Source organism: Apostichopus japonicus, chromosome 11, assembly GCF_037975245.1.
Source record: "Apostichopus japonicus isolate 1M-3 chromosome 11, ASM3797524v1, whole genome shotgun sequence".
Classification (NCBI taxonomy): domain Eukaryota; kingdom Metazoa; phylum Echinodermata; class Holothuroidea; order Aspidochirotida; family Stichopodidae; genus Apostichopus; species Apostichopus japonicus.
In genome coordinates, this window is record NC_092571.1 from 5,633,808 (window position 1) to 5,705,896 (window position 72,089).

Consider the following 72,089-nt stretch of genomic DNA (forward strand, 5'->3'; position numbering starts at 1 on the left):
TACCCCTGTGACGGTTGGTGTGTATGTATGGGATGATGGTTATTACTTTCAGGAAACTTGTACTTGGTAGGTTGATGATCAATATCAATAACAATACCCTATTTTTTTTGGTGAAGGTCGAAACTAATTTGAGGTCAAAACAGCCCAAACTGTGAATAACCTACAAATATTATATATCCAAAACTCTCAATTTGAAATCAAAGCCCTAACAAAATATCTACTATGGCCAAGGAATCGCTAAGTCTTTGACTTTCTGGTTTCTTATTTGCTCATTACTAGGCTGATCATTGCCCTTTTGTAAATGATGTACTCATCCTTAAAGAAAAGTGAATAATAAAGAAAAATACCCAGTTGCACGGTTTATAAATGAGCAGTGATGTAAGATGTTTGATAGCTTACTACCCGAACAAAGTTCACCAGGCTGATTTGAAAGTATAACAATAACAGAGAACAATCTGCGGAAGGAAGGAGTGCTTCCGCATCTACTCCCAATGAACCAGAAGTGTTGCATTTCTTTACGTGCGATTATGAAGTACTTAATTAACATGGTTTGCGCTTAAAGGGTGTGAAGACTCGTGCACAAAGAAACGGCTCATTCCAGTAATCTGACCTAGTTTCGACTGAGGTGTAACAGAAGTGTTAGACACCACCATGGATCCCAGAAAATACACACACAGCTTGCTACTGTTGGTATCAAGACACTAGTGTACAGTCAAAACATACAGCTACGGTCAATACCCACAACACAGTGTTCATAGCATCGATGAACATCTCAGGTCTAGATAAAAGATAACGAGGTATCACATGTCATTACTGTCTGCATTTTGTAGCGACAAGAAAAAAACTTTCCTTGCAAGCAATGGAAGTTAACTTTTCCAGACAAAAGCTTGTGAACTCACTGCCAAACTAAGACTGTTTTACACAATTATTTTGCATTGAGATTTGTCATAGTAAAAAATTTAACTAGACGAACTGTTAAGTTTCATAAACGCTGCCTGTTCACAACGAAACTACATCCAACCTGAAATAAATACGACGGAAAACATCCAATGAAACCACTGTACTACAGTTAATCTTCCTGCACGCAAAATAAGGCTTCGGAGCGGCATGTTGAAGCCAATGCAAATATGTTCATATTTTCAGTTTAGATTCTACGGATGCCCATAAGCTCATTCCCAAATGTTCAAAACATTGCACAGCCTTAGCCTGGGCAATGCATGGTTTTGTGTGACTGATGTAAAGCAAGACTAGATCCCATTTGAAAATTCATTGTTTACTGGTATTTGATTAAAAGCAAAACTTTCTGTGCTTTCGAAAGAAATGGATTTTTTTTGGGGGGGGGGTGGGGTGGAAGCTGTATGGATTCACCTTGAACACATTGTTAATGCACTTATCCCAGAAACTCATTGCATTAGTGTCAATTACTCCCCATTCCCCTAATTGAAAACGACATTGACGATTGAAGTTATAAGAACTCTTTCAAAATTATCTTTAGACAGTAAATAACAACTCCCTGAAAATGTCAGCACTTTGTTTACAATTCAAAGGTGACATGTGCTCTGAAGAAAAATTCCTCACTGGCCTCCACCACCTTAAGCAAGTATGTATCTACTATGCTCACAGTGTATCTCTTTGCTGAGATGATAATACAGGGTACCAGCCTGTAAGTTGGCTAACTGTAGGAAATGTCCACCCCCTAAATGAACTTATGCCAAACAATTTGCATCATTTGCTTGTGGCTTTTAGGCTCACTTTGAAGATCAATTTAAGATTGATCAAGCTACTGAGAGGAAGAAATTAAGGATAGGGGCTGTACCAACAATTTTCAGGCACGGGCCTAACCCCAAAAAGCAAAGAGCCCCAAAGGAAACTAGCACGGTCCTTGATAAGGTTCATTTGGAATCGCGGAAGCAAATGGTGCTCATTGACCACCCGTATGCTTCCCTATCACATAATAAGCCACAGTTAGCAGATTGTGATAAAGATGAACATAGGCGTAGGAGCCTCATTTGATTTGGGGGGGGGCTGTAATGACTTCCCCGAAAAATATAAGCAAAATTTTTTGCGCCACCGCGCGTCCAACGTCTTAATGTGCATATCATTTAGGCATTCATCTGTTATTACATCACATGCAAATAACCGATAAAAGCCTATATGATATGCGCATTAAGAAGTTGGATGCGCGCAGAGCGAGCCAAAAAATTTGCTTATATATTCTGTGTTATTACCCTCCCATATTGATTATAATTATTGGGAAGTTAAGAGTATAAGAACTCTATTGTTTTTGGTGGAAGTCAAAGGTAATTTGGAGACAATAGGGATCAAAATATGAAAATCTCAACAAGCAACATCTACACAAAACAACAAGAGAGATTGTACATGGAGAATAGCAAAACATCCCCAATTGATGTTAAGGTTTTTCTAAGAGAAATTTTTCTCAAGGTTGAAGAAGATTTGGTCTGTAATATCTCTGAAATGTGTTTTGTAAGATAATGACTAGAACAATAGGTGTATGTAGGCATAGCAACAATTCTGATTACATTTTAAGTAAAATATTGATATATGGTTAAGAGGTGCTACTTAACCATATAGCTGTCACTCGATCAATGGGTCTGGCCCCTGGACCCTCAGGCATGGCTATGTTAACAAAACACCTATGTCGGCAAACTTATTCCTAGGCCTGTGTTTAAACATGCAATAACGGCTTATGATAATCCAAACCAAACAAGTTATTTTCACCAAAATTATCCATGTATCTTCACCCACATCATATATAGTCTATCAGAATGCCCAATCATGTTTTCATGTCTAGGTATTAACATTACAAGTATTACCAATGCGTACATATTTTTCGTTTTTAAATATTGTAAATATCTAAAACATGATATCTCAAAGTAAACAATGTTTAGATGCAGCTGCCAAAAGGTAGTTTTTTACCCAATTTTTCTTTCTGCGAAACTAAGCCAAAACTATGGTTTCACTCTCCGCATAACAATACCTTTGCTATAAGCCATTACGGTCTATACCATTGTGTACATAGGGTATTGAAAAATAAATTTAATTTAATATGGTAGCTATATTCGCAATCATCACCCATAAAAAATAGTTTGCTTCTACATAAATGCTAATGTATCTCTATTCATGTAATTTACAATGCATAAATAGCGAAAGCAAGGCTTTTAAGCAGACAACTGCTTCTTTTTACCCATAAAGAATAGTTTGCTTCTACATAAATGCTATTTTATCTCTATTCATGTAATTTACAATGCATAAATAGCGAAAGCAAGGCTTTTAAACGGACAACGCTTCTCCTACATGTTGAGTGTAAGGTTCGCATACCGGTTTCGCGAATAACAATCGTATCTGAATTCATATATTTCTACTAACTTTCCTAATGAAATACACAGGCCCATCTGGGCCATCTGAACGTTATAGGATATGCTCAAACTCCCAGACCTGCTCTGAGAAAGGAAGCGGGGGGGGGGGGGGGGGAGGCAAGTTGCCTGAATTCAAAGATCAGACTAACAATTTTGAGGAAACGTTCATGGAGTCCAATATTACACCATTTGCCACAGGCCCTACAAATCCTCTCTGCGGGCCTGGTCATCCGTGATATTTTCATTTTGGGGGTTTATTTTTACAGTAAATAGTATCTTTCTCAAGCCATCAATCATTGCCAAGTTAATGTTTTGCCCAAATACACTTTATTTTTACACATCAACTCTTAATGGACCTCTCAAAATAGGGCATGCTTCACCCTACTCAGTATGCCCATATATCAAAGTCATTCCCTTTTCACGGTTGGCAAATCCAAGGCTGATAGGGCAGGGTTAAGTATTGGACGGTGGGCACAGTGCAAGTATTGGAAGGTGGTGTAATTACCAGGACTCATTATCCTACTAAGCAGGTCATGTGATGGCGTTTATATTTTTATAGTACCACAGTAATACTTAGGCAGTTCATGACTAACTGACTTAAGTTACCATACCACTGTTTAGTTTAGTTTAATGGAAGGTGGCTACAATAAAAAAGTAAACTAAAACATGTGAGGTTTTCATTCCGCTTTCTTTTTCATTAAACATTAATAAGTCAAGCAATCATATTCACATAATCGTGAAAACATGAACAACTTATATAAACTAAATAACAAAAGGCAGTTCTTTATGTGCCAATTGGACAGAATTAAAGTTGTATAAGGTCAGAACATAACCGATAAATAGAAAGGTATTTAAATACAATTTTTGATAAAACTTAAAAACATGTTTTTAACGTCAACAAGGCAAGCATTGACATAATCAATACATATCATGTTTAAACTTTAAGGGGCAATCTGAGAGTAATAGGTTCTGATGTCTTAAGTTGACACGTCTCATTTGTTGATCAATGTTAACTAATTATCAATTTGCAGGCCCAATAGGCCTATGTGTGAACGTACATGGGTTGTCGCACTCACTGTTACTTACGTTGTGTTACTGCATAGCCCTATGTCAGTGTGTGTTCCATTAGTCTCAAAAATAGTTCAAAAAACAAGTTACAAATGAAATCTAATTGTTGAATTTTGCACCTCAAATTTAGTTATAAATAAAAAAGCACAATTGATTTGGTGTAAAAGACAGAAAATTGGATAAAATTAACAGTGGATTCAAACCATAATACGATGTTGACCTGAATTGTTTTAAATATATACAATAATATTACATCAAGACTGCACACATTCTCACGTTGCATATCTTGGCCAATCAGCAAGACGAGATCCCCTCTTTAATAACAAAGGCAGTCATTTATGTGCCATTTGGACAGAATCAAGTTTGTAAAATGTAACAAAATCATTGTTAACCTGTTATGTAAATCTACTGAATACAACTTTAAAATATTAATACGGCAAGCCTGCATATTTACACAATGTGTACAATGTGCATACATTGCTTAGTAGAGATAACAAATGCAGTAATTTATGTGCCATTTGGACGGAATCAACCTGATATGTAAAGTCACTTGAATACAACTTTCAATATTTATACTTATACTTATGTATACTTACAATATTTACATACATATAACATTTGGACAGAAACAAGTTTGTAAAATGTAAGAAAACATTGTTAACCTGATATATGAATACATTGAAAATTGAACACATTGAAAATTGCAGTAAACCTTATAATAAGTTACTGTATAAATATTGTTTTGATCCCTCTTTTTGAAATTTAACATAGATGGCATTCCACTCTTACAATTAGTATTTTAATACAATTTTAAACTATAGTACAGAGCAGAAATGACACAATTTCTATAAAAGTATCATCATAAATTATATATACAGATTGTTAGTGTGTTTTCTATGGTTTCAGTCACTGTGGTCCCGTCTTGCTCATCTGGCAGGTTCTTTTGTTATGACCATGTTGTTTGCACAACGAACAAGCAACTGTAACTTTCATCCTTTGACAGGAAGATGCCAATAGATGAATTCTATTCTGCTTTTGCATTACTTGGTGAAATGCATGTTTTCATATGTGATGAAGAACGGAAAAACCAAACTGTTACCATATCATTCAAGTTTCCCAGACCGATGGAAAATTGGAAATATTTCCAGGTAATCATAAAGCATCGGGCACATGATTCATAGGTAAGCATGTAAGAGGTCACGTCCTTACTCAAAAATAGACTCTGAATAACTCTACCCATGCACATGCTTTCCGTTCAAACTTGTCTACATCTTGAAATGATAAGTTCCCTTAAATGCAATCCATTAATGGTAAAAGACTTTCCAAAGCATTTCAAGTTTTTTCAGTTTGGAGTGATTTGGAATGAACTCCGCCAACTTTATATTTTGTATACTTTGCAAGTGCTCTGGTCCTGTGAAATTGTTGAAGTAATGTGCTTAGTTGACTTTTCAACATAAAATTGCCATGATATTCCTAAAGAATGTATGTTTCAAACTTGTGCACGAGAAATTTGATATCGAACAGTTAGAACTGCACTTTATTAAATTATCTAGTGATTTCAGTTCGACTAAAAGGTGATTGATTAATTGGTCGGCTATTCTCAAGGAGAGATGCAGAGAATCTGGTACCACATTAATAACAGGTATATTTGAAAAGGGGAAAAGCAATTTAAGTCTACTGATGCCCTTTTTAGAGGAATTTTCAATTATACTCCTTACAGTTCTAGCCCCCAAATCAACATTATGCATACACAAAACGTTTTGAAAATCCCAACATAGTTCACTATGACATCTGCACTGCAAACAGCAATGTTTTGCACTAAATCCTTCTATAACCATTATTTGATTTAAGAAGTTCAGGTCACCACTTAGATATAATTTACTTTAACATTTTCTCTGTGAACACAAACACTATGTACCTCTTTAATTTCAGATATTACTGATTTCATCGGCAAGGGTGGCTTGTTTTTCAGGGACTCTAACAATGGCAAGGAGATAACTACCATTACTGCCTGCCAACAATCTTCTCCTATAATACTGAATGCAATATTAGTTACATGGACTCTTGCCTATAGTTGTCCCATCTCCTGTAATCTTTACCTTGACAGCATCATCTTGAAGTATGATACTCCTACTAGAGGTTTTGGAGAGCAACACTGACAACCTAGAGCATAAAGTTTCCTTTAAATGATTGCCAAACTCCGATAAACTTATCTACATTATGAATATTAAATTTTGCACTGAATTGTTTCTTCCGAATCTTTAATCGGTACTCTTTAGAAAGGGTTAGGCTTTGCATAGTTAGCTTGTGGTAAACTCTTCTGGAGATGTTTTGGGTGTCTCTGATGCGTATAAGTTTTGCGTTCTGCTTTCCTGTCATGGTTCATTTTCGTCTATCATAAGGGTACTGCCACTTCTATCTCTGACTGACAGAGAGACTTCAGTGAAATGTCCTTGTGATAACTCTTGGATGCTTTTTTATTATAGATGTCATTCGTTTTTGCTTCATTTTTCATGTATACGATTTTGAGTAAATCAATTTACGTTTAACCTTTCCTTCTTTACCTCCTTTTTTTCCAAGATGCTGAATTCTTTTAATTTGATTTTCCAATTCTTCTTTTTCATTCGTCAGGATTTCTATTTTGTGTAGTGTATTTTTCACCTTTTCTACAGACCTTTTTCTTTTTATCCGATCCCTTTCAACATCTTCTGTCAGTTTTTGTTTTGTTGGTGAGTCTGTTTTGTAAGGAATCTTAACCATGTACTTAGTTTTTTCCCCCTCTTCAATCGTCTTTTTCCTAGCATAGCCGCCTTTACGTAGCATGTTCTTGAGCTTCTGAATTACTGTTCTAACAACTGAAGAAATGTCCATTTTGTTAATGTCCACTTTACGTGTTTTGCATGTCTTTAACAAAAGAGACTGAACAACGTTTTCTTTAATAACATTTCCTTGTGAAATTCCCAATTGAAACAACATGTAATTGTTGATTGGAATTTCAACAGTATTGTCATAGTTTTGGTTTGGCATAGCGGTGGAAACATAAAAAACAATAAGCAAAAAACACAACTTAAAACACGGACCATGGTAAATTGGCTTAAAACAGATTCCATGGTTCTCTTAAAGCAAGTTGGCTCATACTTTTTGCATAAAGGAAATAAAGTCAAATTTGTTGCCGAGTCCCTTTACAAATTTAACTACAACTACAAAACCTCTGTGAAAATACATCGAAATAAGACCTTTGTCACAAACAGTGAATTCTTGAAGTGGTGCTCTTTCTGTTAGCCAGTACTGAAATGACCCTTCTCTTATGTAGCTAAAATCACCAAATCGGTTGACAATTTGGAAATACCAGTTCTTATCAAGAACTTGGTCCAAGTTTACATGTCTCTGCAGCGTTCACTGACTGGGCTCCCCCAAAATACACACTCCACATTCTGTAAGCACTTTGAAAGTATTCTTGGGCAACGGTACCCCTCAGCTCCACTGGTGAATCACACTTTCCATTACAATTGAGTGATTCTTTTATTGCAATTTGAATTTCAGTTTTCAATCTGTTTTCTGCTTCCACTGATGAATCAATCATATGCTGAGGGACATTTACAACATCAGATAAGCTCCGCCACTCATTGTATTTTGAATTCCAGCCTATGTTGTGCACTTTCAGAAGCAACTCTCCGTTTTCAATTTAGTGATCGATTTCTTCTAATTCATAAAATTTCTTTGTTGACCAAACGTCTTTGCTATGCACCGGGTTCTTGGGTAATGTACGACCATTGGCAATTGCAGCATAGTTTACCCTCTCAAATTTTCTTAAATCTCTGCATGGATTCATAGTCATCTATAAATGAAAAAATAGGTGACAAATTTGCAAAAAGTGGAATTTAAATGAGGCCATACTTTAAGTTTGGGTTTGGTGCAGCCTTAACTACCAAAAAAAAAAATGCCTACTCTATTTGGACATTTTCAAAATTAAAATTGTATTTGTATGCAAAGGTCACAATAAATTTAAAGCTTTGTTTAAAAAATATTTTTCCTACATACCAAAAATTGTTTCAATCAAATATGTTACCCCAAACCAACAATAATAATAACTAAGGATGTCCTGAACACCAATTGAAACATTAATTACAATATCTCTTTAGTATGTATTAAACATTCCTTTCTTAAAATTTATCTGGGCTAACTGTAATTTTAAAAATATGAATTTGACATTTTTAGCTGATGATTAAAAAGTATGCTTCTATTTTGAAAACTTTTGGACACAACACAAGCCCTTTGATAAATATTTTATACATATAAATGTAAAGCCTAAAAGAACATTTAATTTTGTAGAAATAAAGGGAAATAAAATAATTAAACAAATGTTGTTTTCACTGCCACAAGCTTATAATTGAATTTATAATTTGTGGAACATATTACATTCGGAAGCGACTGAAAAAACTGTTCTTGTTCTAAATCATAATTTCTGCTTATTTTTCCACACGCAAGACGAAAATAGTTGCCTACAGAAATTGCACTGAAAAAATAAAATTAAATTAGGGCCTTTTATTAGGGCCTTTTATTTATTTCAAATTTAACTCGTTGGATGAGCATACGGTACTTTGAATAACATTGCTTTATTGGTACGCATATTCCTTGTGTGATTTACCATGACCAATTCTCTAACCTGTCCCCTAAAAATTAAAAGCTGGCTAGGAGCCCGAACATAGGCCTACTACTGGGCCCCAATGGACTGGGCCTACACTACAGTATCACTCAGTTGGGCTTTTAATCCTGTTTCCTAACCCTTCCTATTCTTAGGCTGCACTATCTTATGTAATATAACGTATCATCAATTAGATAACTTGTATCTGATGTAACATTTAGCTAGTTTAACTTCAGTATTTAATTAGATACAGGGATTCGTCAGACACAGAGTGGCAGACATCACTCAAAATAGCCTAACGTCAGCTAGCCTATGATGACAGTATGCCTGTATGATAAGTAACGAAAGCGAACCCTGCTAATAGTAGGAACTCCCTTTTACGTACACTTAAAACAAATATGCATTAGCAGAGGGAAAAGTCAGTTTTTTGCATTTTTTAATTAGGATTGACGAATATTGTTCCGAAAAGGGAACATAAATATTTCATAAATACCTACCGGAGGTAGCCTTCTTTCATTTTAATCTCGATTGATGTTATTCTCTTCCGCGAATTTGATCCTAATTTTGTGGAACTGCTGCAACTGTACAAGATCATGGAAACAGCTATGCAATCAGTGGCGGAGCTAGGGGTATTGGTCAGAGGGGGCGAGAATTGTCTGTAGAGGCGCTTTTGACACTATCTAAGCGGAGCGCCACCACAGGTTGGCGCGGAGCGTACAGAATTTTTTTGAGTAAAGATACTCCATAGATCGCCGGAAATGACCCTTTCCGGGGCCTTGCTAGTTTGCAGATAAACGAAGAATAAATAGATGTTAGAGCATTTTGTCAGAAAATTACAGCAAGAAAATGTGACAAATGTCAATATATATAGATGAGGAGCGCAATGAAAAAGTCAATAATCGCGAATAAGTAAAAAGTCGTAAAAAGCTGAAAAGGGCGCCAGCAGTACATTTGAGTCCGTCAGGGAGGGCATTCGCCCCCCCCTGACTATATGGACGCTCCGCCATTGTATGCAATAGTGCGTTTGAGAGCCCTCTGATGATTGGTCTATGTAAATAAAATTGTACAGTTACGCATAAAGTTGCCCCCAACCAATCACAACAAGTTTTATATCAATAGAATGGACTCTATTGTGTTTATAATATTCCGCTGAAACTGAGTGTCGTAGCATACAGAGTTTTTGAATGATCGCAAAATTACCGGTTGTTTTTTGTTTGGGTAATTTTTGCTATATTTTGCAATCCGCCATTGAAAAGTTGATAAAGAGAATTATTTAACCTCAAAAAGGCCACATCCCACATTATAATGAAAATATATTTTATACGATAGTAATTAAGAGAATACATTTTGCTGAATAAACTGGATAAATAAATAATAGTGATCTGAAGTTATAATAACTTGAAGAAGATATTTGACGTTTACGAAAAGTGTAATTACACACTAAGGGAGTCATTCGAGACCGTCAAATAGCAAAAGAGCACATGGTTCTGTTATGCTTAGTTTCCTAGTAGTCTCTTTTAAAAAATAAACATTGAAGAAGGTCCTGATAAGCTCCCCCCTCCTCCTTTTTAACAAAAGCTTGTCCTAGGCGGTCCATCCCGGATACTATACTCAGGGGGGTTGCCATTACACACCCCCCCCCCCCAAAATGAAGAAACATTCACTAAAGAATGATTATTCCTTTTAACAATAAACAATTTAAAGTTGTACCAAATGCTAACAACAATTTCTCCAAGGGGAGTGGCATCCTGTTTTTGGAAATTTTACTTTGCTGAATTTCACTTCCCTGGTTCCCTTTGGGAATTATCCATAAACTTGCAGCTATGTTTGTTCTGTTTGACTCCTTTGCTTTTCAGTTTAAATAGAAATATGTTTTCTATTTTTTTGTGAAAGTGATATAAAAGTTCCCAACAAACTTAAGAATATTTGAAACATTCCATTTTCAACAAGAGATCTTGCAGGAAGCATAATTAGCTGGCTTTAATTACTTTAAAGGATTGGTTCAGTTGTCATACATGTTTATGTTATATGAAAGAGGACAATAAAAGAAACACAATGGTGAAAAATATGTTCAAATATCTTTTTTGGTTAAAGAGATGTTCAAGTGTTAAGTTTTATCAGATTGTGTAGAAACTGCTGAAATCTGACTAGCTGTGATGTCACATCCTCACATTCCTGAAAAGTCTTTGTTTTTTTCTAAATCTTTTGTGAGATTTCATGACTTTCAACCAAAAGATATGTCAGGAGATTTCATATTTGTCAAAGGAAGTACTGTATTTGAGATTAAACATCTGAAGAATCTTTGATTATATTATTTCCAAATGTGTTAAAAAATGTAAATAATTTTTAAAGAAATATATTCACACATGTTAAGGAAGTGATGATGTGACATCACACCCTTACAGTTAGTCTTTCTACACCAGTCATTTTCAAAGAAATTTTGATATCTTCAAAGTGTCATATCTCCTTAACAGAGCATATGCTATCATGGTAGTTTCTTCACTGTTCTTTTTGTGCTCTTTCATACAAAATAGACATGTCAAACACCTGAACCAATCTTTTAATAGGCCTTTGATGCTTTGCTCAACTATATAGGAGCCAACGATATTTGTTCAAACTACTGTACATCTTTTTTCTTTACATTTGATTAAATTCACTTTATATGGTCTAAATATCAGAAGTGATGGTTGGTGTTAATTGAAAATTGCCATGTTCTTTGTCATCGTTATCATTTGAACTGGAAGTGAATGTTAATAAAATTTCACCTTGCAGATTTCTTTATATGTGTTATGTTTTTCATGAAAATTTATTTCAACAATCTTCTTGTTAGAACTGAGAGCATAAAATATGGAATTGCCATAACACAAGAATTGCCTGTGGCACTGCAGACAACTCAAATAAGACCTATTTTTAATTAATTCTATTCTAATATATGAAAGGCCTACGTAAAACATATGGGCCATGAGTCACCTACAATAGATTTCAAAGTAACTTTAAAACACCCAGCACCTTCTAGTGGCTCTGCCCCATATCATGTTTTGTTCTGAAAGAAAAGGCATTTCTAGAAGCTGCTTAAACTGGAGCTGACCTAAACAAAATGCTGCTGTTCCCTCTTCTGAAGGTTAATATATAACCTGGTGGCACTGGATAATGAATGAGAACTATATGCTGAAAATTCATACTCTCCTCACCAGCCCAGCTCCACATACCCCTCCCCCTTCCATTCCTTGTTCCCAAAAATCAGAGTTATAATTTACCTAGTTTTCTTCTTACCAAAATGTTGCTTTCCTTATAAATAATGAGATTCATTATTTCCATTTGTGTCACTTATGTATGTTGTCTCACATCACTGCCCTCTCATTCATCTTTGTGCAACCAACCTCCAATCCTCCACCAGTGATCCTTCTGGCATTCTTCTATAGGAAGGCCTGATGTCTTTGGAGTGACAACCTTGTTTTCCAATATCCATAGGCCCTTATAAGACTATATTGTGGTAATTAAAAACATTTAATAATAACAGGTTCCCTATATTAAACACAATTTACTGACCTCCAGTCTGCATACTCAGGGGCGGCGATTTGTTTCAAATATTGAGGGGGACGTTTGCTTGGGTGCAGGTGCGTTTAGCAACTACATCCCCAACATTGTTCGTGCGCTTCGTGATATTTTGTATATACCCAATTTCATTACGGATGCGGTCTGTCTCTTGGGCGCAGATCAGTCTTGGATAATGGTAGGGACGCGTATCTGTTCTCTGATACTATCTAAGCGAAGGTAACCATTGGTTCGCACCTAGCATATTGGCAAAGTTACCTCCCAGATCACCAGAAATAACCCTTCCCAGACCCAATAATGCTCCAAAACCTCCTTAAATTTGAGATCTTATGGCTTAGAAATTTAAGTTGGGGGAACACATGGGAGTCCGCAGAAAAAAATCAGGAGACAAATAATCCAAGAAGACTTTTGTATACGATGGGTCTGGTTCCTCTCCCAGAAAACAATAATAGACTGCCGCAAATGCAATTTCTGTCCAATATTTAACAACTGTGGATACATATAATAAAATGAGAACTGCTGCATGTCATTTGCACAATGCTGGATCGCACTGTGCCAAAGTTCAATACAGGGAAATTTTCAATGCAGCGTTTGGTCCAGACAAATTGGTGGAGACACGGTATACCATGAACCCACATTGACTGAAAAAGTTGGTGGGGACGCGTCCCGCTGTCCCCACCAGGATCTGCTCCCTTGGTTTGTCTAGCTAATTCATTTGAAAATAAGTAAAAACTACTCTCGGTGAAAGTCTGTGTTGTTTTTTGGTGATATTTAGTAATAAATTGTGACACGGTTAGACAGGCTCATAGCGGGGAATTTGCCAAGGGAGGGGTGAAGCTTGTAGTCAAACTATCTAAGTGTGGGCCACCATGAGTTGGCGTGAAGTGTAAAAGCAAATTTTGGCCTAAAATGCCTCCCAGATCGCTGGAAATGGCACTTCCCAGGCCTTGTAAGTTGCATCTAAGCATTTTCTATTTTGAAATTACTAGTGATATCATTAAAAAATATATGTCTTTTTAGCCTCAAAAAAAAAAACCAAGCCACCAAATATTGGGGGGGGGGGATATTAGATACTTTATCCGCCCACCTAAAATATTGCGGGGGACATGTCCCCCTCGCCCATGTGCATACTTAACCATAACCTGCCAAGACACTTACTCCATGTGTCCTGACTCTAGCAATCCCAGGGGAATAATTACCTAAATATTGCACAGTATGTACATATGGTGACTGCACTGTATAACTAGACACAGCATGAGAAAATAACATTGTAAGTATACATGGTGCTGTGGCCGAGTGGATAAAGGCGGTGGCATTTGAAGCAATGAGGCTTAGTAATTGGGAGGTTCGGGGTTCGATTCCCGACCGGGTCATAGTAAGGTGGGTTTTTCATCCAAGAGCAATTCTATGGTTTTCCCATCTGAAATGACTTTCTAAATTGAAAAGATTCCAAATTTGAGTTAAAATGTTGAATTGGAAGCCACCCGATGTGTAAGTTGTAATCCATAAGCCCTTGCGGGTTTCTCCCACATTTGTGGTTGCTTAAGTGTCGTAAAAATAACTGCTGTTTATTATGATGCCCCTTACTGATAGACCTCTGGAAACACTTAACCCTCCTCTGCACTTTAGTTTTGCAGTAGGCTCTTAGTTTGCAGTTGGTGGGATCTAAGTTTTGCAGTTGGTCTTAATTTTGAAGTCGGTGGGGTCTTAGTTTTGCAGTAGGGTCTTAGTTTTGCAGTTGGTGGGGTTTTAGTTTTGCAGTAGGGTTGTAGTTTTGCAGTAGGGTTTTAGTTTTGCAGTAGGGTCTTAGATTTGCAGTTGGTAGGGTCTTAGTTTTGCAGGTATTAGGTCTTTGTTTTGTAGACGCCCAAATGTGGAGAAGCTTAGGGATAATCTGTGGAAAAGACTGACAGATTATCTACAAGATTCCCCATCCATGCACAGTGGCGTAGCTATGGGTGTCAAGGGATTGCACATGCCCCGGGCGCCGGGTTTAGGGGGGCACTGAAATGGGAGAATGAGAGTAAACAAAATAAGCACTTCCTAGAAAAACATGACGAAATTGATGTATGTCGTCAGGCATGAATATTTCCATAACTAATAAGAATCTGAACTGAATGTAGTTGTTTTTATAAGCAAATTTATAGATTGTGATCTCTTTTCAGTCCATTTCGACCGTTTTTTCTTCTTTTTTTTGTTCTGTTCTGTATTCTGTAATGACTACATGTCACAGACATTTTGGGTATTTCAGTATACAGTTCCAAGGCAGTAGATTTTGAAAGGTGGAAATATCATAGGCGTAGGAGCAGATTTGATTTGGGGGGGGCTGTAACGACTTGCCTGAAAAATATAACCAAAATTTTGGGGGGGGGTGGGAAATTTTCTACTCTTGCACCTGGGTGCCAAAACCTCTAGCTACGCCACTGTCCATGCAGCTCCAACTGCTTCCTGCACCTCCTTGCAGATGTATCACATGTCCAAAATAACAAAGTCAGCACCTTTGTTCCTTCTGAGCTGGCAAATACACAAGTACAGAGGTCAGTGTGAAACCACTGAAAGATCTTGTCAGCTTTCAAGAAAACTTGAACTTGAAGCTATCTCCCAAATTGACAGAGGCCACACACACACCTTCCCACTTTGAGAAGATGAAGGTATCACACGCACTTCATTTGCCTCTGCTTTGCGGTACCTGGTAGAGTGTGAGGCTCACCCAAAAGAAGGTTTTAACAACTGCCTAAAAGAATACAAAGAGGGTAAATTTAACTCACCCAACAGAGCTTGCATTCCAGTACCTTTGGGAAGCTGAAAAGATATTCAGAAATGGTTATATGGGTGTGGTCGTGTGCATGCACATGTGTGATTTTCTTGCTTTTCAGAACAGCTCCCTTTTGATAAGCTATTTAAAGGCATTGAAGACTCGCCCAAACCGCGTGCCGCCCTCAGAAAAAGTTAACTTTCCGTTGCTTTGCAAGTGAAGTTTTCTTCTTGTCGCTACAATATGCAGACAGTAATGGAATGTGATACCTTGTTATCTTTTACTGTATCTGGACCTGAGATCAGAGAGTTCCATAACAACTCCCTGCTAAGATGTCCATTGCTGCTATGCACACTGTGCTGTGGGTATTGACCTTAGCTGTATGTACTGACTGTACACTAGCTAGTGTCTCATTACCGACGGTAGCAAGCTGTGTGTGTATTTTCTGGGATCGATGGTGGTGTCTAACACTTCTGTTACACCTCATTCGAAACTAGGTCAGATTACCCTCATCTGACGTTTCTTTGTGTGCGATTCTTCACACCCTTTAAATCGAAAACCTGCCAATCACATGTTCGAAATGGGACAGGCTGAAACAATTCTTAAATGAAAAGCTTAAAAGGATTGTCTGGTGGCTCAAAGAAGTTACCTTAAAAAATTATAAATAATTTTCCAAACATGTCAAAGTATGAGAATGCAAATATTGCATTTGACAGAGAAATGATTTTTCCATCCTTAAGGATGAACAGTACAGAACGTGACTTCATCTACACTAATGCATATTGTGACATAACCCACGCTCCGTACAGAACCTACAGTAATCACAACAAAAATAGCATTTGTATACAGATTAATTCTTCCTTAATTTTCGGTGAAATTTCTTAAAAATTAAATGTTTTCAAAAACAATTTAAGCCGCCATATATGTAGTAGATCGTGGTTTCGTGTAACACAATATAAGTTTTAACAGCAGACTCTTCGTTGTTTATATATCGCGCTATACAGGTCCAACGCGAAGAACCTACGTAGGCTACTCTAACATTTACAATCGGCAGTTCTGCGAAGCCTATAGCTTCTCGGTACTACATTCTGCTCTGACATCGATTCCGCCAAGTTTCATCTTTTGGTGTTCTGAATACTTACTTTTCAAGCTTCCTTTAACTGTAAATTTGATCCGTGAATTTTATTTCAGCAATTCGAAGAACAGTTTATGAACTGTGGTTTGTGTGTGAGAGTATATTATGTGCAATGCTATACATATGCCAACTGGGCATGGTACAGTAGGCTATATACGTTCGCGATATGTACATTATATATAATAGGCAATATCCCCTGTGCGTGTACATGTGAGAGTGTATTGCTGCGGAAATGGGAGTGCTAAATTCAAGTCGCCTGTATTGCCTATTTCAGGGATGAGACTGAGCCAGGGAAAAAAAATCTGAAATTTATCGATCGCCGTCCTGGGGGAGGGGTTTAAGGGGAGGGGGTCCCCTTTAGAATTTTTTTGTCAGGTAAGGAGGGCTTAAATGCAAAATGGTGGACTATAGATGGAATCTATCACATCACGTAACTCGCCAAAAAAGTGTGGAATTTCTGCTTGTATAATTTATCCATTAGCTTTTTAAAAAAGCTGAACCATAAACCTGAACCAAGCTGAACCAAAGCTGAACCAAAAAAAAATGAACCATAAAAAGGTTTTTGCTTGCTTTGTGCTACTTGATTCCACCACTGGTCAAATTCGGTGTTCCTTCCCTTCACAGTCCAGCATGTTCGGCCAAAAAAAAAGAAAAAAAATTAAATAAAAAAAAAAAAAAAAAAAAAAATCATAAAAAATCATAAAAAACGCGAATTACGAGAAAAAACGCGAAAATGAAAAAAAAAAAAAATCGGAAATCCGCGTTTCCGCAGAAGAGTCTCATGCCTGCTATTTGCCAGCACTACGTCAATCACCGTATTGAAGAGTTCGAACAAACTGTACTTTTGGTGAGAAACTAGTGAATTTGACAACCAGATTTCTACAATAAGAAAATGTCGAATGGGACAATTTTTACATGGTTAGAACTTAACTAAAAGGACAATGTATCAAAATCTTCCACCAGACAATTCCTTTGAAGGCTTCTTGCATTTGAATACATCACTGTTCAGGTTAGGCCAGTAATGGCGGTATGAGGAGTACGGTAACAATTCAATAATTATCATTATGGCCATTTGATGTCAACATAATAAAAAACTGAATGTCAATAGCCCTGTACTCAGTTGACAGAACTGACAAGTAGGCATACTGTGTCAGTGCGATCCATGTAGTCTTATTAAACACATGACCGTCTGGTATATGTTAATGGAAAATACATGCTATACATACACGAGCATCCATGCAGTTGTTGCAGGTTTTTTTCTCGACAGACCCATTTCACTGACCATAGCCTAGTACTACATTCCTGAGAAGTTCACACCACAATTTCAGTCTTAGGTTTGCCCACAGACTCCCAACTATTGCTAAATCCTACACTTAACTATATATCTTAAAGGCATACTCTCAGCTAGGAAATTTTTAGAGGGCGGGCCAATTTCATAGGTTTCGCTGGTACACCGTTACTCACGTGACACGGTATTTGTAATATACTGCCACTGTACAGTGTAAATCCTGTATGTAAATATACGTAATGTATAGCAGAGTTTCATGCAGTGGTAGCATAACACGTGTAACGTGTATATTGCGGCCGCGTCGCCGCGCTGTTTAGGTGGAAGGCACAGGTTGCTTTATTGTGGGTCCCGATGCCTGGTGCTACGTAAATGGACTGGGTCTCCAAAAACGATCTACTGGAACAGAGATCGGGGATCAACAAAATGACCAATGCTACCTTCGCGGAGCATTTACTGGCATGGCAGATCATACGAGAAGGTAGGCAGCAAATTATGCTAACGACTAGCATTATATATTTACTATTCAGGCTACAGTTAGTTCAGTATACTGTTTTCCGGTCGAAGTGTTTGGTCTACTGTAGGCTTCCTTGTTATATTGTTCAATAGATCATGCTAGCTAGGCCTACTACTAGTACTACAAACTAAGGCAACTTATACACCGAGAGGCATAGGCTAGTACAGTAGTAGTATAGTCAGTTTTGCGAAGTTTGGAACACTGCAGAGTTCGGACACCCCTAAGAAATACACGATTTCACGATGAGACAACCTACAGCAGGAGCCAATTGCACGAAAAACTACGAAGCTACAGTTATTTTCTTTCCAAAATGACCCAACCATATCAAGTATAGTTTCAAACTTTCAGGTGATTTATACCATGAGATAAAGTTTTGGGGTGTTTTAAGGCTTAGGTGTCCGAACTCCGCAGTGTCCATGCTACTGCAATGCAGGCTGCTGTACAAACTGTAGCCTAGCCTGAACATATCATGAAGTGTTATTTATGCTTTTCTACTTATATTCTCCTACTGAGCATTATCAGTATGGAAGTTTGCGGTATCATGTGTTTGGTTTATGATTCGGTAGCTTTGCAAATATGAATAGGACTTATAGCCTACATCAGTGTAATATGGATTTGGCAGGGAGATCTCCCCACAAGAAAATTAAACTCGAAAGACATGCAACTTCTCATGAGCGAAGCAATAGCAAAAGTAGGACTACTGTAGCCTAGCTCCAGGCCCAGATTTATAAAATTATGCACCATGCAGGGCCTTCCTCAATTTGGTGGTTATTCCTGTCAAGAGCATTTTGATATGGGTATATTTATTTTGTAACTGTAAGTCTAGTATGCAATGAGGTACGTGAGGGACAGGGGCCTATACGCAATAAAGTAACTGTTTTCATTTCCTACTCTAGTTTACCAGCACAATTAAAGAGTTCCTAGCAACAATTAAATTAGTCTGACAACTTGAAAATTTACTGCATATTTGCATGCATGGTCATTCTCAGTTATAGACTACTAATTTGTGTAGCCATTTCAGTTTTGTCTTTTTTTTGTGTCTGAGAATGGGTTCTTAAGTGATGAAATAACCTTGAATCTGCTGAGCAACTCCAAGATGAATTAAGTTACTAAGGCATTGGGTTCTTTTACTTTTTTAAGTCTAATATGCATAGGCTAGGGTATTTAGTTTGCTTCACTTGTTTGTCAATCCGCATAGCCACTTTAGCTGTGGATGATTCTCCACTTGCAAAGAAAAAATGTATGCATTAATTTAAACTCTTTCTATCCCAAATTAGAGTATTGCCTATAATACTCCAAACTTGGTATAGTAACTTAAAAAAACGGTAGCGGCTGTTCCTGGTAACTGTAGTGTAAAGTGATATAACTAAGTTTTCCAAATTAATTCAAAACTCAAAAGCCTTCTCAGAAAGAAGCTACACTAGCTCTACAGGCTCCTTTGTTGAATTAGTGAAGGATAGTAGATACTGTTCACATATTTATGCATTCATAACATGATAGTTTGCTATCATTGTTGTTTAATCATGAAATCAAGGAAAACATAAACAAATCAATGTCACCAATAATTGTGAATGCCACCATTTTATGTTCGACAAAATTTATCACATTTAATGTAAAGGATAACCATGCATGGCACATTGACGCACATATTGTAGTTGTAATAACGCACCAAATATGCGCTTCATCGGACATGACGCATCATTCCGGGGGGTCGTTGAGTCCATCTTACAATAATTGATAATTTCATCATGATACAGAAATTAAGGACATTTGCCAAAATTTTACAACATCATAGGCTTCATAGCTCTACACATAATCTGATCATGCAGATCTAAAAATTATACAAAATGAAAATGATACTACTGATTTGTGAGAGAACTAGAATGGTCGCACATAATAAACCATATCATGTTTCTATAGTATCTTTTAAACACTTCATTGTTCAGGGCACACCAGTAGAATATTCCGTAATTTTTAGTCTTGGAAATAAGCAAAGCCTAGCTATATTTTTGAAAGCAATTATGCATCCCTGAACATGATGAAATTTGGTGACATATTAGTGTATGAGCAAGCCTACTGGGACATTGCCATTGTAATATCAAACGTTATGACATTTAGTGTATGTAAGGTATTAGTAGATGAGTTATCATACTGCAGGTGTATACTACTAACATAGAAATAAGAAATATAATAGAAATTGCTGCACATCACTAGTTTAGGTTTGCACTAGATTAGTAAATGAACCATTCTTGAATACTTGCAGAGTTGACACTATACATACTGTAAATCGTAAAGCAGATGTGATGAGTTTATGCTGCTAATAGCAAAGTTCTGTAACTAGTAGTGTAATTACTGTTCAGTGTTTGCAAAATTGATTTGAATTGTTGACTATTTAGTGAAGGGCAAAATGTGGTATTCAGTAATTTATGTTGGAATTTATATAATTCATTATGTCAGGGATGTGCTCACACTGGGCGTTCTGAATGCCGCCCGGCACAAACAGTATTTAACCTTTTTCGCCCAGCACGTTTTGATGATAATTTAATAAATTTTACCATAACCAAAATCTGGGAGAATATATGGCACAGAATAGGAATATAGCACCACCTAAGCATACTTCATGTGCAAAATTTGTCCATTTGGGGGGGGGGGTACCCCACCCATGAGATCCCTCTCCCAGGGTGTGGATCACACTACCGCCCAATCTGCCTGGCACTCAAATATTCATGAGCACTTCCCTGCTATGTGTACAGTATGCATTCTGATATGTTATTAACTTTGCACATCCCGGTATTATTTGTCTTTTTCAGTTGAACGTGTGTGCCCAATTAAGAAACTTGAGAGGTTGGTATCCAAACTGATCCACCAGAAAAGATAACACCAGTTCCTCAACAAAAGGCTATGCCCAACAGAGGCTGATGCAGCAATGCACTCCAGCAGCTTTACCCCAGTGGAGACTGGTAATTTTTTGATGTACATACTGTAACCATTCCATGCTGTAACTAAGTCTACATTTCAACTAGGTCTGCAGTCTACTACTGTAGGACTGTATATGACTAACCGGATTTAGGACATTGGACACATTTATTCATTTATTGTATTATGTTATATTAATGACATAGACATATAGTGCTAAATATGGTGCTAATACAGCCACTGGAGGTCTGTAAATGTGAGGGACCCAAAAATGTTCAAACCCCACAAGCATAGGCGTACGAGGCGGGGGGCAGGGGGGGGGAATGGGCAGCTCTAAGGCTGCCCGAATTTTCAGGACTTTTACCCAAATTTCTTGTCCTCTGGAAATATATATATCTATATATATATATATATATATATAAATATGCAGTAGCTTACCCGAATCTTTTTCAAATTTTTGCCCGACAATTCCATGATTTTCTTTATTTAGCATCATGATGCCCAACTATTTCTGTGTAACACCACCGTAAGCGCAGTTCATCTGGGCTACCACGCTTTTTGCACGATCAATTTTTTTCTAACTAGTCAATTGTATACCTGGACCAAGGGTGGCGGAACCAGGGGGCACTTTTCCTCAGGTTAAAAATGTGCCTTTTTCTACATAAAAATGAGGTGCCTCAAGTTAGCAAGAGGCCAGGGAACCAGAATGAACACTCGGGAAGGGCCGTTTCCGGCCATCTGAGGGGTTTGTAAAACCAAAAATTTTCTAGTACGCTCCACGTCAACCGATGGTGGCGCTCCGCTCAGATAGTCGTGCATACAACTTTGCAAATCCTGACTAAGCCCGTGACTTTTAATGAATTTCTGTGGGTCAAACTCAAAGCTATTTCGAATGGAAAAAATTTGTTAAGATATTAACAAGAAAAAAACCCTAATTCGGAAGATTCCTACATTAGCAACTAGCATGATTTCCCCTCATTTTGTCTCAAAAGAAAACTTGTTTGTTTCCCAATTTGCAAATTGGATATTGCAGTGCTAGTATGCATATTTTCCTTTAGGGGGGGGGGGGGCGTTGATGGAGTGATGTGTATACACCAATAAGATAATACAATAAGAGTTATAAAGGGTACTAAATATAAGGCTGCAGCAGTCCCATCGAATTTCTGCAAAGTGCCCTTTGATGTCGTAGCCCCCCCCCAGATTAAAAGTGCTTCCGCCGCCCTTGACCTGGAGATCCCCAACATGAGTGTATATAAGAAACATTTTCTTTTTCATGGATGGTGGGGGGGGGGGAGTGCCTACAAGCCTAGAAGTACAGGTTTATCATATTCTTTGTTATATTTTATACTTTTTTGTGAGACAAATTGCAGTCTCACCCGACACAGCGACATTATCTCGCCTACGTGTCGTTGAACAATGTATGTTTTTCTGGAGGTAGCTGAGTACTGTGTTAAAATAATAAATAAGGTAACTAAATAGGAGCTTAAAAAATATACTGTCCCATTTTTCCCCTTCAAAGTGATGTTACCATTTTTTCTTCTTCTAATTTACCAAATTTTTGGGGAAGTGTAAATTTCTAAAACGTGAGATTATAAAATAAAGAATGTTTATATGCAACTTGCAAGGCCTCAGAAGTGCCGTTTCCGGCAATCTGAGAGGCATATTTTGCCAAAAATTTTCTTGTACGCTACGCGCCAACCGATGGTGGCGCTCCGCTTAGATAGTGTCCGGGAACTTTCGGGCACAAAAGTTCTGCCCTCCCAAACTGAAATGGTCCTGTACGCCTTTGCCCACAAGTTAATGATAACAGTACCTGTAGTATTTTTCCTTATAAGGAATACATTTACCAATCTTGTAAAATGTGCTACCTACCTGTCTGAAGCAGTTTGTGTTCAAAAATTGCACATTTATTCTTTTCTTATGTTTTCTTTTTATGTTTCATGATGATGTGGCATCATTTGTACATACAGTGCTTGCACTGCTTAAAGATAGTTTAACTGCCTATACTGTAGTTGTCATCTGATCAGGTTGTCATGTGCATATAGTTTCATATCAGCAAAGACATTGACATTTTTGGCAAATTTTGAGTGTGAGCTATATCTCTAGTTTAACATGTTAGGGGCATCATTAAGGGATCTACTTTCACCCAGATTTGAACAATAATTTTTAGTTATTACAATGAGTGCAAGTTACAATCTCAGTGAATAAACAAACATAACATTTATGCTGGCTCCAACCCAGTTACCTTGGCTATGAGCCTGAATGTCTCTTTTGCAATTAAAATCAAATGAATCATATCTTGGAAAATCATTTGAACAAGTATATCTTTGTGATACTTCTGTCCTCACACAATGCCATTAATATGTCTTTTTTCCCTTTTCATTTCACATTACAGATGTACAGAACATCCTTTAGAGGAACAGTACATTACAGCATAGCGTTATGGCATGATGGATGTTTTGCAAGCAGATATAAGGGTTGGAACTGGAAGTATTTGTGTTGGATTGTTTCATTAATAAATGTGTGCTTCTCTACTTTACGTAAGATGATTGTCATATTTATTGTTCTCCAGTGAAAGCTATGGATTTGCATAGTGAATGTTGTTAACATGGATACGGACAATTTTGAAATAGCTGGTGTCAAAGCATGCAGTTTCTCAGCTTATTTAAATACCATACATCAAGGACACAAGAGTGGACAATGGGAGTAACAAGTATCCAGAATGTAGATATCACAAGGCTTCAAGACAATTGAACAAACTGTACCATAACAGGCAACAACAAACATGGTGTCTCAGTAAAATGAAGTTACTAAGCTAGTGCAATGTATCATAAGAATTTATCTTCTCCATGGTGTCAAACATTGATTGTTGCATTCAGTGCGTTATGTATCTTACTCCTTTCTGTAGTATTTAGCATTGATTTGCATGTTCATTCATAGTGTAAGTAAACTACATAATTGATGTCATCAAAGTTACAACTGTGTCATATTAATAAACTAAATGATTGAATATTGGTTTCACTACATACTTTATTGCACACTATGTTTACTTGCTGTAGTTTGTTCAGTCATACCAGTAGTTCTAATGTGACATTGATCTTGGGTTATTTATTGTTGGTTCAGAATAACTTGTCTTTATTTTGTATTGTGTGAGATCAATTTAACATAACATATATTGTGATGTCATAGAGTGTTGAAGAGGTACTCTAACTTGCAGCTAGTAGTGATAAAACAGTTCATTCAGTGCTCTCATGATAACCCCAGTGGCAGATGGAGATAGTGGCAGATGGAGATGTGTGAAATGCAGGGGACATTATAGGGTCTTTTGAAGTTTTGGCAAAGTTTCTTTTGCATGTAAAGCTGCTATACTTATCATGGAGAAGTTCCACAATGGAGGCATGGCGTCTCCTCGCCTTATTTGGGTATATGTTCTTGCATTCTGTATTTGGAACACTGCCCTACTATTGTTTGTATTGCCTATTCTAAAGTTAGGTAATACAGTATTGTAACATGGTTTTATTTTTAACACATTGGTTGCATCTGTACAGTTCTATACATTGAGTTCAACTACAATAACCATGAGCAGGGAAAACTTACCACTATCTCACTTGCATTTCTTAATGTTAAAGTGACCATATTCATACTTTAACCAAAGCATTTCTTCCATATTAGATAGTGTTTATCCAGAGTAGTTTACAGGATATTTTCAAGGTGGGCTATGTAGTATTGGCCCCAATTTAGCATGCTATAATTGCTAGAATATTTAATATGTTCCTAGAGGTCTTTACTTTCCAAATTGTTCTAAGGCATTCTAATTGAAAGCATAAGATGCCTGAATGTCCCAGTGAGGTAAATTTCCTCGAAGGTGGTAATAAAACCAGGTTCAAAACTTTGACCAAAGGTATAACCATATTTGAATATCTGGTATATTTGGGGCCAATACAGCATACTCTGGTCGAGAGTTGCCGTGGAAGCCACCATATGTTTGTAGTAATGCAGTAAAATGTAGTAAAGGCAGCTGGAGGAGTCCAGTTTACCCCTGTGCCGAAGGTCATTCATCTTTTGGTTTTTTCTTTGGAGAACACTTTAACCCTCCCAACCACAGAGCTCCCAACTGACCTGCAATTCGCAGGTTGGACCCGCATTCTTACACCCAAACCCGCTGACCCGCGCAAGTGTCCCAAAAACCTGCATTGTAATTGACAAGTACACATAAAAAAATTGCATCAAATTTTGACTTATCAACCATCATTTCTTTAGCATTTAGCATAATAGAGTATGAAACCTCCTATACATCACCATTTGAACCTCAAATTAGGCTATATTTCATTTCATTGGGGCAAGCAGCGAACATTTTCATGCCACGGGAAAGAATGAATTATCACCTACTATTCAATTTATTGATGTTACACACAAAAAAAATGTATATTTCTCAGAAAATTTTGGGTGACAAAAGCCTTTCTAGGTGCCACCATTTTACATGTAGGCATCACCAGGATTCCAAAAAAAATCAAAAGGGGAGGGGGACACGCCCTCCCCATATACCCCTCCCCCAGGACGGCAATTCGTGGCATGGACCAGCATTTGCCTTCTCAAGAGTTGGAAGCTATGCAACCATACCATTAATGACATGTCTCTATAGGGGATTGAATCCTTAGGTAGCCGTCCTGAGCTAGTGCGAATCAGCAGAGAGAGGTTGTGGATGCTACGCCTTCGCACCATTCAACCTCGTGGGCTCAACATTCAGGAAGGACATGACTAACTTTTCTTCTTTCCCCCTCCTACTCCCCTTGCCCCCCTCATTACTCCTCTTTTCATAGCTTTTTCCTGCCCATTTTTCTCCAGACCTTTCTGTCTTTGTCCTTCTCCAGTTTATTCCCTACCCCCTTCCCTTAATCCTCTTTGTCCTTCCACTGTTTATCTCCTACCTCTCCTCTTCCCCTATTGGTTTTTATCTTTCAATCTTCTCTCCATTCCTTGTCTACTAATCCCCTTACATCTATCTCTTTGTGTGCACCATGCTCATTAACCTGTCTGTATTATGTGCGTGTTTTTTCTACACAGGCTCTCTAGTGGATAAGCTGTTTGCTCAGTTTTATTTTATTTTGAACTCAAGTATTGAAGAACGTTAGGCCAGAAGCAAGTCGTTTCGTCAAATAAAAGTATATAAGCAGCACATATCTAGTCACATGTTTAAAGAGAATTACGCAATGAAACTATTCGCATTTTATTTCTTCAGCAATTTCTCCAAAAAAAATCGGCAGCACGAGATCATACGGCCCATATGACTCCTTCCATAACAACTACCTGCTCCTACGAGCTGGTATAGCATTTTCCAAGCAGTACAATATGCACTGTTCCATATAGCCAATCGAAAAATTGCGTACATAACAAGTGGAAAGTTGCTCGCATAGCACACAGTACAATTACACAGTATGCCTATAGGTTACGCAACACTGTGAGAGGCGGATTAGAATCTCGGAAACCTGATACCTTCGCGGTAACGGTACCCAGATCCGTATGCTGTTTATAGCTAAGGATGAGAATGCCATATTTAAGAAATGAATATGTTGCCGCTGTGAGAAGAGGGCAGCATTGTTTTTATTTTTTAATCGGGGAATACGTTGAGACAAGATTAGCAATTTCCTAGCTGAGAGGGTGCCTTTAATTTAGTAGAAAAAAGGATCAGGAGGGACAATCCAGTCCCCTTCAAGGACTACTTTGCTGCGTCCATTCCTAAATCCTGCTTGTTCCTCTGGTATTATTCTTTCTGCTTGTGGCTGAAGTCTATTTAGAATCACTGGTAGGAGCATCATGCTTGGGTGATCAGGCTGATCAGGCGCGCAGAGCACGCGAAAAATTTTGGTAATATTTTTCAGGCAAGTCGTTACAGCCCCCCCAAATCAAATTAGGCTCCTATGCCTACTGTATGCCAGTGGTGACAAAGAAACAAGGTTGTGGAGCCGCAACAGGTAGAACAAATCCTCCATAAATTTGCTTGTTAATATAGCTTCAAGTTAACTCTTGAAGTTGTGTCTATACACTATTAATTATTATTTTATTCACAACAAGCAATTTCCCCATTAAAAGGTCAAGAATGCTTTGGATTCCCCAGCTGTGCCTTACTTTTTGCTGTCCATATTTCTATTTGCCACAGACCTTTAAGGATCAAGATAAACTGTGAAATAGTCATTTGAAACAATTAGGATATTGATCATTCTTAATCATTCTTTTAATGCAGATGTGCAACTTGATGCCATAGCATTGGAGATACTGGAGCAGAATCTAATGCATGGAAAAACATGGTTGCATGTGCGTTGGAAAGCAACGGAATTTGTATTTCAAGAGAAAAGATTTGCCAGGCAATCAGAAGAGTAGACCTTGAAGGTTTGTTTGGTATTGATTTTATTATAAAATGGCAAAGTCGTTTTACACCAATATCTATAGGTTCAAATAACAGCTGGGGAGATATATTACACTGAAGGTTCGATGAAATGTACAACTCTTACACCACTCCCATAGGCCCCTCAAACAATGGAAAAATATCATGTAACCAAATTATAAAAGGCCAGTAGAAATAATTTTCTTTATTTCATATCATGCTTTAATATATACCACAAAAGAAAATTAATACTTATATTTAATATGAGAATGAATGTATTAGAATGAATGTATAATTAAGTAAAAGAGCAGTACTTTTTTTATTAGCCATTGGACTTAGAATACCATTTTCTGAAAAATAATGTAGTTTATGTTTTTTTTTTATTAGACCTTGCTATTTGTTTCGGGGAAGTGTTGGTGGATGCTGGCCAATGCAAATGGTTTGCTGGACAGGTAACGAATGTGGTGAAGCAGAGATTAACTTTAAACGGATGGTATCAATGAATGGTCACTACCTGTGTATTCAGTATGAATTGAGTATGAAGTAAACAGTAATAATACATTAACATTAAATGGGGTTATCAGTTAAACCAAGCCTTCAGATTTTCACTTCGAAAAGTTTATGTCTATCAGATTGTATTTTAAAGTTTATGTCTATCAGATTGAATAAATACTGTCTCCGTATTTTCAGTATCTGGCATTGATAAAGTGAACCATGTAGATTTCTTTTGGCCAAACAACACAGACATCTCCTGGACAGATGTTATGTTAATGCTTGTCCCATATCTAGCTATCATAACCCAGGGAGTTAGATCAGTCTATGTACAGATGGAGCAAGTTTATCATTAATGATATTGAATCTCACATAAAGGAGCTGTAAACAGTAATCTTATTGTTGTTGGTACGGTATATCATTGAGTGTTATTGATAATGATGGTACTACCCGAATATAATTTCATTCATTTAATTTTTCTTGCAAAGTAAATTTTCCATGTACATGGCTGGATACTATCAATCATTAGACATTGACCCTAATGGCTCTGTCCAGATGTTCAGTTTGAAATATGTGCCTCATGGCATTTGTTTTCCCAGGAATTTCCAGTGCAATTATTTTTTCAGTACACCTTGTTCATTCCCCAGTCTATTGTGTTTTAGTAAGTGCATTCCCACAAAAATTCATAATATCTAGCTTAAATCGGCTAATGTCTGACTGTTGTGTTTATTTTGAAGTAGACTTTTGTTACTTGAACATGTTTCAAATTAGCAAAAGTTATTACTTCATATTGTTGTTACCTGCTGAAATATGTATTATTGTTATGCAGCTTTGTGAACATTTTTCAAAGGTGATGTCCGAAACATTCAGTGATGTCTGAAACGCTCTTAAAGTAACTTTTAATAAACACTGAGGATTTGAACTATAATAAGTTCAAAAACTGTCTTTTGATAGATATACTCTAATATTTTGTTAATAACATCATCAATATCATTAAAAACTTGTCTTATAGTAGCAAATTTTATGTTAAGAAAGAAAATAACAACAGAATTCCCAAATATAGCAGCAATGGAGTGACACACCACCATTAAGAAAAGAACAAATTTTTGGAAAATTGATAGATTGTCACACTTTCAACAATCTTGAATATAATTTCCAGAATAGTGTAAGGTCTGGTCAATTCTGATTCATAAATTGCAGATATTAGTTATGTTATTTATTTAGAATAGAATTTCTTTACTGTAATTTGAAAATTTGCTACCTCTGGCAACCAATCTGGGCGCTTTAACATGAAAAGATATCACATTTAAGTTCTGTACTCCACAAGCTACAATGGCACTCAAATAATATTTTTAAGCTCCTACATTGTGAATAATAAATTTACTGTACAGATTACCACTGTAAATTCCATGAATTCATATCGAGGAATTTCAATTGATTGCTAGGTAGAATGTTTTATTTCTTGAGCCAAATTGATATTTGATTTCACTGTCTGTACCTCACAAGGTTTTCTGGCACTCATACAAGATGACCAGATTACAGCATGAATATGTGAATTTTCATATTCCAGTATAAAAACCACTGTCAAAGTTATTGATTGGCTGGTAATAGCAATGAAGGCATCTTCTTTTCTTTAGGCTGCAACTTAGATGCACTATGGTACATTATTATCACATTCAAGTTCGGTACCCCAAAAGCTACACTGGTACACATATAGTATTTTTCACTGTTAATGATAAATTTACTGTACAGATTGTGGCTGTCAATTGATGAATTCATATCAAGAATTTCCATTGTTTGCTAGCTGGAAAGCTTAAGTTCTTGAGAGACAAATTGAAATTTAATATTTAGTTTATTTTTAAAATAAATTAATATTTTTTAGCTCAGATGATATGAATAATAAATTTACTGTACATATTAATTCTGTTAAATCAATGAATTTGATCAAAGAATTTCCATAGTTTGCTAGATAGAAAGCTTACGTTCCTGAGAGACAAATTGAAATTTATTTCACTGTCTGCATCCCACAAGGTATCCTGGCACTCAAACAAGCTTGACCAGAATACAGAATCAATTGGTGAATTTTCATATTCAAGTATAAAACTTACTGTCAAAGTTATTGTTTGTCTTCTAATAGCAATGCCATCTACTTTAGGCTGCAACTTAGATGCATTCAGGTATTTTGATATCAAATTAAAGTTCTGTACCCCACAAGCTATGATCTGGTTCTCATACAATATTTGCTAACTCCTACAATGCGAATGATTGATTTACTGTACAGATTAACGCTTTAGATTCTTGTGAATTCATATTAAGGAACTTCCATTGTTTACTAGGTAGGTTTTAGTTCTTGAGAATTCCCCAAAACTTACTGGTTTGGGGATTTACGAGCGAAGATAAACAATCTGTCTCCCACTCCACATCTGCACTTTCTTATCTACTTAACTACACACTGGAATGATTTAGCACTACGCCCTTGCTCTCTGGGCACACCTTCTTCAGGATCTACCTTACGGCAAGAAAAAACCCAGGCTCCCATGTCCCGAGGATTGGGTAGTGAGGGCAGGGAACGCACCTATTCTGGGAGCTGCGGGCAAAAAGTCAAATGAAGTAAGTGAAGTAAGTGAGCTCTGCGAACTATAGAGATCCTTGTGAAGTGACACAAGCTGAGGTGAGTGTGGTATTATGTTAAGGTGACCAGACATCCCCGATTTTCGGGGACAGTCCCCGATTACAGTGTGCCGTCCCCGATGAACAAGTGTCCCCGAAAATGTCCTGATTCGTCAAAATGTTCAGGAATTTCGAAAATATTATTATTATTATTATTTAAACATTTCTAAAGCGCACATATATATGTAAAAACATAAGCTATGGCGCTGTACAAACTTAAAAGAGTAAAGGTATAAAACTTAACGAAAATTAAGAAACCATGTTAATCATAAGAAAGAGGTAAAAATCTTAAAAACAGATAACCCTAAAAGACTAAACAAATCCAATAACGATGGAGAAAATGAAGACAGTATATACCATGCCACAAAAACAGAAATAGGATAAAACAATAGTAAGAGATAGATACAAAAAGAATGAGACAATAAGTAAAACTAGATTAATTATATACATGTGTGAAAATGAAAGTCTTAAGACTGGATTTAAATGAACTTACAGTACTTGAATTGCGAATAGAAAATGGGAGTGCATTCCACAATTTGGGGGCACAGACACAAAAAGAACGGTCACCAAGGGACTTGCAGCGAGTGCGGGGGGTAGTTAAAATCAAACTGTCATGAGATCGTATGGAGTAGCTCACTGATCGTGGTTTAAGAAGGTCCTTCAGATAAGATGGTGCAGATTCGTGAAGCGCCTTATAAGTGAGTGATAAAATTTTTAAATCAATACGATCCTTTATTGGAAGCCAGTGGAGAAGTTTAAAACAGAAGATGTACTGTCATATTTGTTCAAATTTAGGATGATACGGGCAGCCATATTTTGTACACGCTGTAACTTATTAAGGGAAGAACTGGGAAGACCATAAAACAAAGAGTTACAATAATCAAAGTGTGATGTGACAAGTGCCTGAACTCAAGTGCGAGTAGAATCAGTTGAAAGATGCTTATGTAATTTTCTAATATTATACAAGTTAAAACTAGCGATTTTACATTTTTCATTTATATGTTTTTTCATTGATAAGGTGTTGTCCAAATAAACGCCAAGATACTTCACATCATTTACACAATTAATAATAGATGAGTCCACATTAATACAATCAATTTCAAGTTTTGCAAGTTGAGTTCGTGAACCAAAGATAAGAAATTCAGTTTTGGTTTCGTTCATTTTTAAGCAACACATATTCATCCAAGCCTTAACGTCCAATAAACAACTCTCCATAGCATTTAGAGCACAAAGTTCAGAGTCGGAATTACCTGGTTTGAATTTTAGGTACAGGGCGTGATCGTCTGCATACCCCATGACCTCGGGAAGGTGACTGGAGATTGTATGATATAAAGTACTTGCGTAAGCTGTAAGAGAACAGGGCCAGCACAAGATCCTTGTGGCACGCCCTGGTGGACGGTAAATATCCCACATTTATTAATAAAATCATTGTAAAAACAAAATTTAGTCAAGTGTGCAGTCGCAGAACAGAACTAACCAGTATTTCAGGTGGGCCAGTGTAAAGTGGAATATGCTACATCGATTTAGCCTAGCACTATTTCGTAAAGTAAGTAAATTTCATCTAAGAAAAAGCTACATTTTTGAAAATAAAATTGATTAAAAAAGTGCTTCTAAGTATCACCATTTTACATCTAAGCACCTTAGGCACTTGAAAGTTTTCCACCCCTCCCCTTAGACCCCTCCCCCATATCAGTCAAGCAATAAATGTCCCTGAATCCAGTCAGGCAAATATGGTCACCTTATATTATGTGCTACAGTGAATTACCGAAATAGCAGGAATGGACATGAGCACATAGAAAGAACCTGCGAAGGGGCTGCTGACTCACCTCTCACTGTAAAGGATTCAAGTGAAGTATAATCGGATGTGTGTCCTCGTGTCAATGGAGAAATTGTTGGTTTCGGACTGGGTGTAACTTGTGGAACATGGTACAAGATGGAAAAGGATCTTCCCATGATCTGCAGAGCTCTAGTCATGAATGTTGATGTTGTTTGACACTCAGCTGTCAGGTCAAGTTACGTAGTCGTAAGTTCCAATCATGGTGGTGGGAGAATTGAGAGACAAGTATCATCACTTGTAAACCCTAAACCAGTAAGTTTTTGAGGATTTACTTCGCTCCTATCTTACCTGTCTCCCACTCCACATCTGTACGGAGTGGCACTGTTACGATGGTCGGAGGCCCAATTGGCAGGAACTCCAAACAACACACGCAAAAAAGCTGCTTCCGATGCAAGGGTGTTGGTCAAGTAAGCGGAGACGAAGGTCAATGGAGTTTTCCAATGCCTCTCTCAAGATATCCTCCAGGAGGACACCTACTAACAGAGCCTTGAAGGATGCTTGGCCCCTTATGTCGTGGGCCCTTACTCTCTCCCCTGTGGAGCTGGATCAGCTGGACGATCACCTGGACATTGTGTCTCTGGAGGTAGGGGTGTGGGGTGCTGACGGGATGATGAAAAGCCTCGATGAGGTTGGGGTGACTCAGTTTGGCTGATGTACCACAGCAACGCTCTAACTGTTTTTCCTCTCTGATCTCAGAGGAAAAATGAGAGAATCTGGGGAGAAAAATGTCTCCTGGCACAAAGTCCAGCATTTGGTTCATAGGGAGGAACTGTGGGTCCGGAATGAGACGAACACCGTTGTTGTCGTTGTATGCCCCTCTGCCACGGAGAGGGCATGTAGGCACCTTCGTCTCCTGGCTGATGCTGCGGCTACCAGGAATACACCTTGTACGTCAGGTTGCATAAGGAGGCCAACACCATTGGTTCAAAAGAGTGATGGTCATCTCCCTGAGTACCCCATAATAATACTCCATGAGCGTGGGAGCCTTTGGGTCACTGGTCTCAGCTTAGCCATGCCCCAGATGAATGCAGCGATGATATCGTTGCAGCCCAGGGTGGACCGATCAAGGAAACCTGAGTGTTTCTGCAGCTATTCCTGAGAGATAGTACCTGATCATCGAGATTTGTCTGCCCTGGTGGAAGAGGAAAGGAAAAAGTTTGGCTTACAGAAGCTGAACGTGGGTTCGCGTGGGCATTTGTGCATTTGTGGTAGAAATTGGTAAGTCGCAAAGAATAAGTCTTGATGGTGCTAGGTCTTCTTGCTGCCCCTGTCATGTTGGCAACTTCTTCCGAAAACCCTCACGCTCTTGAGGTCACACTTGTTTAGGGCCAGGCAGTTGGGTCAAGGGATTCGATGTTGTGATGGAAAATCCCCCCCCTGGCTTGAGATAGTAGGTGCGGCTAATCTGGCAGGGGAGCATGGCACGTCGCAGGTAAGAGGGAACCATGGTCTCCTGGGCCACCTGGGGGCTATGAGGAGGATCCTCTCCCTGAATTTCTGCAGCTTCAGGAGGATCTTGTGGTGAGGCATAGCAGAGGAAAGGCATACGCTTGCATCCCGTCCCAGGACAATGACATCGCGTCTGCAGCCCAGGATTGTGGGTGACACATTCTGGAGGAGAAGGTGGGCAGCTTGGCATTCTCGATTGTCGCAAAGAGGTCGATGTTCAGGCGCCCAAATATGCTGAGGAGCTGTGAGCATGTGTGATGTTCTAAGGTTTTATCTATCAGGTTGGTTGTGCCCCTGGAAAGCCACCACGGAGATCGGTGCGAGGATCGGTAAAAGTCGCTATTGGAGCTTCTCTCGGCAGACCGACATCCCAGGTTTACATTTCCTGCCAGTTCTCTTCAGAGAAGGTAACACACAGGGAGCAGGGCTCTCGTCGGGAGCAGGGTCTGCACATCAGGCTGAGTTCATGCCCATCCCATGCTCTTCCTGGTCTAAAGAGCAAGCACAACGCACACTTGGAAGTTCTGCTTTCGTTAGATGCCACATAAAAGGATTGTTAAGGAATAAAGAACACATGCATGCATTCACCCCACTTTTTTTAGGAGGTAGGGAACGACTCACAAATAAGGAAACAAGCAATCAAGAAAACAAGAGAATACAAAGCTGACAAGTGTTAGTCTTTAAGAACACATGTGGAGGTCTGCACTCAGTGGCAGAGAATAACAATTACATATACTGTATATGTCAAAATCGAGGTGTATGAAGGAATAAACAAGACAGAATGAAGAATGGGGGCACGCAGAGTGCACCCCATCGTCCTGACCAAACAGATGCCTAAAACCCTAGCCAGAACTGGGCTTAGGATCTGAGGCCCCTACAGGGGCTCAGGGGGAACAAAAGACAAAGTGATCCCTGGCCTTAGGAGTGAGCAGGGCTTAAGAGGCGATACCCCACTAGTGGGTCCTCGGCCACATGGGGGAATAGCCCCAACCTAACGTCTACAGACACCCCTCAAGGTCTAGTGGAGACCAGTGCAAAGGGATCCCTTTGGCCTCACACAAAAGCGGGGGCCTAGCCACAGTGCCTAACATGTAACTATAGGTTATGACACACCCGTGCTAGCGAGCCTAACCAAGGTTGGCGCAGAGCGTACCGCAACGTTTTGAGTAAAGATACTCCCTAGATCGCCGGAAATGACCCTTTCCGGGCCTTGCTAATTTGCAGATAAACGAAGAATAAATAGTTGTTATCGGAAGTTTATATGGGTGTTCCGCCGTTAGAGCATTTTGCCAGAAAATTACACCAACAAAATGTGACAAATGTCAAAAGGTAGATGAGAGTGCAATAAAAAAGTCAATAATCGCGAATAAGTAAAAAGTGGTAAAAAGCTGCAAAGGGAGCCAGCAGTCCTATTGAGTCCGTCAGGGGGGGCATCCGCCCCCCTCCTGACTGTATGGATGCTCCACCACTGGTGGGGGCTTAATGAACAAGACGTAATGGCTAATCAACAGGGAGGGCCATGCCTACTAAGAAGGTGTCCCACAACAGGTACTGGTACAAAAAGCTTGTACAACAGAGAAACGGACAAAACAAAGAAGGAGAGTAAACCAAGTGCCAAAAATGCATGAAAACAAAAGGATACTTATATAGTGCTTCTTGGAAACAACTGTAAAGGTGTTCCAACGGTAGCAGATCCAAGATGGATTTCCTAAACTCTGGAGAAATTAATGAAAATTGCTATCTAGGATCCCTAGCAAAAACGTGCAATTCCTTCTTACATGGTAGATTTGGAAGGAGGTGTAAATGTGGGTGGTGCCCAGGGAGTGAGGGGGCGGTGCTAAAATGTTTCCAGGGTGTAGTTAGGTAGACAGAAAGTGCAAATGTTGAGTGGGAGACAGGTAGGAGAGAAGCTTAAGATTTTGAGATACAGTACAAATTGAAATTTTATTTCACTGTCTGTACCCCACAAGACATCCTGGCACACATACAACATGACCAGAATACAGCATCAATAGGTGAAGTTCATATTCCAGTATCAAATCTCTGTGATAGTTATTGTTTGACTTCTTATAGCAATGAAGGCATCCACTTTAGGCTGCAAGTTAGATGCATTAAAGTATATTTATATCACATTTAATTTCTGTTACCCATAAGATACAATGGTACAAATAAAATATTTAGCCTAAAACTCACTTGTTTGAAGGGATCAATATGTCCTAACTAACTTTGTAGCCCCTAACTTTTAGACCTTTATTAGACTTGATCCTAAGTTATCTTTCTCTCTCCCTGATCTGTAATTCAATGCAAGGCATTTAGTTTAACCTTCTCTTACCGATATCCCCGATCTGGGCCAAATATAAGAATCCAGATCTGGGCCAGATCTGGAATATCAATCTGAGCCAGATCTGTTGCAGATCTGGAATTTATATCTGGCCAGATATAAAGTTGGGCAGGATATAACTTGATATTAAATGTTTTTTTTTATGGCCCATATAAAATTTTATCTGGTAAAAATGTATTGCATCCATATCTGGGCCAGATCAAACTTTATACGTATTGACTTCATATCCAGTTATATATCTGGCTTTATATGGCCAGATAAATCTTTATCTGGATTGACTGTTTATCCAGTTATATGGCTTTATATGGCCAGATAAATCTTTATCTGCATATCTGGAATAACTGCATGTAAGCGGGTTATGTCCTATAAATAGGAAATAAGTAGCCAAAACTGGACTAGCATTGAGAGTAACTTTCCAGCTTGATCAGTTATCTCTGTTCTGGAACAGAGAGACCAATACAGAGAGCAAGACACATGCAAAATATAAACACAGAACTCAACTGCATTGGAATTTAGTAAAGATGTGTAATGTGCATGCATATTACACGTGTAATGTACATTCTTACTATACCTTACCGAAACATTTGCAAACTGATATTTAATGCATGTGCATTCAAATTTTGGGCCCGGGTAAATCATATTACTTACTTGAATAAACTGGCATCTCGCAGTACCACTAATACACTTAAAAATAATACTTGAAGGTTGTCTTAAACCAGAGGTTAAATGCATAACTGAACTGAAACACTTTCAAGGTATTTACCTAGTACAGGAACATACAGTTCTACACTCCTTTTGATAATGTTAATTGTTTCTAGGGAGTATTTCATAGTGAAAACAACCAAGATTTAATTGAGAGAAGCCTTATAGAGCTTTATATGTAGATATTTGCTAAAATACCCTGTGTGTTGATTATCTGGAGGTGCACAAAGGAATATGCAAATCACCACCACCTGTTATGATTTCTTTTCAGGGTGAAGGTGAAGTACTCCAAAGCCACCGCCGGGCCAAACAATGGCATCCGGTACCTGTGAAAGAGCCCAAAACCTATGGATACATTGTGCATTTCGGGAGAACATCGTGAAATTTCTGGTAGTTAATCTATGTTCATTCAAACAGGTTGGAAAACTCCTACTTGATGAACAAAAAAATATATACCAAGAGTGTCCACCGTCCATAAGCCAACAATGGAAGACTTACAGAGCCAATATAAGAGTGGGTTTACACATAGGCGTAGGAGCCTAATTTGATTTGGGGGGCTGTAACGACTTGCCCAAAAAATAAAACCAAAATTTTTTGCCTGCTCTGCGCATGTTCAACATCTTAATGTGCATATCATATAGGCATTCATCGTTTATTACATCACATGCCTTTAACCGATGAATGCCTATATGATATACACACTAGGATGTTGAACGCGTGCACGAAAAATTTTGGTTATATTTTCCGTGTTATTACCCTTCCATATTGGTTATAATTATTGGGGAAGTCGTTACAATAATAACGATAATAATAATAATATCAGTTTAACCATTTAACCAGAATGCAAAATGCATTGAGGTTTCGATGACTTCAATGCACTAGACTTCTGCTTGATAGTATTACCAGAACTAGCTGTTACAATAACACTATGGCATGCTTACACAGGTCAGTCTGTACGTGGTTATACACACCTCCATCAAAAACAGTAGGGTTCTTGTACTCAATGTTTATGAATCCGCACACCAAGTATTACAAACCAAACCAAATCTCTAATAACTTCGCACATTAAGGTTGCAGAGGAGTCCACTTATGGACAATTTAGATTGGAATATGCCCACGAAACTTCAAAGAATCAACTTGAAAGAAGCTAATACAGGTCACTGGAGGTCAACCTGAGGTCAAAGGTCACCCAAATGCAGGTCGACTATTGTATTACAATAGCGTAACTCCCAACCTTGATGGACATTTGGTTCTCAAGTTATTGCAAAAATACTAGTCTTTTACCCCTGATTGACCTTTGTTGACATTGGATCACATGACTGTTATGTTTTGAAACAATCCCTTACCCCATTCACAACTAGTCCCAAAATATCAACCTTGTGGGACCCTGTCAATGGTAGTTTCACAAGTTATTGAGAAAAACTAGGCCAACATTACAGCCAACACCATGAAGTGAAAGCAAATCTCAAGTTCACAGGTGCTTGACCTAGTTTCTCCTTGGCAGCTGGCCAAGAAATGTTTTGAAATTCGTGGTACCTGTGCAACTTACATCCAACCAGAACTACCAATGATCTACAAGTATTTTCTAGAGAAGGCATGCTTCGCCATTCAAGTGCACTATTCCATCGAAATCACATCAACTCTTTAGCAAAATATCCATACGGATGAGTGACAAGTGTTGCAGTAGCTCTAGCACTTTTATATATCTGTGGTCTGCAAGCAAGCCTTGGAAGACAATGTTACACACACATGTATGTAGCAATGTGCATAGCAATTCAGGACTTCTAGCGACACACTTAAGTCAATGGGGATATTGTCGCGAGTTCAGATTCAAATCTACGGATGCCCGTAAGATCATTTTCAATTGTCAATAGGCTCTCCTATTTTTATGAGGCAAATCGCCCATGTCATCTACAATAGGCTGGAGGATGGGAGATACCGTATATTATGAAAAGGTTTTTACAAGTTGACCCCTGGTGACCCTAAATGACCTTCAACATCCACCAAAAACGATAGGCTTTTTGTACTTAATGTGGTCAACCTACATACCAAATATGAAATGAATCCAAGCTTTGCTTCTTGAGATATCATGTTTACAAGCTTTTCACTATTTGACCCCTGGTGACCCCAAGTGACCTTTGACCTACACCAAAAACAATAGGCTTCATGTACTAAATGTGGTACTTCTACATACAAAATATGAGATCAGTCCAAGCTTTGTTTGTTGAGATATCATGTTTACAAGCTTTTCACTATTTGACCCCTGGTGACCTTAAATGACCTCTGACCTACACCAAAAACAATAGGCTTCTTTTTACTCAATAAGGTACTCCTATGTACCAAATATGAGAACTGTCCAAGCTTCCCTTCTTGAGATATCGTGTTTACAAGCTGGGCGTCACAAACGCAAACGCACCCACACACACACACGCATGATTGCAAAGGTTACGATTATCATCGAAACCAAAAACACATTGCAAAATATTCTTCTTTCAGAAGGTGCCCGAAAAATTCTCAGCATATTGCCCGAATTTTCACAAACAAACTTGAAAAACACACTGCAAATTTTTCTTCTTTCAGTAGGTGCCCGAAAAATTCTCAGCATATTTCACACAAAAATTTGGTTGGGGGGGCTGCAGCCCCCCGCCTCCTACCCATATGGGTTTACAGATAATCAATGGTTGTAGATTCTTAAGCTCATTTCTAAAAATATGTGATATGATTAATCAAACATTGAACAGTAGAAGTAAAATTATTATTAGCAGTTAAAAGATGGTAGAATGTTTGACAAAACTCTTGACAAAAGAACATTAAAAACCGTACCATCATATGATTATTATTATTATTATTTGATCCCCTTCGTTATCACAGCTTGCATTAGACCAAATGTTATGGATGCAAGCTCTTTACTTCACTGGAGATAAAATACTGCAAGCAAACATCATTATGAAATTTATGCCCATATAATTTATCCTCACCAACTTTAGTCACCAAATTGGTATAAGAACTACTGAAATTGTGCATATAGTACATTTCTGGTGAAAGTGAGACATGGGAGGCAGTTTTGTGGCCATATCTGCGAGGTATGGATAGTTACTTTGGGAAAAAAAACCACCCATTTTCCACAACTACCTATCCTATATTTTTCAGCTGTTCATGCATATGACATCGAGAAGTGTAGCCTCTATAGGTCAATATATTAAGGCCTACATATGTCCACAAAAAAACATGTCTGGCATGTATTGTCTTTTTCTTAAACAATACCTGGTCCTTTCCGTACCCTCAAAGAAAGTTATCTTATAATCCATGATATGCATTGAAAAACATATGTTTCTTAATTTAAATATGATTTTCTTAAAAATGCCAACTTTAAATCCTGTGTAGTGACAATCCTCTGATGGAAACCTGTTCCTTATGGACCAAACTGCACAGGATGGGATGACTACACGATTGTAATGTCCAGTTCTGCCGGCTTTCCAGTACATAAAAGACCTATATGCAGTGTACCTGTAGGTACTATTACATAACCTGTGTCCCAGTATCAGTAGGTCATATCTTTGGACCATTGCTAGATCCAAAGCTTCAGGTCCATTATTAATGACCGAAAACAGACTTTCCAACATTGAGGAAAATTTATGAGTGTGATCAGCGGCAGTGGGGGAGGGTCTAAGGGGAGGGGGTTTCGTATTTTTGACTGTCTATATGCAAAATGGTGCATTCTTTTTCAGTTTCTCTGAGTAATTTTATATTGAGAATTTCATCATCATATATGTTATTGAACTCTACAAGCATGACAATTCTCAACAAAGACTTTTCTTGAATCGATGAAAGTAATCACTTGCTAACATAATCAAACCTTTTTATCGGAAATTGAAGCGCACTTCTCAATCTCTAGTACCAACACCTCTCCCACCCGGCGTTTTCCACCACCACCATGGCAAACGCACTACTCTTGTAAGTGTAAGTACTCAAAGTTGCTTTGTGTTGTAGAGGTATGTAGCCTTCTTAGCATCTTTCAGGACGGTTTTTCGGAGATTGTTTGTGGATTGCGTGTGATAAAGTGCAAATAGCGTGTGAAGGGCTGGAAATGTGTGTGTCACACGCCAAATGCGTGGGAGTTGGAATGTCTGCGAAAATGTATGTTTGTTTAATGTAAAGGAAGAAAACGTCTTGACATATGATCTGCTTGGATCTTGAGTTCTAAATGAAAGTTATGACAGGGCTCTTGCAACCCTAATCCCAAATATAAATTATCATGTAAAACTAGCCAAATTATTGCAACCAGTATCATATTCAGGCGCGTATCCAGGGGGGGGGGCGTTGGGGGCGCGCGCCCCCCGGGTAAGGAAAAGAGGAGAGAAAAAAGGAGAAGAAAAAAGGGAAAAAGAGGGGGAAAAAAGAAAAGGAGGAGAGACAGGAAGGGAAAAGAAAAAGAAAAAAGAGAAAAGGAGGGAGTAGAAGATAGCCAAGACCTCGGGAAGAGAAAGAGGAACAGTCATAGTTAAAGCGCTGATCCCTATTATATACACAGGGTAGCCAGTGACAGATCAAGGATTACGGAGGGGGTGTGCGCCTCACCCTACCCCTTACACCGACAACTCCATTTTTGACGTTTCCATTTTCCTCTCTCACTATATAAATACTATATATGGTCTATCATAACGCGTGTGTGTGCATGGACGCCTTAAACAATTGTACAATTGTGCTATATGGAACCAACTGTGGCTGGTCTTGAACTTGACCGAGTCGTCGGGGAACATTTCAGGAAGAAAGCAATGGGTCAAAATTGGCCAGACTTCGTCGACAGCTGTACAACTTAGCAGTGGCGTCCCACAAGGCTCAGTACTTGGCCCCATCATTTATTGTATGTTCACCAAACCACTGTGTGAAATCATAAAGCGTCACCAAGTCAACTACCACTGCTACGCCGATGATACGCAACTCTGTTTACAATTCGATCCCAAAATGCCATGGACAGAAATACAAGAAAAGTTGCAGGAATGTGTAAACAATGTTGGGATGTGGTTGAGGAGAAACAAACTTATGTTAAATGATGTTAAAACGGAACTTATTATTTTTTCACCTAAAACCCAATTGAAAGACGATATAACTCCGCACATTACAGTTGGGACCAATACCATTTATCCTGCATCTATTGTTAAGAATTTAGGAGTTTACTTTGACTCTCATCTTACCATGGAGATCCAAGTTAATCATATTATCAAGTCTTGCTATTTCCATATTCGTAATATAGGTAGAATAAGAGATTTCATTACAACTGATGCATGTAAAATACTGGTTCAATCCCTCGTTACCTCTCGCTTCGATTATTGCAATTCTTTACCATTTGGTATTTCACAGTCTCTAACAAACCGCCTACAACGCACACAAAATTGTGCAGCTCGCCTTATATCTAGAACTCCTCGTCGCAACCATATATCTCCTGTACTGTATGAACTGCATTGGTTACCTGTTCGTTTTAGATCAAAATTTAAAATTCTTTTACTTACCTTTAAGGCTCTTAATCACTTGACCCCTAGTTACATCACCAATGAGACCATACCTTATATTCCGCCTAGATCATTACGCTCAATGAATAAAAATTTACTTAGTGTGCCTTCTACCCGATCATCAACATATGAATTTAAACGTTTTGATTATACTGCTGCCACATTATGGAATAACTTACCCCAGGACATATGCAATATTAATATAGACTTAATGCAATTCAAGAAATTACTTAAAACACTGTTTTTCAGAGCTGCCAACACAGATTAATGTACTTATTTTATACTTGCTGTACATACTTAATTTAGGTGTTATTATTGTATTTTAGTCATAATTTTTCTATTTATTTTTCTATTTATGTTTTAACATTTCTATTTTTCTATACAATCTTAACTTTTATATCCTTTTTAACTTTTTTTACTTTTAACAAATTTTTTATCTTTTGCTGTAAAGCGCTTTAGAGCAATTTTTTAATTGAATAAGGCGCTATATAAATCTTGTGTAATAATAATAATAACATGACGCATTTCGGGAAGGGGGCGACCGCCCCCCCCCCCCGAGCAAATTTTCTTTATGACATCGCTAGTAATTTCAAACTAGACAATGCTTAGATGCAACTTACAAGGCCTGGGAAGTGTCATTTCCAGCGATCTGGGAGGCATTTTCAGGCAAAATTTTTCTTGTACGCTTCGCGCCAACTCATGGTGGCGCTTCGCTTAGATAGTTTGCCTACAGGCTTCGCCCCTCACTTGGCAATTACTCGCTACACGCCTGTTCGAATTTCTAAAGCAAAGAGCAGATATAACATCATATCAGTGAGCATTTAAATGCATGTTCCACGATGAACAGCCTCAAAACTGTCTATGTGTGCAGTCAAAGGCGTAGGAGCCCAATTGGATTTGGGGCTGTAACGACTTGCCCGAAAAAAGGCCAACATTTTAAGCGCGCGAACATGCCGATGCCAATATCATATAAGCAAGCATCAGTTATTACATTGCATGGCATCGTGTACCTTACAGTCCGTGAAAGTTGCACAGTATACCGCCGGATGCTAATGTAAAAAAAACCGAAATGTCTTATGTAGATGGAGAAAAAGCATACAGATCCATTTATGTCAAAACTCTCTTTTACGGTGGTAATGTCGGCCAAGCTTAGAACTGTATTTTAATTACCAAGGAGATAATTTTTAAGCTATTCATTGCTATTTATTTTTCTCTCAGTAGGTGCCCGAAAAAATGGGAAAAAATTTGGTTGCGGGGGGGGGGGCTGTAGCCCCTGCCTCCTACGGGACCTACGCCTATGTGTGTAGTGTTCGATTTCGATATACCTGATATCGGAAATATCTGGTATTTTTCATTTCCTTCAATGAAGTTTTATAATAGCCATTATAAGAGGTTTTAATATTTGTACACCAATAAATTAACTGTCTGAATTTTCGAAAATTTCCTGACCAACATTCTTCATCATACTTTCCTCTACTCGTGCAATTTTGACCTGTCTATTAGGGGCTGAAGGAGGTTTTTCTATGTTGGTTGTCAATAGATTGAATTTTGTGCAACATTATGGGTATGTTTTGAAGTGATTTTTATTTACGAGAATGATGTGAATTTTCAAATTCTCAACAAATAATGGGCTTAAAACCTTGAAAAATGGGGCTTTCGGATATTGTGGGCCGTGACGTAGAATCACCTGCAAAAGCAATGATCCATAGGACATGCAATGAGGTCGAACATGATGTGTGACTGGTGACAGTCTTCAAAAAGGTTATGGATGGAAAAAAACTTTTGGGAAATACTTGGTTCTCAGGCAAAAGTGTACATCTGGTTGGTCATTTTCAAGCCCGAGAAGTGCCATTTCCGGTGATCTGGGGGGGTATCAAAACCAGAAATTTTCTTGTACGCTCCGCGCCAACCGATGGTGGCGCTCCACTTAGATAGTAATTCGCGCCCCCCGGGTTAGAAAATCCTGGATACGCGCCTGATATTATTTAGCAAATATTGTCAGCCAGTACTATATAGCTAGTACAGAAACTAGGTTATAGTAGCTCTTGATTACAGTTCACAACTCTCTTTATATGACTCCATTTCGTCATGAAGATAACAAAGAAAGGCCATGTTCGGGTCTATCCGTAGACCTGCTTATAGCAAAAATTACTAGATAGGACTTCATTTTACAATAGCGTATTAAAGAACTCGCACTCAGTGATTGGATACAGCAACTACTCTCCCACAACCGTTCATCAGTAATTACTACTTTGTGTTCGTCACCTGTGTTACAGGACATAAACAGTAGTTACTGTACACGCCATGAGTTGTTTTTGTTTACAAATTTTAAGGTATTTGCTGTGACACTGTTTTAATGAATACTCAAGAGGTAACCTATTTACAGTAGTACTCTGAACTTAGACTTCATAAAATTAAATGTTTTTGTAAAATGATGTGATCTGCTACTGTTTAAATTGTCATAAATAACAGAAGGAAGTTATTTTCTTTATGGCTGATGTGATGAATTTGCTCACAAAGATTCACATTGGGTGTTGCCATATATATATACATTCTTAATAGTTCACTAAATTATAAGATCACTTCTCCAAAATAAAACATGATTTATGGATGTTGTTTGCTACATATGCCTACAAAAAATGTCTGGCAGGTTATTAATTCAATCACACCCTAATATCAGCTTCGTCCTTATTGTAAAATGTTCACAATAAAATAAATTAAATAAGGGGATTAGGGGGAGGCATTAAACATATGCAGTTCCCTCTCCCACAATGGATCCATCGCAAGGTTTCACAATAGAAAGAAACTTTCAGTCAGATCTGGTCAGTCAAGCTCATTACACTGATCCTGCAGTAGGCTATACTCTGACAAAAAAGATGGTATGAAAAATTGTACCAATTATTAGTGCCAGATTGGTTGCAGGGGGTGGTTGGTAAGCACCCCAGCCTTGGCTCCTGAATCATCAATTTGAAATTAAATAAGTAAAAATTTGGAACCACTAGTCAGATCTCCTTTGTTTCTTTTTCACCTTTTTGTTTCTTATATTTTTCCATTTTGAAGCTAATATGGGCCTGCCCAGTCCCCACCAACCCCCCCTCCCCTCCCCACCCCATCTGAATCATCTGCTACTGTGTCACACTTTTGTCAAAAGCAGAATTATTGTTGATCTTTGGAGGGGAAGGCATGTCCCAACAAAATATGTCCCTCCAAGGTGAAGAGTATTACACCCAAACATATGTCATATTGAATTACCACTATGCATTACATCAGTGAAAATAACTAACAAAATAAATAAGCATCACATCTTTCGCACTTGGCCGAGCCGAAGATTTATGAATTTGTTTGCCCACAGTGCAACCTTCAATGTGTGTAAAAATTACCCACATGTCCGACACTACAAATTATAACAGGTCATTCCAAGTATTACATATACAACTTTCTTGGCGTTCTCCTATTACATAAACATCTATGCCTAAACAGCATTCCAGTCACTCTACTATGGTTGAGGTGAAAAAGTACCTTTCACTATCTGAACCCCACACACACAATGACACAACCCTCATAGCCTGTTCCCACGAATGCGGGCTTGCTTCACTCTTGATCGACCGATCGAGGCTAGGGCAAGTCGATCCACCCTTTTACTCCGTGGGAACGGGGCAAGCCCCTCATGAGAGGTGGGGTTAGGACAGCTAAGCCCGGGTAAACGTTGACCAATGTAAATAAACTATTGTCTTGGGGGTGTAAAAGATACGATGGATTTTATCAGTTGTGGTTTCCGCCGCTTGCTTATTTCTGTATCAACATAAACTGTGTCTATTTTCAAATTGGTTGTGTATGTGTACAATGGACTGATGCAGTGAGAATGAAGGAATTACCTAAGGCATTGCTGAGTAGTAGGCCTACACAGTGTAGCTGCCCGTGTATATTTGCATAAATAGAGTATAACGTGTGAGTTGCTTTCTTGAAGGCATCCAGATAACCGGAAAGGCCATTATTATTATTATTACTATTATTATTATCGATATTTTCCTGTACAGTATGTCGCAGAAGTTTACAGAGCGAAGTATGTGGTCAGATGATGAAGTATTATCATTGCTTGGCATTTGGTGCGACGAAAATAATATGTCGAAACTTGATGGGACATGCCGCAATGTCCCAGTGTGCTGAGACATATGTATGCGTATGGGAGAGAAAGGCTACGGCAGAACGGTCAGCCAAATAAAGTAAAAACTGAAAAATTTAAGCTAGGTTTACTGGCTTTTATTTTCTCGATAATCAGGAACATAATATGTAGTATCCCAACTAACACGTAGCCTAGTTACTAACTCATCAGGCCCGTAAAATTTTACAATCTAATAGGCCTATATAAAAGAATTTTTTTTAAGTCACATACCAAAGTAAAAATAAAAGGATTTACTAGAATGAATGCATTCTGGATTCAGTCAAACAAGAGCCACAGCACACAAGTTTGCTAACTTAAAAAGACAAGACTTACAATTGACCGTAAAGAATTATTGCTGTGTACACATCCCGATGCGGGAACATGTTTATAGACATGAAACCGATGTGCTGAACTTTTTCCCGCCGTTCAGACTGGGTGTCCCCAAGTCAAAATCATGGTCAATGAAGCTCGTAGTAAACGTCCATATAAGGGAATATGGGTGGAGTTTACATTCGCTATATACAGCGTTGATGAATGACGTTTACCAGTTGAAATATGTGATTGGTTAATTGCTATCATCTTAAAACATAAAACACAAGTCAACTAGCGACCCAGATACTGACGCAGGACCAGCTGTTTAATAGTGTAGAGCTCGAACTGTAATCGTGGCATGGTGCCAAATATCGGACTTTGAACAAAGATGGATTTAAGTTGCGCATAAACTTAGTAACGTTTGTTTAAAAAATTTGTGAAAGCATATGAATTCAAACTGAGTAGAGGGGAAATATGTGGGTACATTTATTAGTCATAGAATAGTTGTAACCGCAGGAATCGTTATCAATGGAATATATTTAAGATAAATGTTATAACTAAAACATATCAATAAGAAAATATTGCTGAGATAAAATTCACGGATCAACTTTACAGCAAAAGGATAAACAACGAAGAGTCTTCTGTTCAACTTTCGTCGTGTTACACAAAAACCACAACAATGATGCACTACATATATGATGGCTCAACGACTTTTTTAAAACATATATATAATTTATATTGAATTTTACCGAAAATTAACAAAGAAATTAATCTGTATTCAAATGCGGTATTTGTCGTGGTTACTGCAGGAACTGTTTGGATCGTGGTTTATGTCGCAATCTACATTTGCGAAGATGACGTCACGATTCTTCTGTTCAAGTATATTTGAAATATCCACCCGAAACGATTAAAAAATCATTTCTCTGTCAAATGCACATTTGGAAAATTATTTATTAGCTTTTAAGGTAACGTCTAAGGGCCACCAGACAATTCAGATAGCATACGTACTGTTGTTTAACTGGGGGGGGGGGGGTTATCGGGATTTTGGCAGGCCAGTGAGCTTTTGTTTCACGTCATTCAGAGTATGGTCCGAAATAAGCAACAACAAAAACAAAAAATAACAGGGAGATATGACGTGATATGACGTGATACACTTGTAAGATTTCCCGCGACCATTGTTTGGGTTAGCACTAATTTCCAGCAAATTTTTAAAGTGTAAGAAATGAATTATAAACGCTGCTTAGGAGTCATAATTGTACCACATTATCTTACATCTGATCATAAGGGGATGTACAAAATACTTTTTCTTCAAATAGTTATGCGTAGGTCTACCAGGTGAGATGAATGTATATTAAGCCAACATGAATTGATCTAGTAACAAAGGAGGAGTGTTCTACACCTACAAAGACGAGTCGATGAGGCGAATGTTTGTAAAAGCACACCAAAACCAATACGTTCACTTCGAATACTGCGAACTCTGTATTAGAAAGTAATAACAGGAAATGTGCCACCGTAAAGCATTTAGTCGACACGCCATAACTTCTTTGATGCATTACTAGCAAATTACACTATAGTGGAATTTCTTGTTGGCCTTGCCAAGAAAAGTTTTTACATCTATGTCAAGTCCAATGGTACAGTATAAAACAGGTGCAGACATCGAGCCCAACCCAACCATTTTGTGTTAGGGGTTAGGGAAGCCTCGCAAATCTAACCGCCATGTCCGGGCCGGTGGATTTTTCCGCGGCTATAATGAGCACAGCCACAAGCAGATCATGAGTCACACTTGAGTGCACACTCTCTCCAAACATTCACAGCCGCGGTCAAGTTTTTACTAAGCCGATATGAACACAATAGTGAGTTGAACAAAACATCATAGCTAAGTCTCAAGGTATTCAAACGTTTCAAAAAGATAGTATGTTTATACGCCGTATTTTATCCTACTGCAGAAGCAAAACTTCTGTGAAAAATAAGTAAGGAAATGTGAATTTACACTGCAGGAATCTAAAATGTCTAAAATGCTATCTTTCTTATTTTCGGCCAAGTAGGAACAAAAAGTTTCGTTGCCTTTTTGCAAGGACATTAAGTTTCCTGAATTTTTAAGATTTAAAAATCTAAAAAACTGAAATCACAATCTCACTTCTTGTACACGTGCACATAAGCGTGAACCAGAGCCTAACATAAGGGATGACTTTAGAATAATCCTACTAAGTTGTAAAGAACAGGACCTAAACTACCTAGCTAGGTGAAAAAAAAATCGGTTGACTGTAGGGAATTTTTCGCACTCCAGCGAAGCTGTACTTTTTTTTAGCCAGCTAGATCGTAGACATCATGAGGATTGAACAAATGACGATAATTTCTTGTGAAAGAAATTTGAAATAAATGTGGAAAAAATGCGATTATCCTTTCTCCGTTTTAAGTGTAAATGTTATTCTAGCATTCCATGGTTAAGAAAGTTGAAAGAAATAAAGTTTATCAACTTCATTTACTGACTTTTGAACTTCGTAAAAAAAACCGACCTTTACTACTCTGAAAATCAGTAGAGAAATTAGCAATTGTGTACGAACAGTAAGTTGGTACACCTTTCAAATTTTACGAAAGATCGAGCAAAATACTTTCGAAAAATTCACGCGAAACTGGTATATCGTGCTAAATGCAACTAATGTCATGTAGACAAGGCTTTAGTACACCCATTTATGAATAAACCATACGACCACATCTGGCGGGGGGAAAAGAAAGTATTTTCTAGAATTTCCACAAAAAAAAAGAAGGAAAAATTAATATCCTACCATAGCTAAGTGTATAGTAAATAGCCTAACCACTTCGCCGGTTACGGATCTCACGTAACAACAAAAACACAACTAATTGTATTTTGCAAAGTTGACGTTTTCTACAAGGACATGGAAACAATATTTAGCATTCAGTTAATCATGCCAAGTGGCCTAAAACATGGGATTAAAAGGTTTACTTTCATAAAGATAGCCATACTGTAGCTATTGGGGCCTTGATATCGTGCTATGTCTGTATGGTATAGACTTGTGTATCATGGGGAATAGAATGTTTTGTTCATGCGGAGGAGTCGGTTGGCTAGAGGTGTGTTTTACTTACCTTAATGTTACAGGGATATATACTTTTCTTGAACGTCTAAGATAATATTTTGCATAACTTTACCGATCCTTTACTGACTTACCTAATTAATTCTAGAGTGGAGCCAAAATAGTTTACTCCATGAAAAGTTTTTTGGAAACGTGCCAAAAATGTTAACAAACAGGTGTTAGACAGGGGGGTTGTTTGGCAAGGTACTTGGGAAAATTCGCAGCCCATGTACAGTATGCCTACGATGATATTTAAGTAGGGGTAAACACTGCAGTTGTAAACTGATGTACGTAGAGTAAAATTTTCACCGAATAGTAACTTATATCTCTAACCACATGGCAGCCTAACACACTAAGTCAATGGGAAAATCAAGCCTAAACCATCTGTTTATTCATTGAATTTGTGTCGCAGTTAGCTTCAGAGATCAACGTTACGGTCGATGTTCTCTCTTTAACATACATATGTGGCATAGCTTAACTATTGTTTTGTTTAAATCCTGGTTTGTCAATATGGGTTTTCTGAAGTTCTTGGGGGGCATATATTTAATGCAATGGCTGATTCAGTTTTTAATTCATAGTTACCTACCACTCGTTGAACAAGGCTCATAATGTATAGGCCCAGGTAAAGGCTGCTTTTATCGAACTTTCGAGTAGCGGAGTTTCACAATTGTTCATAAGAGACCCAAGAAATTTTATTTGTGAGGTTTGATAACGTGGAAGATTTGCAAGAATTATATAAAGTACTGAATCTCGGACATTTGGTAGTGGCGGATTTTAGTGTATAAGTCACTTTGCAACATAAACTACCGCTCTATTGACTGTCAAAACCGCAAAAGTTAATCCGGTCACTTGGCCAAGTTTGCTCATTGTTTGTGAAGAATAACCAGCCTTGTGTTGTCAGGACGCTGTGCTCATTACTCCGGCTGGAAACCAGCGTGTGTGCATTCAACCATGGGACCAATATGCACATGCATAATGAGCAAGGGGTGCGAGATTTCCACCGGCCCGGAACCGGCGGTTAGATTTGCGAGGCTTCCCTTAAATATTTCTTTTGGGTAAAGTGTGCAAACAGATTTTTTCCAGAGTTGTTGGAACAAATGTAGGCACACAAAGTCGGCAAATCTGCTAGATATAATTGATATGATTATATTTAGGTTTTCCATTTTATTTGTTTTTTATTTTTGAAACTATGAAAGATTTCTTTTACTTAACCCCCGCAAAAAGTCGTACCACTCAAAATATTGCGCTTCAGATACGAACAATGATTTCCCTGCCCAGTGCATTGACTTTTTCAAAGGTGGTAAACATTTGCCGTATCGGGAAAGCCCCGGTAGAAATGAGTGTGTGTGCGCTGCTTGGATGATATATGCATGTGTCGAAAAGACTCACTGCATAGCTGTCGTTGGCTGCGCGTATTCTCTATTGCAATAACCTGGTTCGGACGTTTTCCAAGGTTTTCCAAGCGTGCCGCTATGCCCGGAGTTAGCTTGTTGATACGCGGGTTCAAATATGCAGGGCTTATCTGCGGTTACAGCTTTAGCTCCACCTATGCTTGCTTGAAGTAAGACCAGGTTCATGGGAACGGGGTATCAGTTCATGGTCACCAAACAGTCAGTCTGCAGTTGGAATATTCTCAGATGCAGGTAGATCAATTACAGTGAAGTTGCAGAACAGTGGGTTCATTGTTATGACCTAACGAAGCGAAAGTGCCAACAAGTTCCCAAAAGAATAGAAGTGGTAGAACTACTGACGGATTCTGTACAATGCAGCTTACTGCAGATAGGAACGTGGTCGATCATAAATTTAGAAAAAAAATGGTTTCAAAGAAGTCTTCCAAATTTTGACCATGTTGCACGGACAATAATAAGGGTTTAACGACAGGCCAGAGTTGTTACCTGTGTCTTCCCAAACTCAATTGTTAGGCCTTATGATCACTAAATGGTGTATGACGGAATCAGAAGTTTGAGAAAAATAGAGGGCATCTGACATTTATTGCTTGGCTGGATTAATTGTGTAGCCCCTTTAATCTGTTTATCTGGAATAACTGTTATATTTGGCTTTATATGGCTAGATAAAACTTTATCTGTATATCTGGAATAGCTGTATATCAAGTTATATCTGGCTTTATGTGGCCAGATTAAATCTGATATAAATCCAGATCTGGGATTTTGGTAATGGTTGAACTTTATAAGTTTTTCTTTTCTGTACACCACAATCATCTTATTTTGTGTATATGGAACTGCTTAAAACCCTTTCAAGTATACTCAGTTGAGCTACAGCAAATCGCAACACCACACAATACAACCGGATCATAAAAAGTGTCATTCATTTAATTAACTGTCCAATTGGTTAATTAATGAATAATTAAAACACTAATGTGAATGCTATCCACCATTGTTCTTCACAAGGTACAGTATCTTCATCCTCATTGTTACCCCTAAGTTGGGGTTCTTCACAAGGTGTTCCCCAGGTATTAACTGTGGGTATGCATGTGTGAATGTGAGTGTGAGCAAAAAAGTGTGTCACAAACTCCTTGGGAGACCGCAAGTGTTCAAACTTGTTGGGTAGGTGCGTGATCATGAGAACTTGTGCAATGTGCATATAGCCTGTGACTGAATACATGAAAGTTAATTGTTGTATATATCTTACATTAGTTACAAAGTTACATACATGTCAGTATGCAAGAAAAAGTCATCCAACCGTGCTTGACCATGTAAGCTTGTTCTAACATGAACAAATGTCAAAGATCAGGTTACACAAAACTTTGCTGCAGTAGTTTGCTTTTATAACTGATCAAAATAGGACATGGGAGATGAGAATTGCAAAGCCATGGATTGCCTTCTTGTTTAGTGTTGTGTTATAGAGCTAGCCTAGGCCTAGCTTTAATTGTAAACAACAAGGCCATCGTGGATTTATGTGTTCATAAGGGATTAATCATATTGTGTTCCTATAGTCACCAGATATGGAGTGATTATGTAGGGGCGTAATACTGAGTTCTGTTTAGGTGCTAATTGGTGATCTGAAAGCATGTAATTTCATTATCACTGTTTTATTAGCAGTTATCATGATACTGATAGCCTGTGACTAGGCCTACTTGCAGTTACTGTATACGATGACATGCTGCTGCGATCCTAAGCCTAAGTCGAGTGCCTCTATGCCTATGCCCTAAGTTACCTAGGCATAGCTCAACAGCACCACATCATCAAAGGCCGATCAATGTTTAACAATCTGACAACGGTCAATCGTCATACTTAGGTAAAATTATGTTAATTCACATTGAGGTCTACCTGTATTCTTGGAAATGCAGCTAGGCTATCCTCGGTACACGCACGATGGTTTCACACACCGTACGTACATGTTTGTGTACACACTACGAATAATGCGCATGAATATGCGGCGTCAAATCTTGCCGCCGAAAAAAAAGTTAAGTACACGCTTTGGGTACGAAAAAGTTAAGTACACGCTTTGGGTATGAAAAAGTAATCCAACTTTTTGGGTACGGTCACTGATCTACACTAGTGTAGATCAGTGGGTACGGTAGGTGAAATATCTTTGGTACCACGACGGTTTGCAGTAGACACGCACCTTTATGATAATTACACCGAACTTTACTGACATTATATATAGATGTGAAAAAGTTTTAATTTATCGCAATGTGTATTTGCATTCTGCTGTAAAAAGTATACTGTACTCAGTGAATTAAGCCGAAGGCGCCATCGCGTGTACGTCGTTAAATGTAAGGCGCAGGCACAAAAAAAAATCCTCAGCAGTTGCATATTTGCACGCACGGTTTAAGCCTAATTAGCTTGAGCATTAAGAATTACTTAGCCCGATCTTAATTCTGATATTACAAGATGACTGCTACTGAGCTGGATCCTGATGAAGAGTCATCATTGTAAAATATTTGTCGTCAGCAGTATACCCCAGAAAAAGCTTACGTTAACTCAAGGGCGTAGGAACCGGGGGCGGCTGGGGGCGCCAGCCCCCCCACCCAGTGAAAAATATGGAGGGGCGAAAGTATCATTTCGCTTCGCAAGTCAGAAAACCCCTTTTTCATTTCCAAATGAGAAAAAAATCTCATTTGGAGCACCAAATTGCATCTAAGGCCAGGTGAAAATGTAAAATTATATACAAAATGGAGTGGTGGGTTGTTGTGTGCTATATTGCACCAAATTGCATCTGAGGCCACCTGGAAATCCCAAGGGGAGGGGACACTCCTCCCCTTTGCCCCCCATCTTTGCTACGCACCTGGTAAGTGATTTAATTGTTTATTTGTAGGAATCATTTCCAATGAAAAAATAGATTCCAAAGATATGAATATAACTGCATAGTCCAGTTGGGCCTTTCAGCCTAGGGCTAGGCTAGGTATATTTTCTCATTTGTTATCACTAAACTAAAGTAGAACTGAAAAGTCATAACTATAACTGTTGGAAGTGTTACTGTAAGAATCTGAGCATAATTAGGCAAGACACAAGTGTATTACTAGTATTACTTAGGCGAGCAACAGTAGCCTAGGGCTCCGAGTTCGACTAGGCCTATACATCATGGGGCTTAAATCGAAGTGCCAAATGACTGTTAACCCAAATTTAAGCCACTCCGATTGGCAATCTCTGAAATAAGGCCTACTAGATATAATTTCTGGTACAGTGGTATAGCTTCCAAAATTTGATGCGGGCAGGCATGAATGGGGGCAGGCATAAATTTTGTTAAGGGTTATGTTTCTAGTGGAGGTGCTTATTCTTATAAGCGTTTTGAAAGCACGGAAAGTGATAGTAATAGTTGTAACATTGGTGACAGCCCGATATTCATAAGGTTCTATATTCATAAGGCTCATTGTTCATAAGGGTCATCATCCATAAGATTCATTGTTTATAAGGTTCGCTATTCATAATGAGCAAAAATGTTCATGAGGTTCGTTATTCATAATGGAAAAAAAAAGGTTCGTTGTTAATAATTGGTAAATGGGTTCGATATTCATAATGGTGAAAAAGGCTCGTTATTCATAATAGGACGAAGGGTTGGATATTTATAATAGGGCAAAGGGTTCGTAATCCACAATAGACAAAAAGGTTCGTTATTCATAATGGAACAAAGGGTCCGTTATTCGTAATATGCCTAGCCAAAAAGGTTCGGTATCATTCACAATGAAGAAAAAGACCCCTTTAGGAAACGTACAAGTTTATGCCGTTTCCGTACAATTTGGTAGGAAAATGGAGGAAGTCTTTTGTCTTCTCTCCTATTATGAATAACGAACCTTTTTTCCTGTAGTGAATAACGGAGCTCCAATATGAATATCGAACCCTTTGTCCCATTACGAATAACGAAACTTTGAGTCCATTATGGATATCGAACCGTTTTGCCCATTATGAATATCGAACATTTGTTTCCATAACGAATACCGGACCTTATGAATTATGATCCCTTTTTATAATGAATAACGAACCTTTATTTCCATTATGAATAACGAACCCTTTCATAAAAAATGCAGGTTATGAATAACGAACCTAATGAACAATGACCCTTATGAATAGCGAAACTAATGAATATCGGGCAGACCCCTAAATTGATCGGTACCGCACATTCGATTGATCGGTACCGAACATTCGATTAATCGGTACCGCACATTCAATTGATCGGTATCGCACATTCGATTCATCGTGATCGCACATTCGTTGATCGGTACCGCACATTCGATTGATCGGTACCAACAATTCGATTGATCGGTACCGAACATTCGATTGATCAGTACCGAGCATTCCATAAATAGGTACCGCACATTCGATTGACCGGTACCGAACATTCGATTGATCGGTACCGCACATTCGATTGATCTGTACCGCACATTCGATTGATCGGTACCGCACATTCGATTGATCGGTATCGCACATTTGATTGATCGGTACCGAACATACGATTCATCGGTACCGAACATTCGATTCATCGGTACTGCACATTTGATTGATCGGTACCGAACATTCGATTCATCGGTACGGCATATTGATTGATCGTACCGAACATTCCATTGATCGTTACCGAAAATTCCATTGATCATACCGAACATTCCATTGATCAGTATCGCACATTCGATTGATCGGTACCAACAATTCGATTGTTCGGTACCGAACATTCGATTGATCAGTACCGAACATTCGATACATATACCGCACATTCGATTGATCGGTACCGCACATTCGATTGATCGGTACCGCACATTCGATTGATCGGTACGGAACATACGATTCATCGGTACCGCACATTTGATTGATCTTACCGAACATTCCATTGATCAGTACCGCACATTCGATTGATCGGTACCGCACATTCGATTTATCGGTACCGCACATTCGATTGATCGGTACCGAACATTCGATTGATTGGTAGGCACATTGAATTGATCGGTAGAGAATATTCTATTGATCGGTATCGCATATTCGATTGATCGGTACCACAAATTCGATTGATAGGTATCGCACATTCAATAATCGGTACTGCACATTCGATTGATCTGTACCGAACATTCGATTGATCGGTACCGAACATTTGATTGATTGTACCAAACGTTCGATTGATCGGTAACGAATATTCAATTGATCGGTATCGCACATTAGTAAATCGTTATCGCACATTCGATTGATCGGTTCCGCACATTCGATTGATCGGTACCGCACATCCGATTGACCGGTAACAAATCTTCGATTGATCGGTTCCGCACATTCGATTGATGCTACCGCACGTTCGATTGATCGAATTCACACATTCGATTGATCGGTACCGAACATTCGATTGATCGGTACCGCATATTCGATTGATCGGCACCGAACATTTGATTGATCGGTACCGCACATTAGATTAATCGGTATCGCACATATGATTGATCTATACCGAACATTCGATCGATCAATACCGCACATTCGATTGATCGGTACCGCACATTTGATTGATCAGCACCAAAATTTTGATTGATTGGTAACGCACATTCGGTTGATCGGTAACGAACATTCGATTGATCGGTACCGCATATTCGATTGATCGGCACCGAACATTCGATTGATCTATACCGAACATTCGATCGATCAATACCGCATATTCGATTGATCAGTACCGCACATTTAATTGATAGGTATCGCACATTCGATTAATCATTATTGCACATTCTATTGAACGGAACCGCACAATCGATTGATCGGTACCGAACATTCAATTGATCGGTACTGAACATTCGATTGATCGGTATTGCACATTCGATTGTTCGGTATTGAACATTCGATTGAGCGGTACCGCACATTCGATTGATCGGTACCGAATATTCTATTGATCGGTACCGCACATTCGATTGATCGGTACCGCACATTCGATTTATCGGTTTCGCACATTCCATTGATCGTTACCGAACATTCGATTCATCGGTAACGCACATTCGATTGGTCTGTACCGCACATTCGATTAATAGGTACCGCACATTCGATTTATCGGTACCGAACTATCAATTGATCAGTAACGAACATTCGATTGATCGGTACCGCACATTCAATTGATCGGTACTGAACATTCGATTGATCGGTATTGCACATTCGATTGTTCGGTATTGAACATTCGATTGAGCGGTACCGCACATTCGATTGATCGGTACCGCACATTCGATTAATAGGTACCGCACATTCGATTGATCGGTACCGCACATTCGATTGATCGGTACCGCACATTCGATTAATAGGTACCGCACATTCGATTGATCGGTACCGAACTATCGATTGATCGGTACCGAACATTCGATGAATAGGTACCGCACATTCGATTGATCGATACCGAACATTCGATTGATCGGCACCGAACATTCGATTCATCGTTACCGCAAATTCGATTGATCGGTACCGAACATTAGATTGATCGGTACCGAATATTCGATTGAACGTTACCGAACATTCGATTGATCGGTACCGAACATTCGAATGATCGGTATCGTACATTCGATGAATAAGTACCGCACATTCGATTGATCGGTACTGAACTATCGATTGATCGGATCGAACATTCGATTGATCGGTACGGCAAATTCGATTGATCGATACTGCACATTCGATAGATCGGTACCGCACATTCGATTGATCGGCACCGAACATTCGATTGATCGGTAACGCACAGTTTATTGATCGATGCGGAACATTCGATTGATCGGTACCGCACATTCGAATGATAGGTACCGAGATTCTATTGATCGGTACCGCACAATCGATTGATCGGTGTCGAACATTCGATTGATCGGTACCGAACCATCGATTGATCGGTACCAAACATTCGATTGATCGGTTCAAACATTAGATTGATCAATACAGCACTTTCAATTGATCGGTACCGCACATTCGATTGAACGGTACCAAACATTTGATTGATTGGTACCGCACATTCGATTGATCAGTAGAGAACATTCGATTGATCGGTATCGCATATTCGATTGATCGGTACCGCACATTCGATTGATAGGTATCGCTCATTCGATTAATCGGTACTGCACATTATATTGATCGGTACCGAATATTCGATTGATCGGTACCTTACATTCGATTGTACCTTACATTCGATTGTTCGGTACCGAACATTCGATTGATCGGTACCGCACATTCGATTCATCGGTACGGTACCGAACATTCGATTGTTCGGTACCGCACAATCGATTGATCGGTGCCGAACATTCGATTGATCGGTACCGAACATTCGATTGATCGGTACCAAACATTCGATTGATCGGTTCAAGCATTAGATTGATCGGTGCGGAACATTCGATTGATCGGTACCGAACATTCGATTGATCGGTAATGCACATTCGATTGTTCGGTATTGAACATTCGATTGAGCGGTACCGCACATTCGATTGATCGGTACCGAATATTCTATTGATCGGTACCGCACATTCGATTGATCGGTACCGCACATTCGATTTATCGGTTTCGCACATTCCATTGATCGTTACCGAACATTCGATTCATCGGTAACGCACATTCGATTGGTCTGTACCGCACATTCGATTAATAGGTACCGCACATTCGATTTATCGGTACCGAACTATCAATTGATCAGTAACGAACATTCGATTGATCGGTACCGAATTTTCTATTGATCAGAACCGCACATTCGATTGAACGGTACCGCACATTCGATTGATCGGTATCGCACATTCGATTGATCGGTACCGAACATTCGTTTGATCGGGACCGCACATTCGATTCATCGTGATCGCACATTCGTTGATCGGCACCGAACTATCGATTGATCGGATCCGAACATTCGAGTGATCGGTACCGCACATTCGATTGATTGATACTGCACATTCGAGTGATCGGTACCGCACAATCGATTGATCGGTGCCGAACAATCGATTGATCGGTACCGAACTATCGATTGATCGGTACCGCACATTCGATTGATAGGTATCGCACATTCGATTCATCATTATTGTACATTCTATTAATCGGTACCGAACATTCGATTGATCGGTACCGCACATTCAATTGATCGGTACTGAACATTCGATTGATCGGTATTGCACATTCGATTGTTCGGTATTGAACATTCGATTGAGCGGTACCGCACATTCGATTGATCGGTACCGCACATTCGATTAATAGGTACCGCACATTCGATTGATCGGTACCGCACATTCGATTGATCGGTACCGCACATTCGATTAATAGGTACCGCACATTCGATTGATCGGTACCGAACTATCGATTGATCGGTACCGAACATTCGATGAATAGTTACCGCACATTCGATTGATCGGTACCGAACTATCGATTGATCGGCACCGAACATTCGATTCATCGTTACCGCAAATTCGATTGATCGGTACCGAACATTAGATTGATCGGTACCGAATATTCGATTGATCGGTACCGAATATTCTATTGATCGGTACCGCACATTCGATTGATCGGTACCGCACATTCGATTTATCGGTTTCGCACATTCCATTGATCGTTACCGAACATTCGATTCATCGGTACCGCACATTCGATTGAACGGTACCAAACATTATTTTTGATTGGTACCGCACATTCGATTGATCAGTGGAGAACATTCGATTGATCGGTATCGCATATTCGATTGATCGGTCCGCACATTCGATTGATAGGTATCGCACATTCGATTGATAGGTATCGCACATTCGATTCATCATTATTGTACATTCTATTAATCGGTACCGAACATTCGATTGATCGGTACCGCACATTCAATTGATCGGTACTGAACATTCGATTGATCGGTATTGCACATTCGATTGTTCGGTATTGAACATTCGATTGAGCGGTACCGCACATTCGATTAATCGGTACCGCACATTCGATTAATAGGTACCGCACATTCGATTGATCGGTACCGCACATTCGATTGATCGGTACCGCACATTCGATTAATAGGTACCGCACATTCGATTGATCGGTACCGAACTATCGATTGATCGGTACCGAACATTCGATGAATAGGTACCGCACATTCGATTGATCGATACCGAACATTCGATTGATCGGCACCGAACATTCGATTCATCGTTACCGCAAATTCGATTGATCGGCACCGAACATTAGATTGATCGGTACCGAATATTCGATTGATCGGTACCGAATATTCTATTGATCGGTACCGCACATTCGATTGATCGGTACCGCACATTCGATTCATCGGTACCGCACATTCGATTGAACGGTACCAAACATTATTTTTGATTGGTACCGCACATTCGATTGATCAGTGGAGAACATTCGATTGATCGGTATCGCATATTCGATTGATCGGTCCGCACATTCGATTGATAGGTATCGCACATTCGATTAATCGGTACTGCACATTATATTGATCGGTACCGAATATTCGATTGATCGGTACCGAACATTCGATTGTACCTTACATTCGATTGTTCGGTACCGAACATTCGATTGATCGGTACCGCACATTCGATTCATCGGTACGGTACCGAACATTCGATTATTCGGTACCGCACAATCGATTGATCGGTGCCGAACATTCGATTGATCGGTACCGAACATTCGATTGATCGGTACCAAACATTCGATTGATCGGTTCAAGCATTAGATTGATCGGTGCGGAACATTCGATTGATCGGTACCGAACATTCGATTGATCGGTTATGCACATTCGATTGTTCGGTATTGAACATTCGATTGAGCGGTACCGCACATTCGATTGATCGGTACCGAATATTCTATTGATCGGTACCGCACATTCGATTGATCGGTACCGCACATTCGATTTATCGGTTTCGCACATTCCATTGATCGTTACCGAACATTCGATTCATCGGTAACGCACATTCGATTGGTCTGTACCGCACATTCGATTAATAGGTACCGAACATTCGATTTATCGGTACCGAACTATCAATTGATCAGTAACGAACATTCGATTGATCGGTACCGAATTTTCTATTGATCAGAACCGCACATTCGATTGAACGGTACCGCACATTCGATTGATCGGTATCGCACATTCGATTGATCGGTACCGAACATTCGTTTGATCGGGACCGCACATTCGATTCATCGTGATCGCACATTCGTTGATCGGCACCGAACTATCGATTGATCGGATCCGAACATTCGAGTGATCGGTACCGCACATTCGATTGATCGATACTGCACATTCGAGTGATCGGTACCGCACAATCGATTGATCGGTGCCGAACAATCGATTGATCGGTACCGAACTATCGATTGATCGGTACCGCACATTCGATTGATAGGTATCGCACATTCGATTCATCATTATTGTACATTCTATTAATCGGTACCGATCATTCGATTGATCGGTACCGCACATTCAATTGATCGGTACTGAACATTCGATTGATCGGTATTGCACATTCGATTGTTCGGTATTGAACATTCGATTGAGCGGTACCGCACATTCGATTGATCGGTACCGCACATTCGATTAATACGTACCGCACATTCGATTGATCGGTATCGAACTATCGATTGATCGGTACCGAACAATCGATTGATCGGTGCCGAACATTCGATTGATCGGTACCGAACTATCGATTGATCGATACCGCACATTCGATTGATCGGTACCGAAAATTCGATTGATCGATACTGCACATTCGATTGATCGGTACCGTACATTCGATTGATCGGCACCGAACATTCGATTGTTCGGTACCGCACAATCGATTGATCGGTGCCGAACATTCGATTGATCGGTACCGAACCATCGATTGATCGGTACCAAACATTCGATTGATCGGTTCAAGCATTAGATTGATCGGTGCGGAACATTCGATTGATCGGTACCAAAAATTCGATTGATCGGTATCGTACATTCGATTGATCGGTACCGAACTATCAATTGATCGGTATCCCATATTCGATTGATCGGTACCGCACATTCGATTGATAGTTATCGCACATTCTATTAATCGTTACTGCACATTCTATTGATCGGTATCGCACATTCGATTTTTCGGTCCCGAACATTCGATTGTGCGGTACGTATTCATAGAATGTACGATACCGATCAATCGAATGTTCGGTACTTATCAATCGAATGTTCGGTACCGATCAATTGAATGTTCGGTACCGATCAATCTAATGTTCGGTCCCGAACATTCGATTGATCGGCAAAGAACATTCGATTGATCGATACTGCATATTCGATTGATCGGTACCGCACATTCGATTGATCGGCACCGAACATTCGATTAATCGGTACCGCACAATCGATTGATCGGTGCCGAACATTCGATTGATCGGTACCGAACTATCGATTGATCGGTACCGCACATTCGATTGATCGGTACCGAACATTCGATTGATCGGTATCGTACATTCGATGAATACGTACCGTACATTCGATTTATCGGTACCGAACTATCACTTGATCGGTAGAGAACATTCGATTGATCGGTACCGCACATTCGATTGATCGATACCGCACATTCGATTGATCGGCACCGAACATTCGATTGATCGGTAACGCACAGTTGATTGATCCGTGCGGAACATTCGATTGATCGGTACCGAACATTCGATTGATCGATATCGCATATTCGATTGATCGGTATCGCACATTCGATTGATCGGTACGGAACTATCGATTGATCGGTACCGCACATTCGATTGATCGGTACCGCACATTCGATTGATCGGTACCGAACATTCGATTGATCAATACCGCACATTCGATTGATCGGTAACGAATATTCGAATGATCGGTACCGCACATTCGATTGATCGGTAACGAACATTCGATTGATCGGTACCGCACATTCGATTGATCGCTACCGAACATTCGATTGATCAAAACCGCACATTCGATTGATCGGTACCGCACATTCGATTGATCGGTATCGAACATTCGATTGATCGGTACAGCACATTCGATTGATCGGTACCGCACATTCGATTGATCGGTACGGTATCGAACATTCGATTGTTCGGTATCGCACATTAGTTGATCGGTACCGCACATTCGATTGATCGGTACCGCACATTCGATTGATCGGTACCGCACATTCAATTGATCGGTACCGAACATTCGATTGATCAATACCGCACATTCGATTGATCGGTAACGAATATTCGATTCATCGGTACCGAACATTCGATTGATCGGTACCGCACATTCGATTGATCGGTACCGCACATTCGATTGATCGGTACCGCATATTCCATTGATCGGTATCGAACATTCGACTGCTCCGTACCGCACATTCGATTGATCGGTAACGCACATATGATTGATCGGTACCGAACATTCGATTGATCGGTACCGCACATTCGATTGATCGGTACCGCACATTCGATTAATCGGTATGGCACATTCGATTGATCGGTACCGCACATTCGATTGATCGGTACCGCACAATCGATTGATCGGTACCGAACATTCGATTGATCGGTACCGAACATTCGATTGATCAATACCGCACATTCGATTGATCAATACCGCACATTCGTTTGATCGGTACCGCAAATTCGATTGATCGCTACCGAACATTCGATTGGTCAATACATCACATTCGATTGATCGGTACAGCACATTCGATTGATCGGTACCGCACATTCGATTGATCGGTACGGTATCGAACATTCGATTGTTCGGTACCGCACATTCGATTGATCGGTACCGCACATTCGATTGATCGGTATCGAACATTCGATTGTTCGGTACCGCACATTCGATTGATCGGTATCGAACATTCGATTGATCGGTACCGCACATTCGATTGATCGGTACCGCACATTCGATTGATCGGTATCGAACATTCGATTGATCGGTACCGCACATTCGATTGATCGGTACCGCACATTCGATTGATCGGTACCGCACATTCGATTCATCGGTACCGCACATTCGATTGTTCGGTATCGAACATTCGATTGATCTTAACCTCACATTCGATTCATCGGTACGGTACCGAACATTCGATTGATCGGTACCGCACATTCGATTGATCGGTACCGCACATTCGATTGATCGGTACCGCACATTCGATTGATCTGTACCGCACATTCGATTGATCGTTACCGAACATTCGATTGATCGGTACCGAAAATTCGATTGCACAATACCGCACATTCGATTGATCGGTATCGAACATTCGACTGCTCCGTACCGCACATTCGATTGATCGGTACCGCACATATGATTGATCGGTACCGCACATTCGATTGATCGGTACGGTATCGAACATTCGATTGTTCGGTATCGCACATTAGTTGATCGGTACCGCACATTCGATTGATCGGTACCGCACATTCGATTGATCGGTACCGCACATTCAATTGATCGGTACCGAACATTCGATTGATCAATACCGCACATTCGATTGATCGGTAACGAATATTCGATTCATCGGTACCGAACATTCGATTGATCGGTACCGCACATTCGATTGATCGGTACCGCACATTCGATTGATCGGTACCGCATATTCCATTGATCGGTATCGAACATTCGACTGCTCCGTACCGCACATTCGATTGATCGGTAACGCACATATGATTGATCGGTACCGAACATTCGATTGATCGGTACCGCACATTCGATTGATCGGTACCGCACATTCGATTAATCGGTATGGCACATTCGATTGATCGGTACCGCACATTCGATTGATCGGTACCGCACAATCGATTGATCGGTACCGAACATTCGATTGATCGGTACCGAACATTCGATTGATCAATACCGCACATTCGTTTGATCGGTACCGCAAATTCGATTGATCGCTACCGAACATTCGATTGGTCAATACATCACATTCGATTGATCGGTACAGCACATTCGATTGATCGGTACCGCACATTCGATTGATCGGTACGGTATCGAACATTCGATTGTTCGGTACCGCACATTCGATTGATCGGTACCGCACATTCGATTGATCGGTATCGAACATTCGATTGTTCGGTACCGCACATTCGATTGATCGGTATCGAACATTCGATTGATCGGTACCGCACATTCGATTGATCGGTACCGCACATTCGATTGATCGGTATCGAACATTCGATTGATCGGTACCGCACATTCGATTGATCGGTACCGCACATTCGATTGATCGGTACCGCACATTCGATTCATCGGTACCGCACATTCGATTGATCGGTATCGAACATTCGATTGATCGGAACCTCACATTCGATTCATCGGTACGGTACAGAACATTCGATTGATCGGTACCGCACATTCGATTGATCGGTACCGCACATTCGATTGATCGGTACCGCACATTCGATTGATCTGTACCGCACATTCGATTGATCGGTACCGAACATTCGATTGATCGGTACCGAAAATTCGATTGATCGGTACCGAACATTCGATTGATCGGTATCGAACATTCGACTGCTCCGTACCGCACATTCGATTGATCGGTACCGCACATATGATTGATCGGTACCGCACATTCGATTGATCGGTACCTCACATTCGATTGATCGGTACCGCACATTCGATTGATCGGTATCGAACATTCGTTTGATCGGTACCGCACATTTGGTTGATCGGTACAGCACATTCGATTGATCGGTACCGCACATTCGATTGATCGGTACCGAACATTCGATTGATCGGTACCGAACATTCGATTGATCAATACCGCACATTCGATTGATCGGTAACGAATATTCGAATGATCGGTACCGCACATTCGATTGATCGGTAACGAACATTCGATTGATCGGTACCGCACATTCGATTGATCAATACCGCATATTCGATTGATCGGTACTGCACATTCGATTGATCGGTATCGAACATTCGATTGATCGGTACAGCACATTCGATTGATCGGTACCGCACATTCGATTGATCGGTACGGTATCGAACATACGATTGTTCGGTATCGCACATTAGTTGATCGGTACCGCACATTCGATTGATCGGTACCGCACATTCGATTGATCGGTACCGCACATTCGATTGATCGGTACCGCACATTCGATTCATCGGTACCGCACATTCGATTGATCGGTACCGAACATTCGATTGTTCTTTACCGCACATTCGATTGATCGGTATCGAACATTCGATTGATCGGTACCGCACATTCGATTGATCGGTACCGCACATTCGATTGATCGGAACCTCACATTCGATTTATCGGTACGGTACCGAACATTCGATTGATCGGTACCGAACATTCGATTGATCGGTACCGAACATTCGATTGATCGGTACCGCACAATCGATTGATCGGTACCGAACATTCGATTGATGGGTACCGAATATTCTATTGATCGGTACCGCACATTTGATTGATCGATCGGTACCGCACATTCGATTGATCGGTACCGAACATTCGATTGATCGGTACCGAACATTCGATTGATCAATACCGCACATTCGATTGATCGGTACCGCACATTCGATTGATCGGTACCGCACATTCGATTGATCGGTACCGCACATTCGATTGATCGGAACCGCACACTCGATTCATCGGTACGGTATCGAACATTCGATTGTTCGGTATCGCACATTAGTTGATCGGTACCGCACATTCGATTGATCGGTACCTCACATTCGATTGATCGGTACCGCACATTCGATTGATCGGTACCGCACATTCGATTCATCGGTACCGCACATTCGATTGATCGGTACCGAACATTCGATTGTTCGTTACCGCACATTCGATTGATCGGTATCGAACATTCGATTGATCGGTACCGCACATTCGATTGATCGGTACCGCACATTCGATTGATCGGAACCGCACATTCGATTTATCGGTACGGTACCGAACATTCGATTGATCGGTACCGAACATTCGATTGATCGGTACCGAACATTCGATTGATCGGTACCGCACAATCGATTGATCGGTACCGAACATTCGATTGATGGGTACCGAATATTCTATTGATCGGTACCGCACATTTGATTGATCGATCGGTACCGCACATTCGATTGATCGGTACCGAACATTCGATTGATCGGTACCGAACATTCGATTGATCAATACCGCACATTCGATTGATCGGTAACGAATATTCGAATGATCGGTACCGCACATTCGATTGATCGGTACCGCACATTCGATTGATCGGTACCGCACATTCGATTGATCGGTACCGCACATTCGATTGATCGGTACCGCACATTCGATTGATCGGTACCGAACATTCGATTGATCGGTACCGAACATTCGATTGATCAATACCGCACATTCGATTGATCGGTAACGAATATTCGAATGATCGGTACCGCACATTCGATTGATCGGTAACGAACATTCGATTGATCGGTACCGCACATTCGATTGATCAATACCGAATATTCGATTGATCGGTACCGCACATTCGATTCATCGGTATCGAACATTCGATTGATCGGTACAGCACATTCGATTGATCGGTACCGCACATTCGATTGATCGGTACGGTATCGAACATTCGATTGTTCGGTATCGCACAGTAGTTGATCGGTACCGAACATTCGATTGATCGGTACCGCACATTTAATTGATAGGTATCGCACATTCGATTAATCATTATTGCACATTCTATTGAACGGAACCGCACAATCGATTGATCGGTACCGAACATTCAATTGATCGGTACTGAACATTCGATTGATCGGTATTGCACATTCGATTGTTCGGTATTGAACATTCGATTGAGCGGTACCGCACATTCGATTGATCGGTACCGAATATTCTATTGATCGGTACCGCACATTCGATTGATCGGTACCGCACATTCGATTTATCGGTTTCGCACATTCCATTGATCGTTACCGAACATTCGATTCATCGGTAACGCACATTCGATTGGTCTGTACCGCACATTCGATTAATAGGTACCGCACATTCGATTTATCGGTACCGAACTATCAATTGATCAGTAACGAACATTCGATTGATCGGTACCGCACATTCAATTGATCGGTACTGAACATTCGATTGATCGGTATTGCACATTCGATTGTTCGGTATTGAACATTCGATTGAGCGGTACCGCACATTCGATTGATCGGTACCGCACATTCGATTAATAGGTACCGCACATTCGATTGATCGGTACCGCACATTCGATTGATCGGTACCGCACATTCGATTAATAGGTACCGCACATTCGATTGATCGGTACCGAACTATCGATTGATCGGTACCGAACATTCGATGAATAGGTACCGCACATTCGATTGATCGATACCGAACATTCGATTGATCGGCACCGAACATTCGATTCATCGTTACCGCAAATTCGATTGATCGGTACCGAACATTAGATTGATCGGTACCGAATATTCGATTGAACGTTACCGAACATTCGATTGATCGGTACCGAACATTCGAATGATCGGTATCGTACATTCGATGAATAAGTACCGCACATTCGATTGATCGGTACTGAACTATCGATTGATCGGATCGAACATTCGATTGATCGGTACGGCAAATTCGATTGATCGATACTGCACATTCGATAGATCGGTACCGCACATTCGATTGATCGGCACCGAACATTCGATTGATCGGTAACGCACAGTTTATTGATCGATGCGGAACATTCGATTGATCGGTACCGCACATTCGAATGATAGGTACCGAGATTCTATTGATCGGTACCGCACAATCGATTGATCGGTGTCGAACATTCGATTGATCGGTACCGAACCATCGATTGATCGGTACCAAACATTCGATTGATCGGTTCAAACATTAGATTGATCAATACAGCACTTTCAATTGATCGGTACCGCACATTCGATTGAACGGTACCAAACATTTGATTGATTGGTACCGCACATTCGATTGATCAGTAGAGAACATTCGATTGATCGGTATCGCATATTCGATTGATCGGTACCGCACATTCGATTGATAGGTATCGCTCATTCGATTAATCGGTACTGCACATTATATTGATCGGTACCGAATATTCGATTGATCGGTACCTTACATTCGATTGTACCTTACATTCGATTGTTCGGTACCGAACATTCGATTGATCGGTACCGCACATTCGATTCATCGGTACGGTACCGAACATTCGATTGTTCGGTACCGCACAATCGATTGATCGGTGCCGAACATTCGATTGATCGGTACCGAACATTCGATTGATCGGTACCAAACATTCGATTGATCGGTTCAAGCATTAGATTGATCGGTGCGGAACATTCGATTGATCGGTACCGAACATTCGATTGATCGGTAATGCACATTCGATTGTTCGGTATTGAACATTCGATTGAGCGGTACCGCACATTCGTTTGATCGGTACCGAATATTCTATTGATCGGTACCGCACATTCGATTGATCGGTACCGCACATTCGATTTATCGGTTTCGCACATTCCATTGATCGTTACCGAACATTCGATTCATCGGTAACGCACATTCGATTGGTCTGTACCGCACATTCGATTAATAGGTACCGCACATTCGATTTATCGGTACCGAACTATCAATTGATCAGTAACGAACATTCGATTGATCGGTACCGAATTTTCTATTGATCAGAACCGCACATTCGATTGAACGGTACCGCACATTCGATTGATCGGTATCGCACATTCGATTGATCGGTACCGAACATTCGTTTGATCGGGACCGCACATTCGATTCATCGTGATCGCACATTCGTTGATCGGCACCGAACTATCGATTGATCGGATCCGAACATTCGAGTGATCGGTACCGCACATTCGATTGATTGATACTGCACATTCGAGTGATCGGTACCGCACAATCGATTGATCGGTGCCGAACAATCGATTGATCGGTACCGAACTATCGATTGATCGGTACCGCACATTCGATTGATAGGTATCGCACATTCGATTCATCATTATTGTACATTCTATTAATCGGTACCGAACATTCGATTGATCGGTACCGCACATTCAATTGATCGGTACTGAACATTCGATTGATCGGTATTGCACATTCGATTGTTCGGTATTGAACATTCGATTGAGCGGTACCGCACATTCGATTGATCGGTACCGCACATTCGATTAATAGGTACCGCACATTCGATTGATCGGTACCGCACATTCGATTGATCGGTACCGCACATTCGATTAATAGGTACCGCACATTCGATTGATCGGTACCGAACTATCGATTGATCGGTACCGAACATTCGATGAATAGTTACCGCACATTCGATTGATCGGTACCGAACTATCGATTGATCGGCACCGAACATTCGATTCATCGTTACCGCAAATTCGATTGATCGGTACCGAACATTAGATTGATCGGTACCGAATATTCGATTGATCGGTACCGAATATTCTATTGATCGGTACCGCACATTCGATTGATCGGTACCGCACATTCGATTTATCGGTTTCGCACATTCCATTGATCGTTACCGAACATTCGATTCATCGGTACCGCACATTCGATTGAACGGTACCAAACATTATTTTTGATTGGTACCGCACATTCGATTGATCAGTGGAGAACATTCGATTGATCGGTATCGCATATTCGATTGATCGGTCCGCACATTCGATTGATAGGTATCGCACATTCGATTGATAGGTATCGCACATTCGATTCATCATTATTGTACATTCTATTAATCGGTACCGAACATTCGATTGATCGGTACCGCACATTCAATTGATCGGTACTGAACATTCGATTGATCGGTATTGCACATTCGATTGTTCGGTATTGAACATTCGATTGAGCGGTACCGCACATTCGATTAATCGGTACCGCACATTCGATTAATAGGTACCGCACATTCGATTGATCGGTACCGCACATTCGATTGATCGGTACCGCACATTCGATTAATAGGTACCGCACATTCGATTGATCGGTACCGAACTATCGATTGATCGGTACCGAACATTCGATGAATAGGTACCGCACATTCGATTGATCGATACCGAACATTCGATTGATCGGCACCGAACATTCGATTCATCGTTACCGCAAATTCGATTGATCGGCACCGAACATTAGATTGATCGGTACCGAATATTCGATTGATCGGTACCGAATATTCTATTGATCGGTACCGCACATTCGATTGATCGGTACCGCACATTCGATTCATCGGTACCGCACATTCGATTGAACGGTACCAAACATTATTTTTGATTGGTACCGCACATTCGATTGATCAGTGGAGAACATTCGATTGATCGGTATCGCATATTCGATTGATCGGTCCGCACATTCGATTGATAGGTATCGCACATTCGATTAATCGGTACTGCACATTATATTGATCGGTACCGAATATTCGATTGATCGGTACCGAACATTCGATTGTACCTTACATTCGATTGTTCGGTACCGAACATTCGATTGATCGGTACCGCACATTCGATTCATCGGTACGGTACCGAACATTCGATTATTCGGTACCGCACAATCGATTGATCGGTGC

The 72,089-nt window shown here is 39.6% G+C and overlaps 1 long non-coding RNA gene across 1 annotated transcript; it reads right to left on the minus strand.

Annotated features, from left to right (window-relative positions):
* Positions 1 to 5,851: 5,851 nt before the first annotated feature.
* Positions 5,852 to 53,564, minus strand: LOC139976268 (uncharacterized). The gene is made up of 3 exons (XR_011796057.1): positions 53,490 to 53,564; positions 15,414 to 15,447; positions 5,852 to 8,283 (listed from the first exon to the last, which is right to left on the minus strand). It is a non-coding gene; the product is annotated as an uncharacterized lncRNA (long non-coding RNA).
* Positions 53,565 to 72,089: the final 18,525 nt, after the last annotated feature.